The 72,089-nt window shown below is 33.6% G+C and overlaps 2 long non-coding RNA genes and 1 other non-coding gene across 5 annotated transcripts; 1 reads left to right on the top strand and 2 right to left on the bottom strand.

The window, feature by feature from the left end:
* Positions 1-17,048: 17,048 nt before the first annotated feature.
* Positions 17,049-20,157, bottom strand: LOC107903745 (uncharacterized). Of its 3 annotated transcripts, none has more exons than XR_005913421.1 (4): positions 19,279-19,982; positions 18,869-18,924; positions 17,420-18,407; positions 17,049-17,299 (listed from the first exon to the last, which is right to left on the bottom strand). It is a non-coding gene; the product is annotated as an uncharacterized lncRNA (long non-coding RNA). The 3 variants fall into 3 exon arrangements; XR_001685926.2 differs by having other exon boundaries at positions 17,053-17,299; positions 17,764-18,407; XR_005913420.1 differs by lacking the exon at positions 17,049-17,299 and having other exon boundaries at positions 18,180-18,407; positions 19,279-20,157.
* Positions 20,158-26,935: 6,778 nt separating this feature from the next.
* On the bottom strand, positions 26,936-27,042 carry LOC121218003 (small nucleolar RNA R71). The gene has a single exon (XR_005914276.1). It is a non-coding gene; the product is annotated as a small nucleolar RNA R71 (small nucleolar RNA).
* A 19,783-nt stretch (positions 27,043-46,825) lies between these two features.
* Positions 46,826-48,475, top strand: LOC121217341 (uncharacterized). The gene is made up of 2 exons (XR_005913422.1): positions 46,826-47,041; positions 48,250-48,475. It is a non-coding gene; the product is annotated as an uncharacterized lncRNA (long non-coding RNA).
* Positions 48,476-72,089: the final 23,614 nt, after the last annotated feature.

A 72,089-nucleotide genomic window follows, 5' to 3' on the forward strand; every position in this document is an offset into this window, starting at 1 on the left:
TCATCCGTGTGGGTCTACACGCCCGTGTGGCCACATGGCCTAAATTTGCCTTGGCCGTGTGATCACATGGCCCGGCTTAAAAATCCCACACACCCGTGTGGTTCACCCGAATGGGCCCACATGCTCGTGTGGCCCACACGGACCAATTCAGTCCGACTTATATCGCACACAGCCAACCTCATTGATCAAACACCCATGTTCGATCACACATCCAACCACACGAATGGCCACACGCCTGTGTGGCGTCGACAACCTCACTTTTCAACTTTTTACCATTTTCCGTTTACAGTGTTAAGGTTACACACCTAGTTTCTATTCGAATCTAAAGCCACCACGAGCACTCCACAACCTATTATTGACCAACATTTCGCTCAATTAGTCACTTAAACGATCGAATTAAACTTAACCCCAAAATGAAAAATTCATTTTCCAAGCAGAAAAACCCTTACCTTACGAACTACAGAAGCTTCCCTCTATAACTCGGCACTAGCACAACCCCTCACACCAAATTTTCGGCAGTCAACACAGTTAAACAAAGGTTCCCTAATTAATAACTTAAAAACCAAAATTTTATAGCACTATTATCACTTACCGAACGAGTGTGACTCTATGTTGCACAATATGACAATTTCAAAATAATGTTGAAAAGGGAAAGGAAGGAAAAAGGTGGATTCAGTAAGAGGGAGGATAAAATTCGGCAGTAAAGGAAAAATAGAGAGGAAATGGCAGATACTTTTTGCAGGAGAGAAGGAAAAAAATTGGGTAACTCCCAAATCCCCTATTTTGCTCCCACTAAACCACATCCATTATAACTGGGTAACTCCCATATCCCCTATTTTTACCCCTCATCAAATCTCTCCACATGACTCCCCACTCAATCCAAACACCCCAAACCAGCCACCACCTCCAACACATCTCAAACACTCAATATTTTACCACATCTCAAACTCCTTCACGACACAAGAACAAAAAAAATCCCCCTTACACATACAGGGATTCGAACTCAAGACTCCCAGCACACTAACACCCCATTTAACCATCAGACCAGCAAGCCCATTCTGATATATTTTACCAACATATATTTATAAGCCTACTGATTAGAGATAGGGGTTTATTCATTTAAAAACAAAAATTTGCCCAAGCTAAGGCTTGAACTTCGGACCTCCCAAACACTTCCCAGAACACTTAACCATTAAAGCAGACATACAATTGTGTCACAAACATACGAAAAATATATAAGAGATTTTGGGGCGTTACACCAGAGTTTTAATTTGTTTTTCCAAAACAAGAACTTGGTTGTGATATCTAAAATAATAAACATTTAATCAAAATTATACATTTTTTATTCGTCTAGTATGAACGCTTCGACATAGTCTTCTTCGCTATTCTGAAGCTCCTGTCTGTTGAGTATGGTTTCACTTCGAATCAGAAAATTTGTCACAAAAATTACCAGTGGGGTAATTTCGCAATTTATCTAAACTTTTGAGCCAAGTTGTAAATAAGAAAAATATCTCTAGAAATTTTCTAAAATAGTATCTTTAGAAAATTTTCTTTCTGCAACTCTTTTGAATTCAAGTGTGTGTACATATTGACCTAATGCTCTCTTTATATAAGGAGAGTTTAGAGAGTTCAACTATTATTAAACTTATTCACTTTAATATTAAATTAAAACAATATTTATATAAAAGATAATTAATAAATTAAATTTAAAATTAAATATATTAAAATATTATTATTTTTTAGGATAGTTAATCTGAAATCAAATTTTCTAGTAGAGTTCCAGTAATAGTGTAGTTCTTCCACTGCACAACCATTGATTTTGGGCTCCCAGGCCAAATTTACAATCTCAGGTCCAAATTTCAAGTTCAATTACCCATTGGGATAATTGTTTGACTTAAAAATTAATTTCTAAAAATATCATATTAATTTAATTAATTTGATTACTTTAATTTTACTTGATCAAAGTTAATTTTCCCACAAATCACTTATATTTTCCAAATTAATTTTTCAAGAAAATTCTTTAATTCCCTAGTTGAAAATTCTTACAACTGCCAAATTTAATTCCACATCGAATAAATCAACTAAATTAAATTATTTCCAAAGTCGTAGAATTTTCTTCTAATTCAAAAGAAGTTCGATCGAGCTTTTGTTGAGCTAGCGGAGGGACCAATCAGACATATACAATGAGGTTCTAGTAATTGCAATTATGTTCGAAAGTATCGTTTTGATGATTCGTAATTACTTAATCATGGAGTCATTCACAAGAAGTACCATGATTGAAACCTCCTTATTGTATACTGTTTACAAAAGCAATTCATCCAATTCCTTTGTCTAATGACCTCGTCATGTCTGTTACCCTCATATGATATCCTTGATTCCTTTGAGTAAAATCTGTTTAGTCAATACAATCCTATTTTATCTCATTGTCACCATTGTGTCTTCATAATGATTAATATGATCACTGTCAACAAATGGTTGTGATAAATTGCTCGTTCGAGAACAAGCAACACGTGACCACGTTCCATATTTAAAAATCCACACAATGCCAATGAGAGGATATCATTAACTCCTTAATTGAGCTATGAATTTCACTAGTCCTAGTAAAGTCATGCCATACACAAGTCATGTGCCCAACATATCGGCTATCAGTTCGATCATCTTTTGAGCATAAGCCTCCACTTGTATCAAAGTACATAAGATACATACACATGATCAGTGAATAACTCAAAATTTAGGTAAATCACACCATGAATGTCACAAGTGAATTAATTCACAAATAGATTTAGAATTAATTCATCTTGGGTCTAGTATAATGTATCATTCTACCAATGAATACATCTATGTCTCTACCCGTGGAGTCAATTACTCCAATAGCCAAGACTAGCCATCTCTCAATTGGAATTGTATATTATATAATAATCTTTCTAGGTATTTGAATCAAATGCTCACTTTGATTATTTTACGGGATTACAGGCTCATTTCGATTACTACTGAAGTAAATTATCTTTCTCGCAATGTAAACGTTCTTACAATGCCACTTATCATTAGTTTGAACTTAGAAAATCAATGAACTAATATTTGCTTGTCACAATTTCACTATGCATGCAAAATATGAAAGACTGAAATACAAAAGACAAAATAGTAAAATGTGAAATTTATTTATTCATTGTTTTTTTCATCAGTGTTTTTTTCAAACCTAAAAGTCTTTATGGTTTGATCAAATCTTTTATTCCATGAGCAGGATGTCTACTTAAGTCTTTAAATGGATTTTAATAGTTTGTAAACTTTCTCCTCCTTTCTTTTGACAACATAGCCAGTGGGTTGAACCATATAAATGGTCTCATCAAGATAGTCATTCAAGAATATTGTCTTGACATCTATTTGCCAGATCTCGTAATCGAGAGCAGTGACAATAGATAAAGCGAATAGACTTGAGCATGGCTACCAGAGAGAAGGTCTCATCGTAATCGATGCCTTCTTTTTGTGTGTAGTCTTTCCCTACAAGTCTAGCTTTATGTGTTTCCACTTTCCCTTTTGCATTTCTCTTCTTCTTGTAGATCCACATACACCCTATGGGTTTAATCCCAACCGGTAAGCCTACAAGTTCCCACATCGTATTGGATTTCATAGAATCCATCTCGACATCCATGGCCTATTTCCAGAGTTTGGAATCAATGTCCTGCATAGCCTCCTCATAAGTGAGTGGATCATCATCCTCATAATTGGCTTCCATATTATAAATACTACTATCATAGATGAAGAAGCTCGGTTTCTTAGAAACTTTCCTACTATGATGGATTCCCCTATGATGTTGATTGTTTGTAGGTCTTTCTACAACTTTTTCAAGAACTGAACTTGGTGATTATTCTATAACTCCCAAAAGTTCCTCAAGTACCACTTTAGTTTGAGGCTTAAAGTTATCCATGTAGCTTTCCTCGAAGAAAGTAACATGAGTAGAAACTTTGATCGTATTAAATTTCGAATTGTAGAATAATCCACCTTTTGTTCCTTTAGGATATCCTACAACCATGCACAATTCTGCCTGTGCATCCAACTTCTTTGCATCCTTATCCAGAACATGTGCTGGACAACATCATATTCTAAAGTGATTTAGAGTAGGTTTCTTTCCGTGCCACAATTCATAAGGTGTCTTGCAAGATGACTTGGTTGGCACATCATTTAGAATGTAATAAGTATTTTATATCGTATATCCAGAAATGTTCTATTCCTTCTCTCAGCTACGCCATTCTGCTGTGGAGTGCCCACTGCAGTCAACTAGGATAAAATATTATTCTCTATGAGGTATCCTAAGAACTCATCGGAGAAGTATTCCTCACCTCGGTCAAACCAAAAATTCTTTATGGATAAACATAATTGCTTTTCCACATCTGCACGAACCTCTTGAAATTTACCAAAGGTTTTGCCTTTGTGGTGCATTAGATAAAGATATTCATATCGAGAATGGTCATCGATGAAAGTTACATAATAATCATAACTTCCTTAGGCACTGATGCTCATGGGACTACATACATCAGTGTGCACAAGTTCTAAAGGTTGGTTGGCCCTTGTACCTTTCGCATTAAGAGACCTCTTGGTCATTAAACCTTCCAAGTAAGATTCACATTCTGGAAGACTAACTTCCTTGAGCATACTTAAGAGACCATCTTTCACGAGTCTAGTGATTCTTTCTTGGTTAATTTGACTAAGTCTTAAGTGTCATAGGTACCCCTTATTAGAGTTAGAAGTTTTAAGCGTTTTATTCGCTATTTCAATTTGAAGTATCAAACAGTTATTTAGTTTGAAAAAAGTAAAGCTTGCTTTCCATCCATCAATTACAGATTAAAAAATACTTTTTGTGAATAAAAATCCTTTTATTAAATGTCATAACCGTCATAAAATAAACATGCTATCGAAATTAAATTCCTCTTAAAATGAAGTAGATAAAATACTTTCTTTAGAATAATCTTCCTAAAATTATCAAAATGGAAAATAACTTCTCCCACTGCTTCGACTAAAACATAGCTCCTATCTCCAGTCCGCAACGAGAGGCTCTTGTCATGCAAACTTTTCGTTTCGTTAAACCTCTATAAAGACACACATACATGGTTAGTGGCTCTAAAATCAATAACTAGTTGTCAATTGATTCTTCCACTAAGCAAGCTTCAACCGTAAAGAGTTCCATACCTTTTCCCTTTTTGGCTAGGTAATCCAAATACTCTTTGCAGTTTGATCTGAAATGCCCTTTCCTATTGCAGAAAAAACTTTTGATCTTTTTAGAATCTTTTGACTTCTTAGTCATTTTCCTATCGATACGAGGTGGAATCGTAGACTTAGTTTATTATTTCCCATAACTTTTTGCTTCCCCTTAGAGGACGAGGGGCCTATAGCTAAGTTTGCCTCAAGTTTCTCCTGAACTGGCTTATCACCATTCAATATCAACTCATAGGATGGTAACTCCTTCATGAGCTGAGTCAAGGTAAGCATCTTATTCCCTATGTTGTAAGCAGCCCTAAAACCATCAAACTCATTGGTTAAAGATTTGAACACTATTTCAATCTTAGTGCTCACATCTAGTTTAGCCCCATTGTCCTCCACTTCTGCAAAGAATCACATAAGCTTAAGCATATGTTCTTTGACCAGAATGTTGGGTTTCTGCTGAGAGTTCATCATATTTTTAATAGTAGATTTTCGAGCCAATGTGACTGGGCTTCCGAGCAAATATTCCAAATTTGTCATGATCTTTTTGGTAGTACGAAAATTCTCGTGTTGCTTTTGCAACACACTACTCATACTCGCTAACATATAACATCAAGAAATCAAGTCAGAATCTCTCCAGTGATTTCTCGCTTTGGGCTAAGTTTCATGAGGGCATGTTTCATTGAAAACGAATTTGTGTTTCTCACAATTGAGAAATATTAGCAAGTTCCTTTTTTCCATTCTCGAAAGTTATCCCCATACAATTTTTTTTCTCAGTAAGAATGCTAATAAGAGGAGTATGAGACATATTTGAACTGAAAAAATAAAGATTCGTTAGTTACTATCTTTGTATTAAGTAAATATTTTTATTTCAGCAAGATATCAAGAATGCAGTTTGATGCATGTATCTTGTATTAAAACCTTAAAAAAACATTTTTCTGTTGCTACGATCATTCTCACACTCATCAACTATGTTGCCTTGGGTTCCCATGATTTACTAGCAAGAACATCGATTACATCCAATCAGTTCATGAATCTTAATTCTCAAGACTTCACACCAACCAACAACCATTTAATGTTTGACCATCATCTCTAGCTTAAACATCGTTTCTTAGGAAACTATTTAATAAGAGCAGATCTTGAGTGTGTAACCATTGACTCAACACCCATCATGAACACACTTTCATTTGTGAGTCATCTTGGGATAATCTCACTAAGAGTCATGCATGACTAATTGTCCTTAAAAGGAAATCCTATCCAGTGAACCCACTTGATAAAGTTTACCTTAGGGTGTGGCCAAGGTAGGATCCGACTCGAAAACTTATCATGCTATCACTTAAGGACCATCAATGGAGGCCGTAGGTCTTATTCAATGACCTTCTCCCACTCAATATTTAAAAATAACATGCAAAGTTTTTCTTATCTCATATTTTAAGAATGATCATACAATAATCCTAGTGCCATTCTTACCTAATTTATATGTCATGTTCCCAATATATGCATGGCACGCTATGACAATTTTATAATGTTCACATTCATTTATTCAAAAAAATCAATCAATCATAAAACAAAGAATTTTGATTCTCCACAGTTTTTTTAAGGGAAAATTCGAAGAAGTGAATGTGAACCATGCACCAGGTAAGGTCTCAAGAAAGGGAGGTGAGTCAAATTTGACCGTTTATAAACCAATCTTTTCCTAGCGAGAGTCAATCCTAGACATGTACTTTCACATTACCACAATTCTCACAATAATTGAAGAACCTAAAGAAGTGAATAGAACAATACAGCACATGCATTTTCTCATTACCACACTTCTTATTTTTTAATCAATCAACTGTGAATCATCTCATATATATATCAAAATTATAACATTACATAATAAAAAATTATAAAAAAAATATATAATGAGACAAGTAATTAAAATAAAATTACCAGCCAAGGTTTCTATTAGCTCGGAAAAATCAACTCGAGATCGATAATAGGGAAGTTGAATTGACCTTTGAGAAGTTGTGGTGGAAGAAACAAAAAATTTCCAACAAAGAGCACGAGGATTTATAGTGGTTTGGCCCCAATTGCCTACTCCATTACCTTAGCTTTCCACAACTAAGGATTTTCCCAAATTCACTAATTTGACAATCTTTGAGGACAAGGTTTAACCTTACAATCTCTCATAAGACTTATACCCAAAAATCTTAAGATACAACTCCCTTTAGGTTTCTACCCAAACCTTAAGAATAAACCCTTTCTCAAAGAGAAACAAATAAGCAAACAAAGAAAACAATCCAGACAAGACTAGGATGTTTACCAATTAAGCACAAATACAAAGACAAACACTTGAGCTAAATGAATACAATGAAATCTCACAAGTGTCTACAAGAAAAGGTATGAAAGAATTAAGATCTAGGTTGTTTTGATTTCTCTTTATGCTTTGCACGTTGCTCTTCTTGTTGTTAGACGCTTAAAAAATGATATTTATACCCTCTAATTGATTTCCAATGGTTGTGGTTGTTGTAGAAGTGAATGTAGCCATTAGCAATGAAATTTTAGGTCATTAATTTCACCTGCAGCAATGAGTATCGGTACCTACTAAAAGGGTATCGATATTTTTTGTAATTAATGCAGATTTCAGTGACCATTGGAGCAGGAATATCGATACCGTAGGAAATATATCGATACCTTAAGAAAAGAATCTATATTGGATCGATACCTCCTAAGTTTTGAAAGAAACAGGGTCAATTTGGTATCGATTATTTGAGGGGTATCGATATTTTACAAGATATCGATACTTAGACAAAAAGTATTGATACTTTTTGTCCTAGAGCAATTCTAACTTGTTTGAAAATGTTTGACTCATCTAAAACCATTTCAACTTGATTTTATCAAATTTCTCAACTTTACTTTTATTCAAAAACACTTTAATCGTTATATCAAAACATATTATCCAATAAGACTTAGTTTAACAATATCCCCCTTTTTGATATAACAAAAGATTTTGTAAATTTGTTTTTGAATAGATTGTTCTCCCTTAATAAAAGGCATTTTCAATTTAAGCTCCCCTTTTATAAAAATCATTTTCAATTCAAGGCATAAATATTTGAAATAAGCACAAATTTGAAATTCATATTGATTTGAAAATTTTGGTCACTAATCTTGGCATATAAGCAATCAATCAACCATTAAAATTTACCTTTCTCTCCTCCTTTTTTTTGTTATATCAAAGAAAATAAATAATAAAGCTCTCAAGAGGAAAAGAAAGTGGTTAGTTCAAAGATAGATATTAAACATAAAGAACTAATGAACTACCATGCCAATCAACATTAAGGTGCAATCACATAAAATTTGCCTTTGATCTCCTTGAAGCAATGCACCTTACCTACAAACATAGAATTAAGTCTTTGGTACCCAATATATTTTGGGTCCAAAATCATTAGTCTTCAAAATCCTATCCCTTTAGGTATTCATTTTGAAAAAGCTTCCTTGTCTTGAGTATCACTAAGCCCTTTAGGTATACAAGTTTTCCCTTGTAAAATTTTGGGGGACCTCTATGTTTATAGTAATTAAAGCTATTTTTAACAAAGTTTTATTTTGAATTTTCTCCTTTTTTAGAAACTTTTTTAAAGTGAGCTTTTTCACTCTTAAGCAACTCAAGTTACTTTTGATGATCCCCATGAACTTTTGAAAGTAAATTATGCAAGTCTAAATTTTTCTTTTCGAAGTCATTAATTATTTCTTGCATTCTATTTACTTTCTCTTCAAGTTCATGATTGGTTTTGGAAAGTAAGTCATTTTAATTTCTCAATTTTGAAACATTTTTCTTGTGTTTTAACATCATGACTTCAAATTCCAAACCCAATTCATCATAGGAATCTTGCTATTCATCAATAGAATAATCATTTAAAGTATATAAGTTAAAAGTTACCTTAGGATCATTGATGGCCATAAGGCATAAGTTGGCTACTTCATCATTGGATGAACTCCAAGCAGCAACACAGGCCTTTTATTTGCTAGACCCTTTCTTTTTAAGTTGAGGACAATCATACTTGATGTGTCCCGGTTTCTTGCACTCATAGCAAATAATGGGATCTTTCTCCTTGGTAGATTCAAGCTTAAGTCCTTCCTTCTTTTGAAATTCTCTTCTTTTGTTGGGTCTTATGAATCTCTTGAATCTTTTAACAAATATCTTCATCTCTTTATCTTCATTCACCTCTTCACTTGATTCACTATTATTATTAGTGGTGGATTTTAGAGCTTTACCAACATTCTTCTTCACTCTCTTTGTTAAGCCTTATCTCATATGTAAGCAAATAACTAATGAGCTCAACAAGGGAGAGTGAGTTGAAATCCTTTGATCCTTCTATTTTTGTCACTTTAGCTTCCCAAGACGTTAAGAGACTATTCAACATCTTTTTCACCATCTCTTTGTTAGGATAGGTCTTCCTAAGGGCTTTGAGACCATTGATGATGTGGGTGAAGTGATCGAACATCTTCTTGATTCCTTATTCTGGTTTTGCTTTAAACAACTCATAATTAATGGTGAAAAGACTTATCTTGGAATCATTAACACTACTTGTCCCTTCATGGGTGACTTCAAGTTTGACTCATATTTCTTTGACATTGTTGCACAAGGAGACTCTATTGTACTCATTTGCACCAAGAGCACAAAATAGAGTGGGAATAACTTTTGCATTTAATTGTATCTTCTTGATATTATTGTTATTCCATTCACTCTCTTCCTTTGGAACTAAAACACCTTCGGCCCTCTTCATTGGAACGAATGACCCATTTGTAATTATCCTCCAAACCTAATAGTCGTTAGCTTGAATGAATAGCTTCATTCTTATTCTACAATATAAGTACTTGGAGCCATTGAATAGCAGAGGCCTCATGGTGAAATACCCTTCTACCATTATGGTGGAGTTTGGCTCGGAAGTGGACGCCATTTTGTAGAATGAGTTGATGGTCATTTCAACTTCTTCGAGGATCTTCTCTTAGTTGTTAAACCGTCTTTAGAGACTCACTCTAATACCAATTTTTAGCTTGAAAGTATCAGCTCGACATCGATGATAAGGAGGTTGAATCGACCTTTGAGAAGTTGTGGTGGAAGCAACAAAAATTATGCAACAAATAGCACAAGGATTTATAGTGGTTCAGCCCCAATTGCCTACTCCATTACCTTAGCTTTCCACAACTAAGGATTTTCCCAAATTCACTAATTTGACAACCTTTGAGGACAAGGTTTAAACTTACAATCTCTTTTAAGACTTATTCCCCAAAATCTTAAGATATAACTCCTTTTAGGTTTCCACCTAAACCTTAAGAATAAACCCTCTCTCAAAGAGAAACAAATAAGCAAACAAAGAAATAATCCTAACAAGATCAAGATGTTTGCTAGTTAAACACAAATACAGAGAAAAAAACTTTAGATAAATGAATACAATGAAAGCTCACAAGTGTCTACAAGAAAAGGTATGAAAGAATTAAGATCTAGGTTATTTTGATTTATCTTTAAGCTTTGCACATTTATTTTCTTGTTGCTAGACCTTTAGAAGATGATATTTATATCCTCTAATTGATTTCCAACCGTTGTAGTTGTTATAGAAGTGAAAGTAGCCATTAGCGATGAAATACTAGATCATTAATTGCACCTGCAGCAACGAGTATCGATACCTACTAAAAGGGTATCGATATTTTTTTGTAATTAATATAGATTTCAGTGAACATTGGAGCAGGAATATCGATACCTTAAGAAAAGTATCGATATTGGATCGATACCTACTATGGTTTGAAAGAAACAGGGTCAATTTGGTATCAATTATCAGAGGGGTATCGATATCTTGTAAAATATCGATACTTAGAAAAAAAAGTATCGGTACTTTTTGTCCTGGAGTAATTCTAGCTTGTTTGAAAATGGTTAAAGAATATTTGAAAATGTTTGACTCAACTAAAACCATTTCAACTTGATTTTTATCAAATTTCTCAACTTTACTTTTATTCAAAAACACTTTAATTTGTTATATCAAAACATGTTATCCGATAAGGCTTAGTTTAACAGTTACCATAGTTCTATTTCTAGAAAATAAATGAAAAAAAATAAAATTACATAGTTTTTCGTCACAAGGCATTCCTTGGGTCTTCAACCGCCATCGCTCCATCTTCTCGTCATGGACTCGTTTTGGAAAATTTACATTTAAGTTCTGTGTCCGTTTTCGGCTCACAAGAATTCTATGAATTAAAAAAAGAGTCCTACGTGAAGATGATAGCCCACAGTCTATTTCCTAAGAACCACAACCTTGGTAAAAAATATATAATATCACATTTATTTCCATATATAACTCAAAACATGCATAAGATACAAATAATGTCACTTTCCATGTAATCAAATCATTCAAGAAGAGAAATTTATTTTGATTACTTGTTTATACTTATAGATAGAGCATAGCCTGGCTCTGATACCAACTGTTGAAAATTAGGTTTGGAAAATAAATTTAAAAAAACCAAAGTTTTAATTTTTTTTGCCAAACAAAAAGTTGGTTGTAATATGTAAAGTAATAAACGCTTAATTAAAATTGTACCATTTCGATTTATTTAGGATGAACGCTTTGATCAAGTAGTCTTCTCTGCTATCCAAAAGCTCACAACTGTAGAGTGTGGGCTCGCTTCAAATAAAAAAAAATTCACAAAAATTACTAGTGGGGTAATTTTGCAATTTCTTTAAACTTTTGGGTCATGTTGTAAATAAGAAAAACATAAATTTTCTGAAAGAATTGCTTCAGAGAATTTTTTATCTACAACTTTCTCTTGAATTCAAGTGTGTGTAAATAATAACCCAAGGCTCTTTTTATATAGGGAGAGTTTAGAGAGTTCAACTTTGATTAAACTTAATCACTTTAATATTAAATGTAATTAATATTAAATGTAAATATTAAATTACATTTAATATTAAATCCATTAAAATAATATTATTCCAATTCTCTGGTAGAGTCCTAGTAGGAGTGTAATTCTTCCAGTGTTCAACCATTAAAGACCGCAGCCGCCAACCATTTTCTGACCACCAGAATGCTGCCATTACAGCCGCCGACACCCAAGCTGGTTCGATTTCTATCGATTTGGTCCAGACCAGTGACGACCCAACCGATTCAGTCTAACCACCAGTTGGATCGTCAGCCTAATTTCACATACTAGGCCTGGTTCGACCCATTTTTGGTTCTTGGTTTAGGTTTTGGACTTCCAGACCCAATTAACGATCTCAGGTCCAATTTTCAAGTACAATTACCCACTAGGCTAATTGTTTGACTTGAAAATTAATTTTTAAAAATATAATATTAAATTTAATTATTTTGATTAATTTAATATTACTTGATAAAAATTAATTTTCTCAAAAATCACTTAGATTTTCTAAATTAATTTTTCAAGAAAAATCTTTAATCAAATTCTCTAGTTGAACAATTCTTACGACTGCCCAATTTAATTCCACATCGAATAAATCAACTAAATTAAATTATTTCCAAAGTCTTAGAATTTTCTTCTAATTCAAAAGTAGTTTGATTGAGCTTTTGTTGAGCTAGTGGAGGGACCAATCGAACATATACAATTTGGCTCTAGTAATTGCAATTATGTTCAAAAGTATCGTTCTGATATTTCACAATTACTTAATCATGGAGTTAGTCCACAAGATGTACCATGATTAAAAATTCCTTATTGTATACTCTTTACGAAAGCAATTCATCCAACTCTTTTGTCCAATGACCTCATCATATGTGTGTTACCCTCACCTGATATCCTTGATTCCTTTGAGTTATATCCGTTCAATTAATACAATCATATTTTATCTCATTGTCACCATTATGTCTTCTTAATGATTAATATGACCACTGTCAACAAATGACCGTGATAAATTGCTCGTTCGAGAACAAGCAACCCGTGGCCACGTTCTATATTTGTCAATCCACACAATGCCAATGAGAGGATATCGTTAACTCTTTAATTTACCTATGAATTCCACTATTGCTAGTAAAGTTTACACAAGTCATGTGCCCAACATATCGGCTATTTGTTCGATCATCTTTTGAGCATAAGCCTCCACTTATATCAAAGTACATGAGTTACATACGTATGGTCAGTGACTAACTCAGGATTTAGGTAAATCACACCATGAATGTTACAAGTGAATTAATTCACAAACAAATGCAAAATTAATTTATCTTAGGTCTAGTCCAATGTATCATTCTGCCAATGAATACATCTATGTCCTTAACAGTGGAGTCAACTGCTCCGATAGCGAAGACTAGCCATCTCCTCAATTGGAATTGTAGATGACATAATAATCTTTCTAGGTATTTGAACCAAATGCTCACTTTGATTCTTTTACAGGATTATAGACTCGTTTAAATGATCTACTAAAGTAAGTTGTCTTTCTCACAATGTAAACGTTCTTACAATACCACTTATCATTAGTTTGAACTTAGACAATCAATAAGCTAATATTTGTTTGTCAGAATTTCACTATGCATACAAAATATGAAAGACAGAAATACAAATTACATAATAGTGAAATGTGAAATTTATTTATGTATAGAAAATAATTTCATGTTTACTACAATATGGTCACATTTCCCAATAGTTGGAACGTTAGTAAAATAATTGTAATGGGGATTCTAATGGAAATCTTATAATCTTTTAGGTTGTCACTGTTGATGATTTGGGATGAACAATTGAAACGGAATCTCTAGACCGAGGTAAAGGTAGGTCTCTAATAAGTCTCTGGACCCATCTCCTACACGTTATGTTATCACGACTCTTTGTATGATCGCCATACACTTATATAAGTAAGTCTTCTTGAGAAATTGTAGTATGTATGCATGTTCGAGTGCTATTTGCGAAGCATCTGTATGTATGCATCAATGTGTATTATGGGTTACGTGTAGAGAATGGCGTATAGTTATTCGCTAAGAATTTGAGAAGTATCCGACAAGGCCTGAAAGGATCTTTTAAAGTCGAGGAATTCAGCAACAACATTTCAAGGTAATCTCGGATGTGACTTACTAAGTTTCGTTGAACTTACAGGCATTTATTTGTAATGCATGTTCTTAAAATTGAGCCTTGGTGTCTATTCGTATGGCGATATTATGCATACAGAGGAGAACTTTTAGAAATATGGCAAATAGTATTTTTAAGCCACTATTAAGTCTTCTTTATAAAGATTTATGTTGTAATGTCTTATACTTCTATTTGAGAAATTGTTGTGATTAATAAATGTTTTAGTCAAATATTTGACTTAGAAAATAAATAAACAAATAAGAGGTATTTTTAGAAGGGCCCTTGCCAGTTATAAAAATTGATTGTTAAGTATGAGAGTATTGTGATATCCTATATTTGAATCCAGTATTTCAGGTTGGGTATAAGGTGTTATAATCACAAATTGGTTCAAATTTGAAATTTTTTAAACTTCCAGTGTAATTGAAAATAGTTTTCTTAACCAAAATTTCCCAACAACATAGCACTTATGTGCAACCTAATTTGATATTTTGTGCATCTATTATTATGCTTATTGTGTACCTAAAAAGCATTATTTTGTTGGGGAATGGTTGGATATCCGTATATCCGATTATGAGTCCAATTTCAATTAATGGGGCTTTAATAGTATGCTATAATGTGAAATTTATGCAAAATCTGCTACATTTTTTTGCTTTGGATTGTGTATATGAAGTTTCTAAAATATCGTTATACTTGATATTCTTAAAGCATTTTTTGTGAAAGGTGATTTTTAAGCATGATGTGTTATATCGTGAAATGCTAAATAACGTATTTTGATTATGTCTATAATGTTGTTTATTGTTGTCTAGTTTAGCATATGAGATATTCAGAAATGTTTGCATGACTGAGCTTTTGTGGCTCAGTGTATGGTTTGTTACCATGCACAAGTATGTGAAGCTCTAAATGGTTTCTTAAGGTTCAAGCCGCATTGCTCGGGTTATTCAATTGTTGAAAATCCATTGTCATAAAGAATTTCTTTCTTTACTAGTTATTTTGGGCATGTAATGGGACTTTGTAGAGTCACTTGGTTAAATGTTGATGCACTATTGGTTTCTATATTGCATTTAGTGTATTTTGACATATTCAATATGCTGGACATGTTCTTTTGTTGGTAACTTAAGTTTGAATCAAAATTGCATGTTGAGTTGTAATTGTTTTACTGTAATTTTTACTTAAGGGGTCATATTTTGATCCATTGTGTTTAAATGTATGTTATGTGGTGTTTTAGAGTTGATTTAGTATGTTAAATGTGTTGGGTTTGTTTGGTTAGACGTGTGGTATTGGTTAGATGTTTAGTATTGGTTAGAGGTGTTTAAGGGTATTTGGTTAGTGGTTTAAAATGAGCTTTTTTTTGTAGATTTATTGAGTTGTTTCATAAGGTATCGAACCCCATATATGAGGTATCGATACTTTACTATGAGGTATTAGTACATGGATATCTATGTATCAGAACATGTGGTCCTATAACTGTTTGTTTGAATTTCGAATATAGATATCGGTACCCAAGAGGCTAGGTATCGACACTTGACCACAATTTTCATTATTTTGTGTCTCAAGTATTATTTTTAACTCGCTCTTGTTGTGTTTTTATTCTACTATTATATGAGTCTCATAGCACCATTTTTAAATGAAGAATGTATGCTTCGTGTATAGATATGTTGGGTTGGTTTTACTTGATTCGAGTAAGGGAGTAACTAGGGGGGCTGATAGGGGCCCGAACCCCTAAAAATGGAAAATTTTTCATTTATGCCTTTTACGATTTTTAAAATTTTAAATTAATAAAGATAAAATTACACTTTGGCCCCCTTAAAATGATAAAAATTTGTAAAGATATAGATTATTAAAATGGTGAAATTACAGTTTTATTATCGTAAAAATCCCAATTTAATTTCGGCAACCTTAAAATTCTTTTTGGTTTCACCCCTAGGTTCGAGGTTACTTTGGTAGTCGATATCACATTGTGTTTTTTATTGTTTTCCGAGTCGGGTGTTATATTTTCACTCATAAGGAGTTGAATATGAGGCAAAGAATATGGTTAAAGCTACTAAAGGATTATAAGTTGACCATTAGTCACCCAAGTTTTAGTGCATTCTTATTTCAGTCATCAATTTTTTTTGTTAGTTTAGTCACTCTTGTTAAGTCAATTTTGCGTTTTAGTGCCTTCACGATTAAAATGTGTTCAGTCACCAAATAAAATGTTGATGTGACTTGGTCTAATAACAAATTTGGCCCTTAATGTTTACCCATTTTCTTAATTTAGTGTTGATTTTAAAATTTTCAACAAATTTAACCCTCGATATTTACACAATTTGTTAATTTGGTCTTGATTCTAAAATTTTAAAAATATAAACTAAAAACTAAAAGCTAAAAAAATACATAAAAAATCAAAATTTTGTTAAAATTTATAAATATATATATAAATTTTTAAATAAAAATTTTGAATTTCTATGATTTTTTTAACTTTTTTTAATTTTTAGAATCAAGACCAATTTGATAAAACGTGTAATTATCAAAAGTTAAATTTGTTGAATTTTTAAAATTAGGACTAAATTAAGAAAATGCGTAAGCATTGAAGGCTAAATCTATTATTAAACCAAGTCACATCAACATTCCATTTGATAAGAAAACACATTTTAACTGTTGAATGGCTAAATTATAAAATTAACTTAATAAAAATGGTTAAATTAACAAAAAAAATTCGAAAAAAAATTCGATGATGCGCTAAAACTTAAATCACCGTCTATTACCAAAGGACAAAACAACAGAAGGCCCCAAGCATTGATATATAGAAAATCAAAAGCCTGTAAGTAATCAAGGAAGATGTGGCAAAGGGCAATATGCGGCTTTTATTGCAATTGCAAGAATTACAAGATTGAAAATTGTTTTGATAAGAGAAATGCAAATGATGACTATGCAAAATAAATTTTAAAAGACGATTATTAGGATGATGCCACATCGATAAAGATGGAATAGTAGAAGTACAGAAAAAGCCTGGGGGGGGGGGAAATAAGGCAGCACCGATAACTTGTTCTCATCCTGGCCTTGCAGAAGGGGTGCCCGTGTTCAAAGCCTTCACGACAAAATAAAAATAGAGCCATTATTTTGTTGACAAAATTCAGGGACAGAAATTAGATTCCTTTTAATTAAAGGGTCACAAAGAACATTATGGATGTACAAAATAATGGCTCACAAGAACATCATTTCCTCATCCATCCTAGTATCGATGTTCCAAATATATTCCCAATTATATGCTGCCGATCCCCGATTAAGTCGGTTCAACCTAAAGTGCTTCAATTTGGCACTGTCCTCGTATTTGTGGTCCAAAAGGATCTTACTGGACTAACCAAATTGTAAGTAAACGACATGCTTCACGGAGGATCAATGTTGGAACCGTTTGGACTTCTGTGCTAAGAATTGTTTATACACTCATTTATAGGAAGTTGAGTACAACTTGAAATGTATGATTGCTGATGTTCATCCATGCATTTGCACATACCAATAATGCAAGCCAAAGCCAAAAAACAAATGCCTTACCTGTCTGGTTCCCCAAAGATGTTTACATACACCTCTAAGCTTGCAACTTTTCAGAAGTTTCAAGCCATTCATATCGCTTTGTTCAGAACGATGAATGTCTTGGAAGAGGTTCTAATTTTTCTGGAAAATGTAGATGGCAGACAAGTTATTTGGACAAAATCTCAAGACAGTTAAGCATGGTAAATTACATTCAACATGCCATGTTCTATTCTTTTTCTTTGACCAAACATGAATTGGATTGGAGCTACTTTTGTTCATGTTTTCCATGATCTAAACCTTGCAACTATTGAAACAAAATTAATCTCAACTAGAGTTTAATCCTAAACTAGTTATGGAGAACTTTTTTTTTTCTTTCACTAAATTCAGGACCATGGGAAGGGGCAGTATGGCTGAGACTATATATGAAGCAGAATACATTAACGCAGTAAATTTCCTTCATCATTAAATAAATGATGGAAAAGCTTACATATACAAGACAAATTTCATGACTTTTCTAATCAATCATTTAGTTTGATGGAAACAAACATACAATTTTATGTACCATAAATATAGTAAGGGACTTTCAAAGAAATTATTGAGCTAACAAGAAGTCCTAAATGGGGGAGTAAGGTTACCGCCACCAGCAATGGAACAAGGAACCAGTCCTGCAAAAACGGAAAAGCGAGAAAGAAAGCTTTAGTTCACAAAGAATAGCATATAACCAAAATCAAATACTGAACTCGATCACATTTCCCGTAAACCAGCCATATTGTATTTGCAAAAGTTCAACACACGCAGTTCAAGAGGAAAGCCATTTAACATTTCTTAAGAGCTTGTGAACTGTGTGAATATAATAGTGAGACACCAAATGGCACATGTGACCATAAAGGTGCACTAACAGGGAAAATTACGGTTTACTATGGAGGCCCCTAGGAGTTAGATTACATTTTGCCTCTTTTACTAAAAAAATAACAAATTAGTCTCTTTAGATCAAAGAGCAAACTAGTCCCTTCTGTTAAATTTTCATCCATTTATATTGTTAAAACTAACATGGCTAACAAAATAACCAGAGAATTGCCAACAAAAACAAACATGATATCAATTAGGAGTACAAGGACAATTTTACCTATTTTTAATGGAGGGCAAAATGAAATCCGGTTCATGTCGTCCATGGTACTTTTACTGCAAAATTGCCAACAGAAACAAACATGATATCAATTGAAGAGACGGTTCAAACACTGCTTAAAATTTCTCGTTAACCCATAAATAAAATGACACAAGAATGATTTTCGCTGAATCACCGTGAGCGACCAGAAAAAGGGTATATTGATTTTTCAGATGTACAGAGGAACAGCCTTTGCAGTCAAACTTGAAACAATGATGGGGTTTAACCATCTTTGATCTTAATAACATCAACATATGCATCTTCCTATTCTACCCAAATCTCAATTCTACAAGTATGTATCTTGGCAAAGAATAATTGAAAACAAAAAACATGAGATTCAGAAGGTTGAAGAAAGGGAAGGGTAATAGTACCCGAATTCACATAGAAGCAAACAGGTCAACCCTCAGAACAGCCTTCCTCTTACAAACTGGAATATCTTCAAACTGTACAGCTGGAAACTCCTTAGAAAAAGCTCCAACGAAGAACTGAACCATACCTGATTTACCATTAACCTCAATCCCAGTAACAGGCAACCATAAGAAGAGCTTCTTAGCTTGAATCCCAGACACATCGTGCACAGCCCCGTAACTTAGCTTTCCACTGATGGTTTTGTCATAGTAAACAAGGTCATCAAACTGAACATAGCAGGTGCTTTCTAACTCTATGGTGAAGTCTCCGGTGGATGAAAGGGTGTAAGACTTGACGTTGTTGGGAACGATACCCTTAGGAAGGCCGTACTTTGGCAGCAGATCGTGCACATCAGCGATTGAGGTGACCAATGGACGGCCGTGATCGATTGGTGTGTGGGTAGTGGAAAAGGAGAGTTGGGTTTGAGAGAGGAGGGAGAGGAAAAGCAGGTAGAAGCAGATTGGAGATGCCATTTTTGGGATGGGGATGAAATTGACTTGGACAGAGTTGAAACTTGGCAGGGAAGAAAATGTGCAATAGCCTTGATATAAAATTTGGTACCAGATGATTCTTTTCACTACCCAAACTTCATGAATTTTCATTTCCTAGTCGGTCGGTTAACATCGTTAAAATACAATCAAATAACATTTCATCAACCAATGAAATAAGGATAAACTATATTAACAGCAACTAACTTTCTTTAAGTTTTCATCATTCAACTTTCAAAAATTATACATTAATTACTAATATTATTAAAATATCATTGATTCGTTAATTTTAAAACTATTGTTAAAATGACATTTTTTATATTTTTAAAAAGATTAAATATGAATTTCAACCCTTCCTCTCATATTAATATCTAAATTTTATATATAGAAAAAAAGGAGAATAAAATTATTTGGGATTGAACCAAACTTTAGTACCTATAATATAATAATTTCGCCACTGATCATGATATTATTCATGTGTTTTTGAATAAAAAAGAAAATATATATAAATTTACAAAAATTTAAAAAAATAAAAAATAATAAAAAATTGAGTTTCTCAATTGTCATCATCTTCATAAGATATTGTTTTTAAATCTAAAAATCAAAATCTTATCTTTATAGTTTTCATTTTTAAATTCAATCTCAGTATTAAAAAAATCAGCACCTTCTCAAATTCAATTTCAATACAAATTCTAAATCAACTTATAAATTGAAGCACTTCACTGTTAACGACGAATTGATACCACCATCACAAAAAAAAATACAAACTTTGAATAACATTTGTGATTAACTAGGGATCTCAATTGGGCGGGGCGAGTATGGGGTTTCATCCTTATCTTCGTCCTCAATCTGCTATGGGTATAAAACCCAAAATTATTCTCACCTCACCATTTACGTGGATCACCAGACCCACTTAATCTTCGCTATACCTACCTCGCAACCCATTTCATATAATCTATTTATAAGTATCAATTAAATAAATATAAATCGATTTTTTTATGAAAAAAGTATGAAATACCTGTCCGTAGGACTCCCACCACATATGTGACATTATTCTGACTGTCACCATTTAAAAAAAATAAGTCATCTTGACCCTTTAATTGGTAAATAAAATATAACTTCAACACGAGTTTAAAAAATTCAAAAAATAAAGTCCTTACATAATATCCAAATACAAACAACGTCTCAAATACATCATAATTGTCTTCAAATGCAACACAAGTGCAAAAATTCTAAAAGCCAATCAATACATGTCACACCCGTTGCTTTAGTATCACATTTATCTTCTAATTCTTCTATCAATTGTGAGCATTGTTATCAAAATTTTATTTTTATAATGTTTATGTTGGGCAGGCGGGGTGGGTTGGTGTAACACCCCTAACCCGTATCTATCGTTGGAACAAGGTTACGGAGCATTACCGGAGTTTACAGATCAAATAAACAGACATTTCATATCATATAACAATCATGTCAAAAACCAATCAAAGTTATGCATATTGCCCCTTATAGGGGCCCTCGAGGCCCAAAATGCACATTAGAAACAAGTCGGGACTAAATTGAGTACTCAAAGAATTTTTCAGAAAACATTAAAAATTTTCAAAGCTATAAGGGTCACACTTGTGTCTTAGACCATGTGGACATTTGAAATAAGGGCAAATGGCCGTGTCCTAGTCCGTGTCCATGCCCGTGTAACTCCCTGACTTGGGCCACACAGCCAACCCACATGCCCGTGTGCTAGGCCGTGTGAGCATACTGACTTGCACAATTTAAAAGATACAGGGGACACACGGCTGAGACACACGCCCGTGTCTCTGCCCATGTAGACAAAAATAGGTCAATTTCCAAGCCACATTTCTCACACAATTTGACATCAACCTAACCCAACATTTTTTCACATCAACAAGCCATAATAAGGCATTCAAAACAAGCCAAAATCAAGTCTTAAACATGAAATATCACCACATACAACCAATATGCCCTTAGGCACCTCAAATGACAACTTAAAGGCATGTCAACCAAGTATCTCAACTTACCTAAATGACCAAATTCATATATGCATATTCAAGCCACATTTTACTTTCTTTCATTCTACCATATCAATCACACATCAAACATGATAAGGTCACTTATATACACATCAAAATATACCAAAAACAAGCCATATACATGGTTAATCTCAAAAAAACATTTATATGCCATCATTGGCCAAAATAACCTATACATGCCATTGTAACCAGAATTAATTTACTGAACGTAACAAAAGGATTTATGGATAGTGTGAAATAGCTCCGACCAGCTTCCAACCCGTACAAGCTTTCGAATTACTATAAAACATGGAAAATAACACAGAGTAAGAATTTAAGCTTAGTAAGTTCGTATAACACAGGATTTAACTTACCATATATCCATAAAATAGGTAAGTAAACAAAACATATCTCAACCAATTTGGCCAAAAGCCTAAACACATGATCACCAACATATTAGCCATGAAAATCACATATAAAATCCAACACACATGGTTGAATTCATCAAATAATCATATTTCATGTATTTCATGTAAATACCAATAATAATTCATATCGAACTTATATAATCTCGTAACAGAATTGATATTGTTGGAATCACGGGTAGTACACATGAGGTGTACTGAATTGTAATCCGTCAATTCATATTCATGTATGCTTATACGAGCTATGAATCAGTATGCTCTCACGAGTTGTGAATCGAGAAGCTCATACGTGCTGCAAATCGAGAAGCTCATACGGGCTATGGTGTGTCCGCAACACATGCGGGACCCAAACCAAATCGGTAACCCTAATGACATGTCATTTGTATCCTACAAATTTCTAAGGTTCAAACGGGACTCGGTAATCGTCGGATATGCGATTGGTATTTATACATAGCAATTATACAAATCACATGCATATAATTCAATTTAAAACATATAAATTTACAATTAAATTACACGAACTTACCTCAAAAAATGTACGTAGATACGAAGGCAACTAATCATATATTTTCTCTTTGCCTCGATCTAACTCTGTACGAGGTCTGACAGGATCTATACGAATAAATTTAACTCATTTCAATATAATTCTCATTCAATTTAATCTAACATGGAATTTTGGCAAAATTACCATTTTGCCCTACACTTTTAATTCCTTTGTAATTTAGTCCATAGGCTTGAAAAATAAAATTCATACAATTTAATCCTTACTCAAGCCTAGTTGATTTTATACATATTAATAGCAACCCATATATTTCAAAAAATTGACAAATTTTACCATAAATTTATCATCTTTTTCAATTTAATCCCTAATTGATAATTCCATCAAAATTCACTTTACAAAAGTTGTTTATCCAACAACAACCATTCTTTTTTTATTATCAAACTTCAAAATTCAAGCATATTTATCAATGACAAAACCCTAATACTTTAACAATTTTGCAAAATTAATCCCCGAGCTAGCTAGATTAAGCTATTACGATCTCAGAAATATAGAAATCATAAAAAACGGGACAAAAATACATACCTAATTGAGCAAAATAAGCTTATCCAAATTCAAACTTCTATGGCTAGGTTTTTTTTTTTTGGTGGATGGTGATGAGAATAGATTATTTTATTTTATTTATTATAACTTTAATCACTAATTTCCAAAATTACCCTTAATTTATTTAATTTCCAATGATGACTACTCATGTTTAACCACAAAGCACTGTAATGGCCTATTTACTATATAAGGACCTCCAATTTAAAATTCTATAGCTATTTAATACCTTTAGCAATTAGAACACAACCTTTGCACTTTATGCAATTTAGTCCTTTTTATCAAATTAGGCATGTAAACGGTAAAATTTCTTAACGAAATTTTTATACAATATTTCTATCATACTGTAAACCATAAAATAATATTAAACTAATTTTTTTACTTTAGATTTGTGGTCCCAAAACCACTGTTCCAATTTCACTAAAAACAAGCTGTTACAATGGGGATCAGGTGGGTACAAGGTCGTACCCACGCCTACCACACCACCCATGACAGGTCCAATTTTTGTCCTCATGCCCGCCCCACCACTTGCGAAACCTGTACCTATCCTCGCCAATGGCAGGTCCAATAAAATATTTTTTTTAAAATAGACATAAGGCATTTTTTTAATACTATTATGGAATAATAAAAATGTATCAAATATTAATCCATCTTAAATACCTTTTCATCAAGAGTCGTAAAACCATCACTTTGAGCCAATGTTACCTAAATAGTCAAATATTCGACGTTTTTCAATTTAGATCATCCGATCCCAATCGTGGATTGCTGGCAAACCAAATCGCTAGACTAAGCATTTTGATGCTGAAGAGATGAAGATGGCGAGAAAACTGAAAAGACATGAAAAGGACAATGATTCTTTTTACTCTTATAATTTGAGAGCTTTTGTCCTAGGTTCCAAAAAAAAGTAAAAGCTTTTACCAAATCAACCAGTTATAAGTTACGTTTCCTAGAACCATAAAATAATATCTGATATAAAACTGAACAAACCATAAATCAGGATATGTTCTGTCAAATCATTAAGAATAGATCAAAAACAAAACTAGATGTGGAAGCGTACCTAAATTCATCGATTTCTTGAAATCTACGGATCCTGCAGTTTTAATCTTCCAAATTAGCGCATAAGTAATCTAGAGAAGGTGACTCTCTCTTTTTTAAAGATGGGATATTATAAAATTTATTTTATTTGTAATTTAGGGACCATAACCCTACTATATAACTTTTTCACATTAGCCCTAATTTCTAATCAGCCCATCATTAATTAGAAATTAGTTACTAGAGTATCCATACAAATTTGACTCATACTTTATTTAATAATTGAAGCCCAATAAACCTTAACAAAATTAGATCACTTTTAATTTGGGATAACCTATTAGGATAGTAAATAATAACAAGTAATTACCCTTATTATATATGTGATAACTCTTGAAAAGAGTTATATTTCGAGCCTCTAAACTGGATTAAATACCTGTACTTAAGTAGATATATTTCCATTTCTAGGTTATTTTTAGAGCATTGCATAATAACGCTTAGATTGTGCCTTGAATGTCCTTTTATGTTACTTTTCCTGTTGGGAGAAAGAGAATTGGTTGTTGTATACAATAGGTGCAGAAAAGATGAATAAAAAGAGAAAAAGGAGCAAAAGAATGAAGTGAAATATTGTCATTGCAAAAGGTTGGATGGATTTCCAACATAAATGCCATGGCAATTCTAAGATAATGCTGACGCAACACTCAGTCCTCGTCACTCTCATCCAGCTGTCCGTGTAACAGATAAATCCACCTGAAAAAGGGGGAGAAAAGAGTATGTTGAGAGAGTGGGACCTACCTTATAAAAGAGGAAAGGTAAAAGAAAGGAAAGGGAGATTTTTTGGAGAGAGGAATTAAGACGATTTAAAGATCATTTTTCTCTCCAGAAAAATTTGGTGGAGAATTCTAGAGAAAGAAAAGGTAGCAGCTTAGAAAAGAGCAGAATACAGACCTGAGGAAGGGAAGAGAAATCTATCCTGGGTTCACGTACAATCAGAAGATAAAAGATAAGTTGGAGTGTGGAATTAACTTCTTGCAGTTTTGCATTTATTTTTCTAGATTGAATTTTTTTGATTCAAAATTAATTGAGAAATGTTGATGAATGATTCTATTTTGATGTTTACTTTTCCACCCATGAACTAAATATTTTCTGGGTTGGAGTTGTTTGCCCTGAATGTTTTATCATCTTTAATGTCTAGGATTTGAGATTGTCTATATCATAGTTACATTTGATTCATGCTTATTTTAAATACATGCATGCAAGCTCTAGACATAATTGAATGTATGTTATGTTCTTAGGTGTTTTTAATTTTGAAAAGGTTAAGAATACTGGATCTTGAATCATTTGATGCAAGCAAATACTCGATAGGATATTCGTAGCACTCTAGACATAGATGTTGCAAGTTGTACAAAGAGGACGTTCATTGCAGTCATTAATCCCAAGTTCTATAGACGTACATGAACTTAGATTTTTAGCTAAAGATCTAGTTGTCGAAAGAGGCAGGTCACAGTAGCGAATCTCAAGGCAGTAGATTAGACAATATTTTACCATGACATTATCTTGATATGAACTTTTCTCCTAAATAATTCCAACCCTATTCATTCAACAACAGAAATACTCTTGATATTCTCTGTGAATTTCCATATCATTTTATTTACCATATCAATTTTTTGTTCTTTATCATTTAATTTCAATAATCCATTATTCTAGTTTCTTATTCACTCTGAGATTATTTCCTAATATTTTGGTATAATTAATAGTATTATAATAGCATACTCAATTTCTTACCAATTCCTGATCCTTGTAGAGATGATAATTACTTATCACTTTATTACTTAATGATGTGTACACTTGCACAATTACATTAGTAATTTTACACGCAACAAGGTTTTGGCACCGTTGCCGAGGATCAACAACATTGGTGAAGAGTTAATTTGTTATTAATTTTGTTATTCTTGTTAGAGCAATTAATTAGTATTTTATTTGATTCTTTAGGTTTGTATTAGTGCATGAAAAGAAGTATTCAAGAGGAAACAGAACATTGTTTTGATCTTGAAATTGAAAGGGCATTAAGGCGAATAAGAAAAAAGTTAAGAGAAATAGAGAGAATTAGAAATGATCCAATCATAGAAGATCAAGTACTTCAAAATGAAAGGAATGCTGATATTCCTCGAATTATAGATGACAAAGACAGACCCATTAGAAAACATGTAGTGCCTATTTTGGATGATCTAAATGCAGGAATTGTTAGGCCACATATTCAAGCCTAACACTTTGAATTAAATCCAGTAATGTTTTAGATGTTGCAAATGGTAGGGTAGTTTAGTGGTCTACTTACTGAAGATCCCATATTGCACTTGAGACTTTTTCTTGAAGTCTTTGATTCATTCAGGTAGCAGGGTGTTCTTGAAGATGCCATTAGATTAAAATTGTTCCCTTATTCATTGCGAGATTGTGCCAGATCATGGTTGAATGCGTTACCATTAGGTACGGTGGCATCTTAGAATGAACAGTGTCAGATATTTCTACTTAGGTACAATCCTCTCAACATGAATGCCAAGCTGAGGAATGACATTACATCGTTGAGGCAATTTGAAGGTGAGACATTATATGAAGCTTAGGAATGTTTCAAGGCATTAATTAGAAAATGCCCGATGTATGGTTTTTAATATTGGACACAGATGAAAATATTCTACAATAGATTAAATGCTCATACAAGAATGGTGGTGGATGCATCTGCTAATGTATATTGCTTGACAAATCCTGCAATGAAGCATACAAAATTTTAGAATTAATAGCAAATAATGATTACCAGTACCCCATTACCAGAGTTGGTACAGGTAGAAGAGTTGTTGGAGTAATGGAACTTGATGTGATTATATCTTTAACGGCTCAGGTATAATCTTTAACAAATATGATTAAAACTCTGAAAAGACCCTCTATAGTGCGGGAGATGAAGGTTGAAGAACTAGCATGCATATACTGTTGAAAAGATCATGTTTTTGATGAATGCTTATCTAATCCAGCCTCTGCGTATTACATGGGGAATTTTAATCATAGCAACAACAATCTCTACTCTAACACATACAATCCAGGGTGGAAACAACATCCAAATTTCAGCTGAAATAATCAAGGAATGGGAAATGCCAGCAATGTTATTCGATAGAATGTGGATGGTGTACCACTTAGGCACAGTCAACAAATGCCATGACAAAATGTACGACGTTCATCATCTTCAACATCAACTATAGAAGCTCTATTAAAGGAGTATATGGCTAAGAATGATGCGATTATTCAGAGCCATGTAGCTTCCTTAAGAGCTCTTGAGAATCAAGCGGGGCAGATAGCAAACACTTTAAATTCGAGACCACAAGGAGCTTTACCAAGTAACACTGAGAATTCGAGATCACAAGGAAAATAGCATTGCAAAACAATCACTCTCAGAAGTGGAACTCAATTGCATGATGTTGTTAAGGATGCCATAATAGAAAAGGATGACTCAAGACTCAATCATGAAAAGATCTTAAAACCAATTGAAAAGAATACATCATCTAAAAATGGTCAGCAAAAAAATATTGTGCCAGAATCAGATCATGTTGCCAACAAAAATGCCACAACAAAACAATATCAGCAACTTGAAGGACCACCTCCACCATTTCCTCAGCTAATTGATGTGCAGAAAAGTAAACTAACTATGAGGGTGAATGATCAGTAGGTTATATTCAACATATTCAATGCCCTGAAATATGTTAATGAGAGTGAGGATTACTAGCCCATTGGTTTGCTGGAAATGGCAGTGGAAGAAAAGTTTGCAAGACGTTTGCCTCAACAAAATCTTCTATCTCCAACAGTCTATTTAAGTAGTAAATACTCAAATCACTCGGCTAGTTGCGGAAGCAACTTAATCTCTTTGATACTTAGCAACTCCAAATTGATGTAGAATTGGAAAACGTATAAAAAAAATCTTTTTTATCTTTCTTTTCTTTACTTTAATTTCGTTCTTATTATTTTTATCTTTAATTAGTTAACGTTGTTTTCATTTCTGATTGTCGCCTTATTAATGAGATCACAGAGTCTGATAAAGAAAGGGAGGATTTACACCCAATGAAAAGGAGCTGCTATCGGATGAAAATAAAGGGGACGGGGATGACGTTGAAGCTGATGCACCTGGACCTACCACACACACTGCCACTGAGGAGAAGGAACAAAAAGGACCAGAGGGTGAGGAAGAGAAGACAGGATCGGTGAACATGGAATCTGACTAAGAAAGAGAAGAAGTGAACCATATTCCTGCACCAACTAAACCTGCTGCTGCACCTCAATCAACTGCACCCATATCGAAGTAAGATCATGAGATTAATCAACTAGTTGATGATCTCATGAAATTAGATGATAATGATGAAGAAGATGTGTCAATCAATATGCTGATAAGGAAGCAATGTTACAAACGCGTTGCTCAAAAAATAACTTGCCCGAATTAAAGTAACACCAAAATTTTCCTAAGCTTTCGTCTTTATTTTCATTTGCATATTTTTCATTATATATCATGGGGAGCACTGTTATTATTTGTTAAGAAGAAAGAGGGATCGATGAGAATGTGTATAGATTACTGTCAGCTAAATAAGTTAACAATAAAGAATAAGTATCCACTACCAAGAATTGATGATCTATTCGATCAGTTCCGATGAGCATCCGTGTTTTCTAAAATCGACCTTCATTTTGGTTATCATCAGCTCAAAGTTAATGAGAATGATGTATACAAAACAACTTCCAGGACTCGCTATGGACATTACAAATTTTTGTTTATGTCATTCGTATTGACGAATGCTCCAGTTACATTCATGGATTTTATGTACTTAGTATTCCAACCATATTTGGACCAGTTTGTAGTGGTTTTCATTGATGATATATTGATTTATTCCAAGACAGAGTTTGAGCACAACGGACACCTTCGTATTGTTATTCAGATACTTCGAGAAAAATAACTGTATGCCAAGTTTAGCAAGCGTGAATTTTGGTTACGAGAAGTTTCCTTTTTGGAGCATGTTGTGACTGCTGAGGAAATCCAGGTCGACCCTAAGAAAATTGGGGTTGTAGTTGAGTGGAAACAACCGAAAAATATGCCTGAGCTTCAGAGTTTTCTGAGATTAATAGGTCATTACCAAATATTTGTCGAGGGGTTCTCCCTGATTGCGTCCCCTTTGACCAAGCTATTGCGTAAGAATACCCTGTTTGTTTGTTCTAGCGAGCAACAGTTGAGTTTTGAGAAGCTCAAGTCTGTTTTGACACAAGCTCATGTTTTGGTTCCACCCGAGTCAGGTAAGGAATTTGTAGTGTATAGTGATGCGTCGCACGTCGGTCTAGGATGTATTCTAATGCAGAATGGTAAAGTGATAGCTTATGCGTCGCGACAGCTCAAGTCACACGAGGGTAACTATCCAATGCACGAACTTGAATTGGCTACAGTCGTGTTTGCTCTGAAGATTTGGAGGCATTACCTGTATGGTGAGAGGTGTATTCTTTATATAGATCACAAAAGCCTCAAATATCTGTTAACTTAAAAGGAATTTAATCTTAGACAGCATAGGTGGGTTGAGTTGCTTAAAAACTATGACTACACTATAGAGTATCACCTCGGTAAAGCTAATGTGGTAGCCGATGCTCTCAGCTGTAGAGCGATGATTGATCTACGAGCAATGCTCGCTCTTTTGAGTCTATGCAAGGATGGGAGTCTGCGAGTTAAGCTGCAAGTTAAGCCATCTTGGGTTGATCAGATTCAAGCTAAATAATTAAGTGATGAGTCTCTAGTTCAGGGTTTGGGTTAGATTGATTCGGGTGAAACTTCTGATTTTAGCTCGAAAGATGATAATGTTTTGTGTTTTAACGGTCAAATTTGTGTGCCTAATGACAAATATCTGAGACGATCGATTCTATAAGAAGCACATAGCAGCCCATACGCTATGCATGTATCGAGACCTTTGAGAACTGTACTGGTGGCTTAGTCTGAAATGTGAGGTAATTATCTTTGTGTCATACTGTTTGATGTGTCAAAACTTTAAAGCTAAACATTAGTTGCCTTCTGGGTTGCTCCAGCCGGTTAAAATTCCTTTGTGGTAGTGGGACCGAGTGACAATGGATTTTGTTAGTGGGTTGCCTTTAACACCCACTAAGAAAAATTTGGTTTGGGTCATCGTTGATCGATTGACCAAGGCTGCTCTTTTCCTTCCTATCAGGACAGATTACTCACCGCAGAAGCTCGCTAAGCTGTATTTTTTTAAATTGTAAAACTATATAGAATTCTATTCTAGAAGAGGCTACACGAGGCGTTAGGCACTCGAATCGATTTTAGTACTACGTATCACCCTCAGACTGATGGACAGTTTGAATGGGTTATTCAGATTCTAGAGGATACGCTTTAGGGTTGAGTAATTGATTTACAGGGTAGTTGGAAGGATTACTTACCGTCGGCAGAATTTGGGTACAATAACAGTTTCCAATCTTATATTCAGATGGCTCCTTATGAGGTTTTATATGGTCGTAAGTATCGTACTCCTCTATGTTGGACTGAGTTAGGTGAGTGCCGAGTTTTAGGTCCTGAGCTAGTTTTTGAGACCAAAAACACGGTTTAGTTGATCCAAGACCGTCTGGAGGTCGTTTTTGATCGACAGAAATCTTATGTTGATTTAAAGAGGAATGATATAGAGTATGCTTTAAGTGATCAGGTATTTCTGAAAGTTTCTCCGTAGAAAAAGGCCATTTGATTTGGAGGAGGGCAAGTTGAACTCGAGGTTCATTGGACTGTACCGTATTTTGAAACATGTTAGAGCTATTGCTTATCAATTAAAGTTACCTCCAGAGTTGGAGTCGAGTCATGATATGTTCCACGTCTCAATGCTGAGACGGTATTGATCTGATATTGTTGCACATTGTCCCTATTGAGGAAATTGAGGTAGGACCGGATCTAACTTTTGAAGAGGAACCTATTCAGATTCTAGATTGTGACGTTAAGGTATTGAGGAAGAAAATTGTTCCGTTAGTTAAGATTTTGTGGCAGAATTATGGCACTGAGGAAGCCACTTGGGAACTCAAAGATTCGATTCGACAACAATACCTATATCTATTTGAGTCAAGTAAATTTCGAGGCCAAAATTTATTTTAGGGGGAAAGAGTTGTAACACTCCAAAATTTGAGTGTTTAATTGTGGAATTTTGTAGAAAGTAAGTCTTTGTATCTGTGGTTATGTGCTCTGATTATGTGTTCGAGGTCAGGAGTTTGAGTCGCATCTTAAGAAAGTTTTTACTATTTTATTCTAAACTAATCTCTATCATTAAATTGTTTAAGCTCAATTCAGTGTAAATCTGTGTAAAAAATAAGCCTGTTGGTTCAATGATTAAGTAAGTATCTGTTCCCCTACTGGTTCTGTGTTCGAGTCGCGATGTACGCGATATGAAAATATTTTTGTTAATTGTCAGAATTCTGATCGGTAGTTTTAAAACATGAATTAAACGTTCTTCTTTCCTTCCTCTTTTCATTTTCTTTCTTTTTCCTTTTTCCTTTTCTTTCTTTTTCCTTTATCTTCTTTTTTTCATTTTTATTTTTCTTCTCTTCTTTTCTTTTTCCTCTTCTTTGTCGACTTAAATTCATACTTCTTATTTTCTACAATTATCGGCTAAGTTCATTTCCGTTAATTTTGTAAGTTCAGTTGTTCAATTTCTGAAATCGTTCACTGTGGCAAAAGATTAATTTCTTGCTTAAACCGTTCGAATCCTTTGTTTTTAAATTCAATTGTTGTTCTTTAGGAGAAGGTCTCAAAGGTAATGATCCCTCTAACGTCCTAGATTCGTGATTGTGGTGGTGTAGAGGTAATTACTAAACGATTTAGGATTTTCTTGTGTCGAAACGTTTCGACAGGGTTGGTTGTGTGATAATTGTACTGTTGTTTTGAATTATCGCCTAATTGGTTATGGGTTATTTGTTTTAGGTCTCAAGAATCTTCTACGTTGTTCCGGTTGTGAAACTTCTTTAGGTGCGTACCAAAAACCCAAGTTGTTTCGAATTTCAGACGCCAATAAACATGGTTGTCGATGCTACATGGTTGTATGCCAGGCCGTGTGAGCCACACGGCCATGTGGTGGGCCGTGTAACTTACTGTTCACTAGGTAAGAGCCACACGGGAAAGGGACACGGGTGTGTGTCCTGACCGTGTGTGGCCTTGATAGTGCAGGGTTCACACGGGTTAAGGACACGGGCGTGTGTCCAGGACTTGTAGTTTACTGTTTGCAAAAATAAAGATCACACAGGCAAGCACATGGGCGTGTGTAGGCCGTGTAGGGCCGCAAGGGCCAGTTACCCAGGCCGTGCAAGACCACACGGGTGTGTGGGCCAGTTTATGAAATTTCTTCACATCTCGAGCATTGCTCGAACCAAATATAAGCCTTCTGTGAGGCTGTTTGAACTAAATTAAACTGTATAAATTGATATTCTATTATCTAAACCCTGAGTACTAATTATCAGCGTGTGTTATGTTTGATTAATGTTAATGGAATTGATTTACTGTATTTGAGTATGAGCGGTGTTTGAGTATTCGTATAAAACTTTATATTAACTGTCATGTGAAGTCTGCATATGCATCGGGTGGGAATTGAATCAGGAGGAAGTATTCTATTCTGAAGCAGTGGATAACTCACTAGTATTTGTGTTCTGATCCGGCAGCTAGATTGCATTTTAGGGCTGGAAGGGTAATAAATACCCTATTTGGTGTCTTGGGTGGGTCGAAAATAGTGTGTAACGGTTGGTATTAAGTAATTACATCTGTTCTGGTCTGCAACTGACTACAGTATGACTTGTTATCTATCTATAGGATTCTGATTTGTAACCAAATGAACTGTTTCCTGATTCTAAATCAATATCTTCACTTGGATATCTTAGTTTTTCTGATACACTATTGAATATGTAAATAGTTGGTTCCTTTTTTATATATTAATTCTATTATTGTTGAATAGATATCAGGTAAATCACAGGCTTGAACGGGTCGATCGATGGAGAGCTCGGTTATGCATTTTACACCATTTAGTATTATTAATAATTTTAGTCGTTTCATTGTTTCAGTTAGTTGGATGATAATCATGAAGTATTAGTTTATCTTTATTAAAACTTTATATGACTTTAAAGGAGTTTTAATATAACTTGTAGAGTGTGTTTTGATTGTCATTCATTGTAACTCTCTACGCTTGGCCTTGTCATCTAGGCTAGTTATGGGGTATTACATAAAATATTCCACTAAAGCCATTATAACCTTTCTCTAGTGAACCTTTTTAATGACATTCATTCTTGAGGTTGTTGAGTTTGTTCTTCTAGAACAATTATCTCATCTTGAATAGGGAGTTGTTCAACATTATCTTATTTAGTTTCTGGATTCACTTCTTAATCAATGATAGGTATGAGAACTTGAACATCATCAAAAGTGATAGCAGAAATTGAGTTAGGATCCAGTTCCTCCTCAAAAGCAATGTCGCCAACCTTATTTCTCCCTCTAAACTCAACATCCTTAAAAAAGAGTTGTAGTTCCAGTTTAAAAAATATTCCTAATTGAGGGATCATAAAACTCATAGCCCTTAGACCGCTCAAAATAACTAATAAATTACTTGCTTAATATTTTGAAGTCCAATTTTTTTCATGTAGCCTATAGGGCCTTGCTTTATCGGGACATCCCCAAATGTGAATGTGTTTTAGACTAGACTTTCGACCTATCCAAAGCTCAAAAGTTGTTTTTGCAACTGCTTTCTTAGGTATTCTATTAAGAATGTAAGCTGTTGTCTTTAGAGACACTAGCCAAATGAGCACTTTCAGACTTATCATATTTCAAACTTTCTTCCTTTTACACACAATAAGAAATGAACTCATTTAGAGTCCATTTCTCCTATTGATAGATGTAACTAATTTAAAATTTGTTAAACTATGCAGGAAGCGATACCAAAACCATAAGAACAAGTAATTCCTTAGAAAGCTCGATCTTAAGTGCCTTAAGTCTTGAGGCAACATGAAACATCTCATGTTCCCTTGACCCTTATACTTCAAAGACACCAAAGATGTCAGAAGTGAAGTCATTTCAACCTTATTGTTTTTAGCAAAACGTTTTCTCAATTTTATCAAGGAAACACTTGGCCTGAGTAATCTTTTCATATTTTGTTCTCCTAAAGGCTTCTAAAATGTTGTGCTTCATGATCATTAGACTCATGCGATTTGAATGATCCTACATCTCAAAATCTCTTCTTAACATAAAGGGTGCTTTCCGCAGTGAGAGGTGCGGGTTGTTCTTCCCTTAGTGCAAGGTTTATGTCCATATAGCCAAGCACTATAAGTAAGTGTCTTTTCCACTCATTGAAATTAGTCCCATTAAGCATGGTATAGAATTTATATTAGCAAATATTGTGGCAACAGAAGATGAACTAGTTGAATATAGAACAATAAATAAATAAAAAGAAGATCACATCAATATTCATAAGTAAACAATAAATTCAGAATAATGGGTAATCTCATCTCAAGATACCAAACACAACATTGATATCAAGTCTTTCGACAGTAGTATATTAATAGTAAGTTGTACTCTTGTTGTAGCAATCAAATATTGATAATTAATTATGTCAAACAATGAATTAATTTTTGAACTAACATATTGTTCACATAAAGTACTTTATAATTGTCACACATTTATCACCACAGATGTTGTCGAAATTCTGCCAAATATTAACTTACCTTTGGGTCAATTAATAAATGCATGAATCACAAAAACATATAACCATCTTGATATTTTAAATAAACTAATCTACGCAAAAGAGGTCACTTTGGTGGCATTTTTTTTTCAACTAATCAATTTAAAATATTAGACATTCTTAATTAAATCTCAAAGTCAAAATCTGAATTTATTTGTTTCAAAATATTTCTCTTAGTTTCACCTTTCAATCAAATTAAAAAATAATAGTATATATATACATATATTTATCCCAAAACAACATACAATGATGCTCAAAGATGTAATAATAGTTGAATAAATCAAAAAACAACCTCACATAAGACTTCAAATTTAAACCAAAATACTTTTTGAATAAAGATAAACCCTATCTCAAGATATCGGACACTGCATTAATATTTCATCTTTGGACAGAATATTAACTTGTAAGTGATATTTTGGTGTAGTAATCAAACATTGACAATAAGAACATGTCAAAAAATAAATCTTCCTTTGGGCTGATTTATTACTCACATGTAAAACTGAATAATTGTCACATTGTTTATTACCACAATTGCACATGTAATATTATTGGCCTTCCTTTTATATTTTAAAACAAAATAATTTCAATATCAGAGGTCACTTTGACAACTTATTATTTCAATTAAGTTATTTTAAAATATGTATAAATATACTAATATTCAAAACTAAATTTTCCATAGCAATCAAAGGTCAAAACTTTTTTATTGCTTTATAATTTCCAAAATAACCCAAAATAATGTTGTCTAAATAGTGCAATAAAAAAACAAAACCTTAATCTTTAATTGTTTCTTTTTTCAAAACCATATATATCAAAGCTAAACAAAAAATAATGTAGTAATCAAAGCCAAATAATTAACGAGCACATGTATTCATAATTTTGATTTAGACAAAACACCAAAGCAATTCACGCATATACATGTATTCAAAACCAAATAGAAAAACTTACCCAGCATATACCATGTAAATCCAAAATTATATTTACGATTAAACAGAGATTTACATGAATACTTGAAAAATATTTTCAAGCCAATAAATCTCAAAAAAACAAAATCATAATAGTTGGCATATCCCGTAATTCATACAATAAACCATATCATTATAATTTAACCAAATATTTGGAGCCATAAAATGCCAAAACCTAATATTATAGAACCAAACTTAAATCAAATTCTTTAAATATTTATCATAAAAATAAAATTCTGTGCTACCAATATCCTTTTACCAAAAATTAAAATCACTAAAGTGAAAGTCACAAAAATAAAAAAAATAAAAAGCATGCGTATTCCAAAATTCTACCGTAAAGGTATCATTATGCAAACTTTAAGAAATAATAAAAAAATAAATAATACTTGATGAACCAAAAAAGTATTACCAAAAAGAAAATCAGAATTGCTAATCGCATTCTGCTTCTAAGTCCAAAACCAAATATAAAAGCATAATAAATATTAAAAACACATAATTTAATCCATAATTTTCCTTGCATCAAAATATTCTACTCAACTATACCAGAGTATTATATGAGGGGGAAAAAATCTTAATCACCAAATCAATTAATACATCTGAAGTATACATTGATTTAGGCCTAAGAATGAATGGTTTTCAATCGCACAAAGATTCCCATAGATAAACTTCAATTTAGCCAAAATAATTCTTGTGGATTGCGTTATACCAAACCAATAAGAATCAAATATTTCAATCGATATTCATAAACCCCAAAGTTTTAATATAATAATCAAAACCTAAAAAAAAAAACTAATCTCAAACATCAATATATATAATCGAAAATTAAAATATCAAATTCATAAAATTTCAAAAAAGAATCAATCTAAAAATAATAAAAAATCAATTCGTTCTCAATGATTCAACACGAAGAGACTCTAATATCACTTGCTAGAACTGTAAAATAATATCTAATATAAAACTTAACAAACCATAAACCAGGATTTGTCATGTCAAATCATTAAGAATAAATCAAAAATAAAACTAGATGCGAAAGCATACCTGAATTCATCGATTTCTTGAAATTTACTGATATTGCGATTTTAATATTCCAAATTAGCACATCAGTAATCTAGAGAATGTTACTCTCTTTTCTAAAGATGGGATATTATAAAAGTTATTCTATGTGTAATTTGGAGACAATAACCTAATATATAACTTTTGCACATTAACCTTAATTTCTAATTAGCCCATCATTAATTAGAAATTAGTTATTAGAGTACCCACATATATTTGACCGATACTTTATTTAATAATTAAAGCCTAATAAACCTTAACCAAATTAGATCACTTTTAATTTGGGCTAACCTATTATGATAGTAAATAATAACATATAATTACCCTTATTATATATGTAATGTCCATATTTTCCTATAACTTTGTGTGTGGGGACCAATAGAGATATTGTTATATAAATAGATTTATTGGTAAATATTATGGATTTTGTTATTCATACAAAATGTTGTTATATAAATAGAAATTTTATAAAATCATAAAAAAATTTATAAAATTATTTTTTTTGGCATTATAAATTTTACAATTTTTTAAAGAATTTTTACAAAGTTGAGTTTTCAATAGGTATTTGGTTAGAAAATTGTGTTAGTAAATAGTTGATGAATTTGATAGTTGTTAGAGAATATTTTTATTTAGTGAGATATTTTATTATTCAGGGGATATTTTGTTATGTGTCATATAAATAGATTGTGAACCAATGACGTGGCATTTGTTCCCCGACAGGGTCAACGTGTCATGTCATCAGTTCAAAATCTCTTTATATGACACATAACAAAATATCTCCTAAATAACAATATTTTCTAACAACTACCAAAACCATAAACTATTTACTTAAATTCCTAATGAAAACAAACTTTCTAAAAATTCTTAAAACTTTTTAAAAATTTGTTAATTAAAAATTAAAAATTTTATATTTCCAAAATTTTTATATTTTTAATGATTTTTAAAATTTTTAATTCACAATATTTTAAGAAATTTTACAAACTTGGGTTTTCAATAGGACTTTGAGTATTTGGTTACATAATTTTTTATAATTAGGAATTTAAGTATGTAGTTGATGGTTTTGGTAGTTGTTAGAGAATATTGTTATTTGTGAGATATATTGTTATTTAGGGGATATTTTGTTATGTGTTACAATAAAACACAATTTTGAAGAGAGTTTATAAAGAAAGTAGTTTGGCTTGGTGGTTAGATGTTGGTGTTCTCATCCTTGTAACCTAGGTTCATTTCCCTTTAACAATGATTTGTTTTTTTTTTCATGTTTCAAGCCTTTTTTTTTCTTTTCTTTTTAAAAAATTAATTAATAAAAAAATTGTTTTATTTTTAATTCATGTTTTTAATTAATAACTCCTTTATTTACATAAATAAAATAATAAATATGTAATTATATAATGAAAATGTAAACTTTTTATATATATCATTATGTTAAAATGTATAATTTTTTAAAAATTTCAACTAATTTTTATTATATATTTTTCCTTATATATATTTTTTATATGTCAAATATCATTGTTTTTCACCAACATTATGGGTATGGTAAAATCTAATATTATAAAATCAAATAATTATATCAAATATCATTTGTTATTTTTATATGTAAAATATTTCAAATAATTATTTCAAAATTTTTCACATAACAATATTTTATAACAATTACAAAAATCTATAACTATTCTAGTGAAAAAACACAAAATTGTAACTAAATACTCAAAGTCGTATTGGAAACCCAACTATGTAACCAAATACTTTGTAAAAATTCTTAAAAATTTGTAAAGAAATTGTTAATTAAAAATTTTAAAATGTATAACGCCAAAAAAATAATTTTATAATTTTTATGATTTTTACAATTTTTACAATTTTTAATTAACAATTTGATGCAAGACTCAAGGCCTAAATTCAGGCCCACGGACTTGTTGGTCTTACTCTACCATAAGACCTAATTACGAGGTTGAAAGTGAAGCAAATCAAGTCAAGACAAAACAAGACTATCCAAGACTTCGTGATGAAAGCCTTAGAAGCACATAAGAGGAAAAAAGAAAATCAAAATTTGAAATCTTGAAATTTTTAGTCCAAGAAACCAATTATTGAAGTCTGTGCATGATGACTTATAGTAACGAGCTTGAACGAGCCCATTTCTAGAGCGACCATATAATAAGTCCAAGTTTTTGAAAATTGACTCATTGGGATGTCCAAAAGCCCAAAATAAAGTTTTTATGATTTTTACAATTTTTAATTAACAATTTGATGCAAGACTCAAGGCCTAAATTTAGGCCCACGGACTTGTTGGTCTTACTCTACCGTGAGACCTAATTACGAGGTTGAAAGTGAAGCAAATCAAGTCAAGACAGAACGAGACTATCCAAGACTTCGTGATGAAAGCCTTAGAAGCACATAAGAGGAAAAAAGAAAATCAAAATTTGAAATCTTGAAATTTTTAGTCCAAGAAACCAATTATTGAAGTCTGTGCATAATGACTTATAGTAACGAGCTTGAACGAGCCCGTTTCTAGAGCGACTATATCATAAGTCCAAGTTTTTGAAAATTGACTCATTGGGATGTCCAAAAGCCCAAAATAAAGTTTGGAGAAGAACTTAGTTGAATATCAAGCCAAATTGTGTAAGTGGCCCAATTTGTAAACATCTTAATTTTTCTATCCAATTTTATTTAATAAGTGGACCAACATGTAAAAATTTAGCCCAATGAGCCCATTTAGACCTTTGGATGAATTTCTCATCAATTCAACACTTAAATTTATTTTTAGATTTTAAATAATAAGTTAGTTCTTTGATGAGTTGTCATGCTTAGTTGGCAGTAATACTCTTCATAACCTATTAGGGTTAGGAGGTTAGTTAGGGTTTGGGTGGCTATATATAGAATGTGTTGCCCCCTGCCATTAATTCAATTATTCATTATCTTTTGAGTTAATAACAATTTCTTTGAGTTTTTCTCTTCAAGAATTTCTCTTGAGTTTTCTTTTAGAAAAAGTTTTAACAATCTTTTAGATTGTGGGAATCATTTTCAAGCTTTTTCTTGCCAAGAATTCTTTCTTGGTGGAGAGATTAGAGTTGCTTGAAGGGGATTGTGAATTCATCTTGTTTGCAAGACTCATTAGGACTTTCCACACGCCATCTTCAACTTTTCCATCTCTTTTCTTTTCTTTTCTTTGTTTTTCTGCTCTATTCTTGTTATTTTGAATCTAATCTTTAATTTTACTTAATTCTAGGTCTTGTTTCAATCAAGAAGGGCATTCTACCATCTTCTCTCATAAAAAAATCCAAAAATAGGAGTTCTTTCTTTTCTTGTGTCAAATTCATCTTGCACAAAATAGTGTGCTTTTGGCTTAATTAATCATTCTAACAATCTATTTTGTTGTCTTAATTTCAGATCTGGTTGGAAACCTCTTTGGAGCTTAAGTACGATTGTTTTTACTAAAAAAACCCTAATTTCATCATTATTGGACTTTATTTCAGTCGCCCCTCTCTTTCTTTCACTTTATTTTTTCTATCCATTCAATTTTATTCATTTACTAATTTATTTTGTTTATTTTGTTTAGATCTCCATTTGATAGCTTTTCTTTCCTTCAGGAATGGATCAACACATAATCAATTGATCAGTTTTTTAATGTTCTTGGTTGGCTGAATCTAAATTTTCTTCTTCTTTTTTCATTATATTCATTTGATTTTAGCACTAAATTTCACAAATCTCTTCTAACCAGCTGTGTTCTCTTAATTGTTAGCTTTATTTAGTCGAATTCCATCAAGAACAAGTCCCTCCATAACCGAATTGGACTCTCCCTCAAGAACCCGAATTTGATTCAATTTTCTTCAATTTTTATCTTATTCATTAAGTTTTATTTGCTGTCATTTTATTTAATTTGATCTAACTTGGTTAGTTTGCATTTCAGGTTGTGACAAACTCCAAGTTTCCTCCATTCGTTTAAAGCCCTAGGCCAAATCTACGATTTGGAAAAACTTGTGATCCTGTTCTGTATGCATCCCTATCATTTGGTATCAGTTTCTTGGGTGTTCTGAGTGTTCTTTGTGCTTTTATAATCTGCTTTATAGCAAAACAATGTCAAAATAATTTTTTTTGTCACACCTAAAAATGTTAAAGGATAAGTACAACAGTAATTCTGGGTATCTACGTATAAAACTTTCTATTTATGAGGGTCTTAGTGTAATTATGTGAATCTTGCTAACTGATTTGGTAATTGGTTAGATTTAAACTATTAGTCTCGTTACTTTATAATTGGGTATTTTCTTTAGTGGGCAATATTATGACGAGAGACATTAATTTTGATGCTGATGAATTGGTTTTGGTGATCGAGTGCAACAAGGTTATATAGGAGATAGATGTCATCCTCTTTAGAGCACTCTTTCATCTGCATGCATTTTCTTTCTTCTATCTTCTTCTTTGGTTTATTTTGTAAGAGAGAAAAATTAAGGAGTGATGTTCATGGGGGGAGAAACTAACGTATTAGCTTATGAAATTGAGAATTTAGTAAACTTATAATCTTTATAACTCATATGTATTTTTTGATTGAGGAAAAGGGAGGAAAATTTGAGGATTTCAATTTAATTCATTGAATTTGTCTTGTGATGATTAAATTCACAATTAACCTTTAAAGTTTCTCTGCATGAAAATGAATTATGATTTTCTTATATATGTATACCTTTGTTTTGATTCTAATATGGTTGTTATGCTTAGCTAACCGAGAAAGAGGAGGCTCAACAATAAGGGAAACATTAAGCAGATATAGTTGGTATCAACTTTTAGGTATTTCGCTAGCGAGTTTCTAAACTCAAATCCTCAATGTTTTATGTATATCAATATGGTGTTGTTGTGGAATGTTTTTTGTACTGCCGAAGCATGTAAAGTGTTGATCTACTGATGCATGTCTAGTTGTAAGTATAAATCTGTTGTTTTGATGAACTCTTACTAGTAAAATAATTACTGAATAGGTCATCATTGATATGGTCCGATAGATTATATGTTTGGTATGATTTGTGTTGTGTTATTAACAATATGTTTAGTTGATTGCTTATTACATGTTAGTCGTGAAAATGAATGGTATGCGGAGTATGAAAGGATGTAATGGCAGATGAAAGATGAAGAAATGTCATGTTGTACTCTATGTGCCACATGATATTGGTTTTGCAGAGGTGTGGGTGGATTGTACAAAGAATCTATAAGCATGATTTTTGGTTTTGCAGAGTTTTGATTATATTGTACGGAGATATATGCACACACGTATGTGATAACCTTACGTCAGTTCGTTCAAGTATGAGACTCTTCAGAGTCTAAGGCTTAAAGCCTCATGTATGTAAGGAAGTCTCATGGCTATGGGCACATGCAAGATAAGGCGGTCCACTAGACTTATCTGAATCTGTGATTATGATTCTGCATATAAAGGCTCGCAAGTATAGTCTACAAGTATCGTCTACAAGTATGGTTTATGTCCATGAAACCAACTAAAAATTTGACTAAGGTAAGTGTACTTATGAATTAATAGTATAGTTACGGTGATCAAAGATATCGTTCCCATGAAGACTAAAATTTCTAGTAATTACCATCTTTCTATTATTTAACCGATAAATTCGAGTGGTTGATTAAAACTAAAATTAACTAAAATAATTAACTAATGAATATATCAAAGAATAATTCAAGAAAATAATTGATTAACAACCAAGAAGAGAAACAATACCCAGGAAAGAATTCACCTAGATTTCATATGTCATTATCAATCTAAATTACGCAGTTTCTTCAATTACTATCTTGATCCGTAAAAATCCTTAAATTATGCTAATATCTCTTTCGAGAGTAAGAGCAATTGACTCTAGGTTGATTAATGAAATTTCTTTCAAATTAAAACCCGTATTATCACATTAACTCGATGTATGGATTCCCCTATTAGATTTGACTCTAATCTGATAGATTTATATTTTCCTAGTTCTAGGATTGCATGCAACTTCACTCAATTACACAAGATCTACTCTTAAACAAGGTTTATTCCTCCTCTAATTTAAGCACATCAAACATGGATCCATAATCTAGAAATATCAAACCAAGAATTAAACACACATAATTGAGAACAAGATCTAAGTATTTATTGTGTAAAATAAAAATCAAATGACAGGATCCATCATAGGGTTCATCTCCCCTTGGTTTTAAAAAATTAGTCATGCTTAAAAATAAAAACATCCAAGACACAGTATAACCAAAAGAAATAAAGAAACTCATGATAATCTCCTAAGAAATCAACCGGGAATCTTCAATCTTGATGAAAATCTGCTTCAGAATCGGCTTCAATGGTGTTTTTCGAGTTGTTTTCTTGAATATTCTATGACGGCTTCCTCATATCTCCTAAAAAATGCAATTTCTCGCAGTTTAGGGTGCAAATTCACGAAATCGACACAACCAACCATATGGTCGTGTGGTAGCCCTTGTGGGTCACACGGTCGTGTGAAAGGGGTCAGCCTGTGTGGCTCTTATAGCTTGCTTCGATTTTTTAGTTTTTTGCTCCTTTTTCTCCCAAATGTTCTATTAAGTGTCAAAACATGAATTTAAAGGATTAAGAGCATAAAAATCATAATTAACATTGAATAATCGCCTAAAATGCATTAAGAATTAGATTAAAACTTGTTACTTTTAACACTTATCAAATATCCCCACACTTAAGCATTGCTTGTCCTCAAACAAAATCCTCAACTCACATTCAAGTTAACTTCCCTCAATTTATTATTTCCATCACTAATGTCTTAGGATAATTTACAGATGATCATGCATTGGAAATTCACACTAAAATGACACTAACCAGCACAAGCAATCCAAGCAGAGAATTTTAAGATTTAAAAATCATTAGGCATTCCCCTATCTCAATAATTAGTTGAAATTCAAACTCAACAAGAAATAACATCCTCACTAAAGATTCACTTAAAGCACTCAAAATGTTTAAGGTTCAAGTAATATGACTCAACAGTCGAACAAGAAATGTCTTTACCATATGCTTACTTGAAAATCAAATCTCCACTACTATAAAATGATATGACACACCAATCAAGACGTCTTTACAAGGTTGTAATGGGGCTTAGGTTAAGGGTATGGAAAAGGTTAGAAGAGTTGGTTATAATTGAGAATCGAGTTGATAATTTACCAAACTAGAAAAAATTGAATGTTGAATTAAAAGAATTTACATGAACAAGAAAATAAAGAAAATGAAAATGAGCTTTTGAAAAGAATATGAAACTAACTATTCAAGCTCAATTCAAATATATATTTTTTTAATTTTAATTTTATTTCTTTTTATTTTTTCACTTTTTTTTTGAACAGGAAACTTATCAATACAAATAATGAAACATAGTTAGGCAACTAAACAAATTAAATCTCGATAAAAAGGGGGTCTGTAAAACCCTTAACCCGCCTCCGTATTTGGATTAGGGTCAATGGCATTACCAACCAATCGGAACATTTAATTACAACATAAGCAAAGGTGCAAGCTGACTATTAACATCATATTATACAAAGAGCAGAACATGCTAATTTAATGTTCCCATATTATTATCTTAACCAATCGAATGATGAGATATGCTATGCAATGCTAAACTTGGTCTTCCACTATTTTCACTCTTATCACTATTTATCCCCTCTTAAAAGCTAAAAGTTGGATACATAACAAGATCATTCCAATTATTAGCATCAAAGTATTCAACTATACTTCAACTACTACCTTCGATGATATTAGTAGAATGACCTACTTAACCCAATTTAGGTTTGTCATTTCATTTAAAATTAGCGTAAAACTACTCTTACAGTCCTTAATATGAGTTTACGGGACCTTAAAAATAATCAAAAAATAAACAAGGACTAATTTAAAATAATTGAAAAGGGTTTGGAGAAAATTTCTAAAATTTTAGAAACAGGGGTCACACGGCCGTGTGGTCGGGCCGTGTGATATGCCCCAGGGCCATGTGGCTTTTGAAGTTGGGACACAGGGCCATGTCTCAACCCGAGTAACTCACTGACTTGGGTCACACGGCCGTGTCGTAGGCCGTGTGCCAGATCGTGTGAAACCTGCACTACAATTAACAAGACACACGACCGTGTGGCCAGGCTGTGTGTGTCAATCATAAAATGTATATTAATGTAATCCATGAATTTTTTTTATTATTCAATTTCTTAAAACAATACAAGTTTAAAAACGAATATACTACACTCAAGGCACTAGATCTAACAATTTGAGCAAGAATTGGTTAGGTTGGCTAAAGCAGGGCAACATATTAATCACTATAGCCTTAAGTACATACTTTAATAGAGACTCATGACATCACTACAACAACACTGATTTCGAAAATTATAGGGATTTGATTTTTAACTTGAGTATAAGGTAATAAGCCTAAACAAGGTTTTCGATGCACTTTCTCATTGTGACGAAACTGAGGGGCTAGTATGTGCAGTTAGTCAACCTCATGTGTTATTGTTTGATATGATTCAGTTAGAAATTCAAAATACTACAGATTTACAACAATTGCGTGAATGAATTGAGAAAGGAGAATTGTGTGATTATGGTCAGTGCATGAAGGGTTGATCTTATACAAGGAACATGTTTATTTATTACTGTTTTCTTCACTAATTTCCTTTGTAATAACCTTACCTGGTCCGATCGTCGAACCTAAGCTACGAAATGCTACAGTCATAACTAGAACAATACGCTTTCAATTCACATCGATTATTTCAAATAAACATGGAATACTTCATGAATACACAATTAATACTCAAATTAAACATAATTCCTACAATCATAGTCAATTCATTTCGTAATTACCAAATACAACATTTTTTTGGCCTTATATGAGCTTATGTATGCTCTAGTATTACCCATGTATTGTTCCAATAACGTACATGATAAATTTATCAAGAAAATGGATTGAGTGCATTTAAACTTGGTTTGGCAAAAAGAAAAAAAAGAAAAGAAGAAAGTAAATAAAGTAATTTAGAATTTAGTGAAAGTTAGAGGACTAAAAGTGAAAATAGGTCGTAAGAAAAAAAGGTGGAATCATAAATAAATACATTTTTAACGCGGCATAAATAAATATAAATAAAATATTTATAAGAAAAAATAGAAAATAATGGTGTGGACTAAATTAAATAAAATAGAAAAGTTTAGGAACTAAAGTACAATTTTACTATTTTATAAACAAACCGAATTGACAAATTTTCCAATAGTTAGTTGATTTTTATGAGACATAATCATTACATTATATATTTGATTAATATATTTGGATATACTTGGACAACATGAGAGGTAATTAGGAGTAAAATTTAGTGCAATTTGATTGGTTGGTGAAATTAATGGATTAAAAGAAAATAAAAAGAATAGTTTTCTTTCTACATTAATGAAGGTTGAACCGCAATTCAAGCTAAAAAAATGTATATATACTTTGAGTCATCTTTTTGGAGAAGGAAGAAAGATTAAAAATAATAGTCCTTAAATAAAAGTTTCAATGATTGAATACTAACCATTGATTTAATTTATTAAATAATAAAATGAACAAATAAAATAGAAAAAGATATTAAATTAAAGAAACAACTAGAAGATAGAAGAGAGTTCATTCTCTTCTCTATAAAAACCCAAACGTGGGGTGAAAAAGAAAAAGGAGGGAAAGAACAACGCCCTTGGCCGAATGGGAATGGAAGGAGGAAAGAAAAAGAAGGTTTTCATCTTATCTAATTTAGTCCTTTTCATGCAAAATTTAGAGTTTTCATAAAAATTCCTCTCCCTTACAAAAGGGTCCTTGCCGTGGAAAGGAGAGGAGGTCTAAGCAAGGCATTTTATTAATTTTGTCATGGAAGAACAAGAGGGAATTTGGTTTGGAGAAAATAGGTAAGTTGTTTATTTTAATAGAAGTTAATAGTTTATTTTGATAAAAGTTGTATAAAATAGCAATTGAATGTGAAAATGGTTGTGTAGTGATAATTTTATATTTTTATTTTGATCTATGGCTAACGTCGACCCGAATTCCTCGAAAAAGAAAGGAAAAGACAAAGTCATCGATGAATATCTCGAAGTTTACGGTTTGTGTTTCTATAATTGAAACTAACTTGTAATTGTTGCATATTGATTTTTTTATATATATGGTAAGAATATAAGGTGAGGCTCTTTGTTCAATTGAGATTATTTGGACTGATTTGAATTGATTGATGATCATGAGAACTAAATCGAATATACGTGAAATATGTGAATGTTCATATAAATATGAAATTGAATATATGTTGAGATAATCGATGCTACCATATGTTTGAATAAATGAATTCATGATAAAAATTGTTGTAAATTGAGATATTAAATGATAATGAATTGAGTAAAAAATACCCTATTAACTATTCGGGTAGAGTCAGATATAGTTGGTATGCCATAAGATAGGAAAAGTTCAGGGATACGTCGACCATGAGTTGATGAGGAACTGGGTGTCAATTTGCTTTGGTTTCACCAATGAGACACTGGGTGTCAAATATATTGATAGTCCTGGGCACAACTATTTGCTTCGGATTTATCCGATGAGGCATTAGGTACCAAACTGGTGTGTTGGTTGGATCCGTGTATCCGTCCGAGTTCGAGTCTTGTTAATAGGTAGTTAAAAGATAAAAATTAAAGTTTTATAATTGAAATCATGATATTGTGAAAGTCCTCAAAATTTCTTGTGATAGGAAAAATCCATATGAGATGAAATGTTTGATATTGAAATGGCAAATGGAAAGAAATGAAAGTGAAGTGTGGAATGTAATATGCAATTGTGAACTGAGTTGAGACCTTGATACATTATGCGTATGGGATTATGAAATTTGAAATTGAGTTGGAATGTGCTACCATATGAAATGAATTTCTCAATTGACATATGAGATGGAATTGTCATGTTTTAATGTTAGCAAAGCATGAAATTTGTGAACAAAGAATGTGTGAATTGGACATATTAATAGCATATCATCACTTGTTTTAAATTAAAAATATTAAATGACTTATGTTATATTTTAATGTTTGGTTATAGAAATACCCCTGAGTAATACTTAGTGAACGGTTTTGTTTTCGTGCAGGTTAGGTACTTTATGTTTCATTCGTCAACTCAACATCCAGCGGCAATCCCAGACTCAATCATTGGCGACATTTTAAATTTTGATCATGGCATGTACCGAAGGTGTCATTTGGGCATTTTATGTTTTATATTATGATTTTTGTGGCATTTTGAAGACTATGTATATATAAATATATGTGTGAAGGAAATGGACAGGAAAATGACATTTTGATGAGTAGTTTGACTTATATATTTGCTTGCCTTGATGGTGTTTAGATGATGTGCCAAGTAATAGGGGGTATAAAGATGATTTTTAAATTTAGGTTTGCTTGAAATGATTTGGTAAGTTTGAGTGCTTAAAACATGAGATGGTTTGAATGGTTATTTGATGCTTGATTAGATGATAGTGAAAGTGCTATGAAAGGTTTATTGGATTGGTATGTATGTGGTCTTTTAGGTGGTTTTAAATTGCTGATTGATGTGTCAATTGTGACATATTAGTTAGGCACTTAGGATGATTGTTAAAGTGATATTTTTGGCATGTTTGATAATATTGAATTGGTTTAACATGGAAGATGATCACGTAACCTAGTTTATAATTTTGGATAGTTATGAAATGGTAAGTATGTGATTATGTTGGATATGAATGCGTATGTCCTTAGTTGATGATTTCCATGTCTATAATTGTATCTAAGAGGTACCATTTGTATATTAGGTGATTTGGGCATGAAATAGGTATTTCAAAGAATGGTTTTTATCGTTCCTGAGCTTAAGTATCGATATTTTGGCATTTGGTATCGATATTTGACTATATAGATAGTTTCAAAACAAACAGAATGTCAAAATGGTATCTATAACTAAATAAGTATCGATAACAATGTTTTTGCAAGACAAATAGAATCTTGATTTAATATCGATACAATATTGATACGCAGTAATTAAATATTGACACCAACTTTAAAATTTCCAAATTTTTCGATTTAATCCTATTTCATGCTTAAATTTCACAATTAAGTCCATCTAGACTTCAAATTTATTATATTTGCAATGTATGTGAATGGTATTTATATGAATTGCATGTAATGGTTTTTTATTTTCTTGTAGCATCCTATTACTCAGGTTCAGTGACCAGACTGGATAAGGGGTGTTACTGTGTGATTTACCTAAATCCTGAGTTAATCACTGACCATACGTATATAACTCATGTGCTTTGATATAAGTGGAGGCTTATATTCTAAAGATGATCGAGCCCATAGTCAGTATGTTGGGTACATGACTTGTGTATGACATGTCTTTACTAGTAACAATGGAATTCATAGCTCGATTAAAGAGTTAACGATATCCTCTCATTGGCATTATGTGGATTGATAAATATTAAACGTGGCCACGAGTTGCTTCTTCTCAAACAAGCAATTTATCACAGTCATTTGTTGACAGTGATCATATTGATCATTAAGAAGACACAATAGCAATAATAAGATAGAATAGGATTGCATTAAGTGAACAAATTTAACTTAAAGGAATCAAGGATAATATATAAGAGTAACACACACATGACGAGGTCATTGGACAAAGCAATTGGATGAATTACTTTCGTAAAGAGTATACAATACGGAGTTTTCAATCATGATATTTCTTGTGGATTGACTCTATGATTAAGTAAATTGTGAATTATTTAACAATTCTTCTGAGTATAATTGCAATTGCTAGAACCTAATTGTATATGTCCGATTGGTCCATCCGCTAGCTCAATAAAAGCTTGATCAGACTACATTTGAATAAGAAGAAAATTCTACGATTTTGGAAAAAAATTAATTGAGTCAATTTATTCGATGTGGATTTAAATTGGGCATTTGTGATAATTGTTCAACTAGAGAATTTGATTAAAGAATTTTCCTAAAAATTTAATTTTGGAAAATCTCAGTGATTTTTTGGAAAAATTAATTTTGACTATGGAAAATTAAATTAATCAAACTAATTAAAATAAACATTATATTTTTTAAAATTAATTTTGAAGTTAGACAATAAGTCCAATAGGCAATTGAACTTGAGATCGAAAATTGGAACTGAGAACCAAAAACTGAGACTGAGACCAAAAACTGGTCAAACTAGGCTGATGGTCCAACCAGTGGCTGGACCAAATCAGTCCAGTCGTTACTAGTCTGGACAGAACCAAGTCAGGGTGTTGTGAAGGTGTCGCACTTGCAATGACACCACCAGGAACAACGGTGCCAGTGGCTATGACGCCGAAAATCACGTGGTCGAGGGATGGTTGACGCAGGTGATTCTTCGGAAATTGAACAGTGTAAGAATCATACTCCTACTGGGACTCTATCAGATAATTTGATTTTAGATCAACGATTTCAAAAATAATATTAATTTAATAAATTTAATGTAACACCCCAAACCCGGCCTAAACGTTATGGCCAAATCTGGTGATATCGCATGGTAGTGTGTTAGGAAACTGTAGCTTTGTTTAAAACATTTTCTGTTTAAATCTCGTCGTTATCTTTTATTAATCCTAAGATCCTGATTCTTATTTAGTCGTTAGCTTTCAAAACATTATGCGTTGTGGAAGCTTTCTTTTAAAAACAACTTGTGTCCCCGTGGGTATTTTGCTAAAACACGTGCATTTCTTTTAAAAACCCATTTTTTATCTAACTCCAGCAGATATAAAACATAAAGCAGTATAAGATCCAAATTTTAAGCGAAAACTCATAATAGCCATTATTACAGAAAAATACCCTAAATAAAGCTTTTTAAAAAATAAACCTAATTAAATACGAAACAGTAAAAAGGAGTCGTGTGGCCACAACTGAGTCCTCCGTCGCTCCAATCCGCCTAAGTCTGGGGATTACCTGAACAGAGGAATCAAAAGGGTGAGTTTACGAAAACTTAGTGTGTAATCCCCACATAAACAAGTAGACAGTACACAATCATAGGCTGGGCCTAAGCCCATTTCGGTAACAGTTTCAGTTTCAGTTAGGGCCTTAGCCCATTATAATACAGAAAAAGTCATGCATTTGGGCCTTGGCCATTATAGTATCAATACTCAGTATAGTAAGAGATATGCAGTATCAAATCCTACCCAGCCAGTCTCTACACTCCAACTCCGTCCAACCCAACACTCTATGTGGGGATATAATCAACCCAACCATCCCTACACTTCAAAAAGTATCAAATATGGCACTAGATAGTAGTTTGTAGCTGAGCTGCCAATAATTTAGGCTCGAGGCCTTTCAGTACACTTCCTCCAAATAATATAACCCCACCTTAATGCAATGCAATATACATATGCGACATGCTAAAACATAATATCATGCATAAAATCAGGGCATACAGTATCAAAGTAGTGGGACATCATCATGCTTAATAACATGCATAATCGTATCAGTCAATTAGGGGTCTAGGTAAGCTTACTGACCCTACAATAGGTCCACAGTCAAATCGGGTGACTCGTGCAACCTTAGCAGTCAAATAGTAAAATGGGCCCACGACCCATGTTACATGCCCATGTAGGCCCACACACCCGTGTAGCCCACACGGCCCAAAATGGCCCTGGTCGTGTGGATCTCACAGCCTGGCCCAATATTCCTACACACCCAACTGGTTTACCCGTGTGGGGCCCACATGCCTCAATTCGGCCCGGCCCATGAATCGTACATGGCAAGCCTCGTAGATCACACGCCTATGTTCGATCACACGACCTACCACACGGGCAACTGCACGCCCATGTGGCGTTGAAAAATCATATTTTTCGTCTTTTTACCTATTTTCATTTTCAAAGTTGTGTTTACGCACCTGACACTATTTTTAGTACGTAACGCACCTGAGATAAACACACCTAAAACAAATGGCAATTTCATGCCCAACATTAGTCACACTTAGAACTAATACCACTAAAATAACAACAATCGAACTTCATTTATGTTGCTTACCCGCACTGCTCTAACAAGATGTAGCCTACGATTCCGCAGGTAAATGAAGTTCGATGTGATTTGATGCTGTCAAATCAAAATTTGACAGAATGGAGGGTTAGGAACTTATCACAATTAAACAAATGAAATTTCCCAAATCAATTGAGGTATAACCCTCTTACCAGAAGACTTACCCACCGACGCAGCCAATGTTGAAAAGATAAAAGACTAATTAAGGAAGAAATCGAAGGAAAAGAGAGGATGAGTGGGAGTTTCAGTAGAAACAAGGAGAAGCAATCGCCAACAGAGAAGAGAAGGGATTTTGGCAGCACCACAAGGAGATTGTAGTCAAGAGAAAATGAAACAAAAGATGTAGGGAAAAAAGAAAAAAAAGGGACAAAATTTGGCTATGGAGGCAGAGAAAAATAAAATAAAAAGGAAAGATGGCAGAGGAGGAAAAGAGTAATGACAAAATTGTTGGAGGGATTCTGGGAAAGAGATGAAACCGAATTTGGAAAAAGAATTAATTAATATCGGATATTCCCTCAATCCCACATTTTTCTCCTAAAATCACTCCCCCACTCCCATAATCGTCCACTAGCATCAGACTTTTACTAACACACAAACACCTATACAGCATCAAGCAAAAATATATCCCCCTTTACTGGCGCAGGGACTTAAACTCCAGTCCTCTTGCAACATTCACACTCCACCAAACCACTAGACCAGCAGGCTCATTCTGACATATTTTACCATCATATATTTATAAGCCTACTGATTAAAGATAGGGGTTTATTCAATTAAAAACAAAAAATTGCTCAAGAAAAGGCTTGAACTTAGGACCTCCCTAACACTCCTAGAACACATTACCACTAAAGCTGACAGATATTTGTGTCACAAACATACAAAAATAAATACATAAAGGATTTTAATTTTTGGGGCGTTACAACTCTACCCCCTGAAAGAAAATTTCGGCCTTGAAATTTTACCTGATAAAAACAGATGAGGATATTGCTGTCGTATCGCATCCTTTGGCTCCCACGTGGCCTCCTTAGAGCTATGATTAAGCCAAAGAACCTTAACTAATTGGATGGATTTTCTTCTTAAAACCTTTACATCTCGCTCTGATATCTGAACTGGCTCCTCCTCAAATGTCAGATCTGGCCTAATCTCGATCTCCTCAACAGGAACAATATGCGTGGGATCAGAGCGGTAGCATCTCAATATCGAGACGTGGAAAACATCATGAATCTGATTTAGCTCCGGAGGTAATTCCAACTGGTAGGCAACTAGTCCTACACGTTTCAAGATACGATAAGGCCCAATGAATCTAAGGATCAACTTGCCCTTACGACCAAATCTCAGTACCTTCTTCCATGGTGAGACCTTAAGGAAAACAGAGTCTCCCTCAGAATACTCTATTTCACATCAGTTCAGGTCAGCGTAGGACTTCTGCCTATCAGATGTCACTTTCAGTCGATCCCAAATCAGTCTAACTTTATCCTCAGTATCAGAAACTAGTTTACGGCCCACAACACGCCACTCGCCCAACTCAGTCCAACATGAAGGTGTACGACACCTACGACCATATAATGCCTCGTAGGGTGCCATCTGAATGCTAAACTGATAGCTGTTGTTATAAGAAAATTCTGCTAGCGGTAAGTAATCCTCCCAACTACCTTGGAAATTAATCACGTAACTCTTTAACATGTCCTCTAGTATCTAAACCACCCTCTCAGACTGACCGTCCATCTAAGGATGGAACGCAGTCTGAAGTTCAATATTGTACCCAGAGCTTCATATAGCTTCCTCCAAAACCAAGACGTGAAGTGAGGATCCCTATCAGATATTATTAAAACTGGTACCCCATGCAGTCTCACTATCTTAGACACATACAATTTAGCCAGCTTCTACAGAGAGTAGTCAGTACGAACCGGTATAAAGTGAGTGAATTTGGTCAATCAATCCACGATGACCCACACCGAATCCTAATTAGTGGGTGTGAGGGGTAACCCACGAACGAAATCCATAGCTACACGTTCCCACTTCCAAAGCAAAATCTTGACTGGCTGCAACAATCTTGAAAGTAATTAATGCTCAGCCTTAACCTGCTGGCAGGTCAGACACTTAGCCACAAATTCGGTAACCTCTTGCTTAAGACTTGGCCACCACTATAACTCACGAAGGTCACGGTACATCTTATTTCCTCCAGGATGCATAGCATAAGGGCTACTATGTGCCTCTCTCAGTATCAATTGCCTTAATTTAGTATCCTTCGATACACAAATTCTCCCACAGAAATAGAGCATCCCTTCGCTATTTAATCCAAAATCCTCGATATTCCTACTCTCAACCTGTCGAAAATGAAGACCCAATGACTTATCCTCTATCTGTTTACCCTTAATCTGCTCTATCCACGTCGGTTTAACTTGAAGTTCAGCCAACAAACTACTGTCATTAAATAAACTGAGGCGAGCAAACATCGCCGTCAGGTCTCATAGTTCTACAGCTCAGTGCGTCGGCCACCACATTAGCCTTACCAAGGTGGTATTTAATAGTACAGTCGTAGTCCTTAAGCAGCTCAATCCATCTACGCTGCCTAAGATTTAGCTCCTTCTGAGTGAGGAGAAGGTACTTGAGGCTCTTGTGATCAGTGTAAATGATACACTTCTCACCATACAAGTAATGCCTCCAGATTTTCAGTGCAAATACCACTACGACCAACTCCAAGTCATGCGTTGGATAATTAACTTTATGAGTCTTAAGCTGAAGAGACGCGTATGCTACCACCTTACCCTCTTGCATCGACACACATCCTAAACTGACATGTGATGTGTTGCTGTAAATATTAAAATCCTTTCCAGACTCTGGTTGTATTAGAACAAGGGCCTTAGTTAGTACAGTCTTGAGCTTCTCAAAGCTCTCTTGCTATGAATCAGTCCAGTTCAATGGCACACCCTTACGTAGTAGCTTAGTTAAAGGTGCAGCAATCAGAGAAAATCCCTCCACAAAATGCCAATAATACCCTGCTAGTCCTAGAAAACTGCAGATCTCAGATACAGTCTTAGGCTACTTCCAATCTAAGACAACTTAAATCTTTCAAGGATCGACTATAATCCCCTCAGCAGAAACCACATGTCCCAGAAACATTACTTCAAGTAACCAGAACTCACATTTACTAAACTTGGCATACAATTGTTTTTCTCGCAGAATCTATAGAACCACTCTGAGGTGTTCATCGTGTTCACCCTCAGTTCTCAAATACAACAATATTTCGTCAGTAAATACCACCACGAATCGATCTAGATAGGGCTGAAACACTCGGTTAATCAGATCCATAAAAGTTGCTGGTGCATTCATCAGTCCAAATTACATCATTAGGAACTCGTAATGACCAAACCAAGTTCTAAATGTTGTCTTGTGCACATCAGTCTCCTTAACCCTCAACTGATGATATCCCGATCAAAAGTCAATCTTGGAGAAAATCAAATCACCTCGGAACTGATCAAACAGATCGTCTATCCTCAGTAGGGGGTACTTATTCTTTATGGTCAACTTGTTCAGTTGTCGGTAATCAATACACATATGCATGGATCCATCTTTCTTTTTCACAAACAGAACCGATACTCCCCACGGAGACACACTAGGGCAGATGAACCCACGATCCAGTAACTCTTGAATCTGAGCCTTAAGCTCCACAAGCTCTTTCAGTGTCATTCTATAGGGAGTGATGGACACCGGAGCTATACTAGGAAGGAGCTCAATCTCGAACTCTACTTCACAATTCGGAGGTAACCCAGGTAGCTCTCCAGGAAAAATATCTGGAAAGTCCTTAACTGTCCTAATATCCTTAACCGAAGAATCCCTAGAATCTGAAACACTGATATAAGTCAGATACGTCTCACATCCCTTATGAACCAACTATTCGGCCCTCAATGCAGAAATCACATTTGATAAGTAGTTTCGACGCTCTCCAATTATGACTACCTCGCTTTGTTTCGCAGTTCTCAGTACAACCCTTTTCGTGTCACAATCTAAGCTCACTCGATGTTTAACCAACTAGTCCATTTCCAGTATTAGATTAAATTCCTAAAAAGGTAGTTCCATTAGATCAGCCAAAAAGATAGCTCCTTGAACCTCTAAAGGAACATCTCTAAACAGTTTGTTAACCCTTATTGACTACCCCAACGGACTCAGTACAGTGATCTCACTCGTAGTGTCTCAACCAATATACCCAAGTTTTCAGATACGGTACAAGTTATATAGGATTATGTGGATCATATATCTATAAGTGCAGTATATGGTACATTATAAATAAAGAACATACCCGTAATGACGTACGAAACACCTTCATCCTCTCAGCGACGAGCAGTATAAACTAAAGCCGGCTGCCTCACCTCAGTATGTCCAACACCTCTTCCCGGTGCTCTCTGACCATGACCTAAACCATTACCACCTCTAGTCTGACCCCAGCCTCTCGGTGGCTGATGAACTACACTTGGTGGCTGTGCAGTATTATTACCCAGAGCTTGCATTTGATCGGAACTCTCTAATACAGTGCTCTAGAGAACCGTACCTCAAACATGCCCCAGTTATTTTCCAACACTCGCCCTGATAGCGCCTACCACATTCATTACACAGCGGCTATCCAGTAGCAGCAATGGGAGCCCCAACTCTGATCAGTCCATCAACTCTAACCTTTTTCTTAGGCCTCTAAATGAAACTCAAGGGTTCCGAATCCCTCTTATTCTTGCCTCTCTCTCTGTCACGGTTCTGGCGCTCAGTGTGTTTCACTTCCTCGGTGATCTTCAACTTATCAACCAGTGCAGCAAAATCTCGCTCCTTCTGTAGAGTTATCAGAACCCTTAGATTATCCCTAAGGCTATCCTCAAAGTGAACACATCGCTCATACTTAGTCGCCACCATACTACGCGTATATCAGCTTAGTTATAAAAACTCGGCCTCATACTCGGCCACTGATTTGTCTCCCTAAATCAGATTTAGGAACTCCCTTCTACGGGTATTCACATAACTAGCCCCACATACTTCCTTTGGAAAGTGGTATTAAAGAACTCCCAGGTCAGTCGATCGGGCTGAGTGCCTTCCTTAACAGTGAGCCACCACTGATACGCCTTATCACGTAGCAGCGATACAACACCCTTTAATTTTTGCTCTAGAGTGCAGTTCAGATCATCCATAATCCTCATTGTTGCCTCTATCCAGTACTCAGCCACATTAGGGGAAACTTCAACAATACCCCTGAAAAGCTCAACTCCGTTAGACCGGAGTCGTTCCGTAACCGACCCACGACTTCCAGCTCCAATATTGGGCCCAACGACCCTCTCTAGAATCTGTAACATGGCTTGAGACATGCGCCATTCCCAGCCACACGATCATGAGACCTAGTTTCAATCACGGGTGAAGCCGGTGTCTCACTTGTATCCAAATTAAGCAAGTGGCCAGAAAATGATGACCCATTTCAGGCACCTCTACGACCTCTACCACGACCTCTTGTACCCCGTCCGTGAGTACCTCTTATGCTCATTGTCTATTCGTGTTAATCTATTTTTACAATTTATGAAAATAGTATAAAAAATATAACATTTTTTTTCGTACAACGCAGTGTCTATCGGTTTTAGTACAGTATCAGTATACACTAACTTGAGTGTTTTCAGTACAGTCTTTCTATAGTAGTCTCAGTATATACTACCTATAACAGTTTCAGGATATACTATCAAAAATAGTTCCAGAAAACTTACTGGATCGGCGTCGGAGACTTGGTGTACCACACTTTCAGTAAAAACATTTAAAATTCAGTTCTCAGAAATCACATCTTAAAAACCCATATCCACAGCCGAGTTTTGCAACCTGGCTCTAATACCACTAAATGTAACACCCCAAACCAGGCTTGGACGTTGTGGCTGAATTTGGTGATGTCGCATGCTAGTGTGTTAGGACATCGTAGCTTTGTTTAAAACATTTTTCGTTTAGATCTCGTTGTTATCTTTTAATAATCCTAAAATTGTGATTCTTATTCAGTCGTCAGCTTTCAAAATATTATGCGTTGTGAAAGCTTTCTTTTAAAAATAGTTTGTCTCCCCTTGTGTATTTTGCTAAAACACGTGCATTTCTTTTAAAAAATCATTTTTATCTACCTCTAGCCAATATAAAATATAAAGCAGTATAAAATCCAAATTTTAATCAAAAACTCATAGCGGCAATTATTATAGAAAAATACCCCAAATAAAGCTTTTAAAAACAATAAACATAATTAAATACGAAATAGTAAAAAGGAGTCATGTGGCCATAGCTGATCCTCCGCCACTCCGATCCGCCTAAGTCTGGGGCTTACCTGAACGGAGGAATCAGAAGGGTGAGTTTACGAAAACTCAGTGTGTAATCCCCACATAAACAAACAGACAATATGCAATCATAGTCTGGGCCTAAGCCCATTTCGGTAACAGTTTCAGTTTCAGTTAGGACCATAGCCCATCTCAATACAGAAGCAGTCATGCATTTGGGCCTTAGCCTATTATAGTATCAATACTTAGTATAATAACAGATATGCAGTATCAAATCCTATCCAGCCAGCCTCTACACTCCAACTACATCAAACCCTACACTCCATGTGGGGATATAATCAACCCACCCATCCCTACACTCCAAAAAGTATCAAATGCGGCACTAGACAGTAGTTTACAACTGAGCTGCCAGTAATTTAGGCTCGAGGCCTTTCAGTACACTACCTCCAAACAATATAACCCTGCCCCAATGCAATGCAATATACATATATGACATGCTAAAACAAAATATCATGCATAAATTCAGGGCATACAGTATCAAACCAGTGGGACATCATCATGCTTAATAACATGCATAATCGTATCAGTCATACAGTCATTTCAGTTAATTAGGGGTCTAGGTAAGCTTACTAACCCTACAGTAGGTCCATAGTCGAATCGGGTGACCCGTGCAACCTTAGCAGTCAAACAGTAAAAATGGGCCCACGGCCCATGTTGCATGCCCATGTGGTCCCACACGCCCATGTGGCCTACACGGCCCAAAATGGCCTTGGCCGTGTGAATCTCATGGTCTGGCCCAATATTCTCACACGCCCATATGGTTCACTCGTGTGGGGCCCACACACCTGTGTGGCCCAGACGACCAAGCCCATGAATCGCACATGGCCAGCCTCATTGATACATGCCCATATTCAATCACACGGCCTACCACACGGGCGGTCGCACGTCCGTGTGGCGTCAACAATCACATTTTTCGGCTTTTCGTCGATTTCAGTTTTCAAAGTTCTGTTTACACACCTGACACGATTTTTGGGACGTAACGCTCTTGAGATAAACACACCTAAAACAAATGGCAATTCCATGCCCAACATTAGTCACACTTAGAACTAATACAACTAAAACAACAAGAATCGAACTTCATTTATGTTGCTTACCCCCACTACTCCAACAAGATGTAGCCTACGATTTCGTAGGTAAACCAAGTTCGATGCGATTTGATGCTGTCAAATCAAAATTCGACACAACGGAGGGTTAGGAACTTATCACAATTAAACAAATAAAATTTCCCAAATCAATTAAGGCATAACCCTCTTACCAAAAGACTTACCCACCGACGTAGCCAACGTTAAAAAGACAGAAGACTGATTAAGGAAGAAATCGACAGAAAAGAGAGGATGAGAGGGAGTTTTGGTAGAAACAAGGAGAAGCAATCGCCAACAGAGAAGAGAAGAGATTTCTGCAGCAACACAAGGAGATTGTAGTCAAGAGAAAACGAAACAAAAGATGTGGAGAAAAGAGAAAAAAGGGACAGAATTCAGCTATGGAGGCAGAGAAAAATAAAACAAAAAGGAAAGATGGTAGAGGAGGAAGAGAGTAATGTTAGAATTGTTGGAAAGATTTTGGGAAAAAGATGAAACTGAATTTTAGAAAAGAATTAATTAAAATTAGATATTCCCTCTATCCCACATTTTTCTCCCAAAATCACTCCCCCACTCCCATAACCGTCCACTAGGATCAGACTTTTACTAACACACAAACAACTACACAGCATCAAGCAAAAATATATCCCCCCATTGCTAGCACATGGACTTGATATCTAGTCCTCTTGCAACATTAACACTCCACCAAACCACTAGACTAGCAAGCCCATTCTAATATATTTTACCATCATATATTTATAAGCCTACTGATTAAAGATAGGGGTTTATTCAATTAAAAACAAAAATTTGCCCAAGCAAAGGCTTGAACTTGGGACCTCCCAAATACTCCCAGAACACATAACCACTAAAGCTAACAGATATTTGTGTCACAAACATACAAAAATAAATATATAAGGGATTTTAGGGCGTTACATTTAATAATTAATTTAATTTAATACTTATCTTGATAGTATTTTATTAATTTATTATTAAAGTGATTATCTTAATATTAAATTAAATTTAATAGATTTAATATTAATTTAATATTAAAGTGATTACGTTTGATCTTAGTTAAACTCTTTAAACTCTCTTTATATAAAAAAAAGTCCTGAGTTATTATTTTTCACAGACTTGAATTCAATAGAAAGTTGTAGAGAGAAAATTCTCTGAAAAATTATTTCAAAATATTTCTAAATATATTTTTCTTATTTGCAACTAGGCCCAAAAGTTTAGAGAAATTATGAAATTACCTCACTAATAATTTTGTGGAAAAACAATTTTATTCGAAGTGAGCCCACACTTGGTATTTGTTTTTCTATTTCTCAAAAATAAACTTCAATATATTTCATATTAAATAATTTTCTTAACCCTATTCTAATTCCGCTAAAATTATGATGACTTTACATTAAAAGAATCTATGAGAAAATATATTTAATATTTTCGCATTCAATGATTCACTATGACCAAATGACTTATATCCATTTTCAAACTTAATGTAATTCGAAAAACATAAATTTATTTTTTAGGTCATTTTCATTTTCCATTTTCATTTTCATTTTGGAGAAAACCACATTCATTTCTAAATGATTCATATTTCTCCATTTCATCATTTCTATTCATTTCTACTCATTTGATTCAACATGTAATTCATTTCTGGTTTCAATAAGCTAGCGGAAGGACCAATTGAACATATGTAGTTGAGGCTCAAATGATTTATAATTAAGTTTCAGCTTTTCACCTGTTAATTATAAACTTATTTAGTTACGAAGTCATTCCATTATAGTATGGTGATTGAGCTCTCCCCAACGACATACCATTACAAAAGTAACTCGATTAGTGCTCGTCCAAAGACCTTGTCATAAGTGTTACCCTCATAGGATATCCCTAATCTCTTTGGGATAATATTCATTCCTTCATGAAAAGTCAATCACTATCAAATAGTGATCAAGTCATTCATCAAAAAGACGAACGACCCGCAGTCACGTTTACTTTTCATCAACCATGATGCCAATGAAATGATACCCATTTCTCAGGCTATGAATTCCACTGTTGTGAATGACGCTACATACTGCAGAAGTCGTACACCCAATGCACCAACTTTTGATTTCTTGTCTATTCAAACTTAGTCTTTTACTTACATCAAAGTATACGAGTCATTAATACATGGTCCATCATCCATTCAGGATTTAGGTATGTCACATTATAAACATCACAAGTTGATAAATCCATTAATAGATTCATAATCTATTCTTCTTGGGTCCTGTTTGATATACTGTCAGTCCTGTCAATCATATCTATGTCTCTATCTTCTAGGAGTCACTCGCTTCAATGCCCAAGAAAAAAAACATCTCCTCAATTGGACTTGATAGATGACATATTAGTGTTTCAATCGATTTGCTCATTTCCAATTAGACTAAGGACATGTTTAGGTTCGTCTACTAACATAAGTTTTCTTTTCATATTACAGTCCGACCACATAATATCGCTTAGTATTAGTTTAAACATTAGACAACCAATGAGCAACATTTGCTTCCATTTTACTTTGCTTGCGAAAATCATATGAGGACAACCATACAAAGTATATTAATGTAATCCATGAATTTGTTTTATTATTCAATTTGTTTAAAAAAAATACAAGTTTCCAAACGAATAATCTACACTCAAAACACTAGATCCAACAATTTGAGTAAGAATTGGTTGGGTTGGCTAAAGTAGTGCAACATATTAATCACTATAGCCTCAAGTACATACTTGAATAGAGACTCATGAAATCACTACAACAACACTAAATTAGCAAATTATAGGGATTTGATTTTCAACTTGAGTACAAGGTAATAAGCTTAAACAAGGTTTTCGATGCACTTTCTCATCGTGACGAAATTGAGGGGCTAGTATATGCAATTTAGTCAACCTCGTGTGTTATTGTTTGATATGATTCAACTAGAAATTCAAAATACTACAGATTTGTAACAATTGCGTGAATGAATTGAGAAAGGAGGATTGTGTGACTTATGGTCAGTGCATGGAGGGTTGATCTTATACAAGGAACATGTTTATCTATTATTATTTTCTTCACTAATTTCCTTTGTAATACCCTTACCCAGTCTGGTCGTCGGACCTGAGCTATGAAATGCTACAGTCATAACTAGAGCAGTACACTTTCAATTCACATAGATTATTTTAAATAAACATGGAATACTTCATAAATACACAAATAATACTCAAATTAAACATAATTCATACAATTGTAGTCAATTCATTTCGTAATTACCAAATACAACATTTCTCTGGCCTTATACAAGCTAATGTAAGCTCCAATATTACATATGTACTACCCCAAAATTTTCAGTACAACAATTGTATTGTTCCAATAACGTACATGATAAATTTATTAAGAAAAGGGATTGAATGTATTGAAATTTGGTTTGGCAAAAAGAAAAAAGAAGAAAGTAAAATAAAATAATTTATAATTTAGTGAAAGTTAGAGGACTAAAAGTGAAAATAGGTTATAAGAAGAAAAGGTGAAATCACAAATAAATATTTTTTAACGCGACATAAACAAATAAAAATAAAATATTTATAGGAAAAATAGAAAATAATGGTATGGACTAAATTAAATAAAATATAAAAGTTTAAGAACTAAAGTATAATTTTACTATTTTTAAAAAAATTAATTGACAATTTTTTCAATAATTAGTTGATTTTTATGAGACATGATCATTACATTATATATTTAATTAATATACTTGGATACACTTGGATGGAAGGAAAGGTAATTAGGAGTAAAATTTGGTACAATTTGATTGGTTGGTGAATTAATGGATTAGTTTTCTTTTGAAGGTTGAACCGCAATTCGAGGTGAAAATATATATATAATTTGAGTCGTTTTTTTGGAGAAGGAAGAAAGATTAGAAAAATAATAAAAAGAAGATATTTTGATTGGATTATAGTAGTTCTTAGATAAAAGTTTCAATGATTGCATCCTAACCATTGATTTAATCTATTAAATAATAAAATGAACAAATAAAATAGAAAATTAAATTAAATTAAAGAAACAACTAGAAGATAGAAGAGAGTTCATTCTCTTCTCTATAAAAACCCCCCATGTGGGGTGTAAAAAAATGGGGGAAAGAACAACGCCCTTGGCCGAATGGGAATGGAAGGAGGAAAAAGAAGAAAAAAAATAAAAGGCTTTCATCTTATTTAATTTAGTCCTTTTCATGCAAAATTTAGAGTTTTCATAAAAATTCTTCTACCCCTACAAAAGGTCCTTGCGGTGGGAGGGAGAGGAGATCTAAGTAAGGCATTTTATTAATTTTGTCACGGAAGAATAAGAGGAAATTTGGTTTGGAGAAAATAGGTAAGTCGTTTATTTTAATAGAAGTTAATAGTTTATAAGAGTTTTAATAGAAATCATATGAATTGATTTAAGAGAATTATTTTCCATATGTTTATAGAAATGGAAAGATTATCTCTATGAATGGGTGTGTTAATGGATGGGGTTTTGGAATTAATTTATGAAAGATTTAAGCAAGTAATCTAATGGGAATAAATAAAAGTGACTTGATTGCTAAAAGAGAAAATTTAAGAAAGTTATATTGGAGAAAAAAACGATAAGTTATTTTATGCATTTAAATCACTTGTTATTGATTATGATTTTTGGTTGAATGCAAAGATAAATGTTCTGTGACTAATTCGATGAAAAAGATAGAGAATGATTAAATTGAAAATAAGATAAAATAAGAAAAAGGACCTTTTTAAGGATGATGAAAGTTTCTGGCTTATAATAATGATAGTAAAAATTGAAATGAGATACCGATTAGTTAAAACATCAAATAATTTAATCATCAGGACTAAATTGATTAAACTGGAATTTTTTGAAGTAGTGGACTATTTTATAAAATTTGAAATTTATGGGAGTGTTTATGTGATGTACTAACTAAATTTCACATTAAATAAATCAAAAAGAAAATATTTGGTATTTTAGGGATTGAATTGTAAAAGAAAAGTCAAGGACTAATATGTAAAACAGTGAAAATTGGACTGTTTGGATAGTTCTGAAAAGTATAAAACTAAAATTAGAGTAAATTGATTATATAGGGTAATATATCAATAAAAACTCTTTTTCAAGAATTACCGAAATGGGCTTATTTTTTAATTATTTACCGGAATGGTCTTTTTTTGGGAAATCGCGTCCAGTCAGCGCGAGATGCTGACGTGGACGAGATTTCAGCCCACACGTGAACAGTACCCAAAGGTCAAAAAAATAAAATACTGGGCCCATTTTGATAAATTTTAAAAATATAGGGCTTTTTTGGTATTTTAAAAAAATAAATTTTGAATCTTTTTGTACTTGTATTTATTTTTTAATCAATTAACTCTTCAATATTACATCAATAGCAACAGGTACAAAAAAGATTCAAAATTGTTACTAACAAGATTTGAACCAAGGTACTAAGAGAAAAGAGCAAGCATCTTAACCAACTAAGCCAAACTAATTAATTGACATATTATAGAAATATTATTATTATCTTAATTATATTACTTACGTTTTAACGATTTATCGGACCTATTACATATATGTGTCAAATCAGAAAAAATAATACAACAATTCTGTAAAAAAAATCCGGTGTTTACTTCAAATAAATAAGGAAAATAATGATTTGAATGTTTCAAAATTTAATTTTAAACCGAAAAAATTAAAATTTAGGGGCAAAAAAGGATCTTTTTCGACGAAAACTGCGGCAAACCGCCTTCGGCTGTTTGTCAGCGCGTAGATCTCGAAAAGTTATTCTAAATAAAAAAAATCGTCTCAATCGGACAACCGAGCGAAAAGTTATGGCCTTTCAAAGTTTTCCAAGCTAAAAAACACAAAACTGTTCATCCACGTCAGCAAATCGCGTCCTTGTAGGCGCAATTTGTGTCCACGTAAGAAAAGGGCGCTGACGTGGACGCGATGTTCTGACACGTCCCTTGACATCGCGCTGACGTGGACGCAATTTCGGGAAAAATGGCCCAGTCCGGTAAATAATAAAATATCGAGTCTATTTCGGTAAATTTTAAAAAAAATAGGGCATTTTTTGGTAATTTGCCCGATTATATAAGTGCTCAGTTGAATTATTAGAGAAATATTAAACTAATAAATAATAAATGATTTGGTTTAAAATTATTTAATAAAAATTTGATTAATAATTTATTAATGGAATTGAAATACGAACAAGCATGGAAAGTACAATAAAATAGAAATTCTAAGTTAAAAAAATTATTGAAATATGATTATTATAAGGAATAAAGTTGACGTGGTTTGATTATAGAGAATAGTATTATAATTTAAGGAAAAGGTAAAGTAATTAGGGAAATAGAATAGTTAAATTGGAAATCAATTATTTTTATGAAAGGAATAGAATATTGTTGGAAATATTATTGAGTTGGTTAATTTATATAAAAATTGAAGCGTTCTCTTATTTAGATCTGTTTATGAATTCTCATATAAAGGATGCAGAATAGAAATGTGGAAGAACAGTAAAAATAGTAGAAGAGTATGACGCTTAAAAATTGTTATATAATGTATGAATGGACTCATTTGTAGTAGTTGTAAAATTTTATAATTTGATTTAAAATCATACGGTGTTGTAATTTGAAAGTAGATGCATATGAATAATAGTAATTTATACGGTATAGTAATTAAATTGCAGAAATGTGTAAATGTAATATTTTAGTAGAATTGTATGATATGAAGAGTTTGCAAATAGATCCTAAATGGTCTATAAACTATTGAAAGAGCTAACGATAGCTCGAATAAAACTTGGAATGAAATTGGAAATTTATATTAACTGTAAATCGTACTATTAACTTGATTAGGAAGAGTTTTTGAACTAAATTTCTCTGAAGTTGCTTTGGCAATGAGTGTAACATTCTGAAGCTCGAACCCAACATGTGGATCGGGTATATCGGGTATAAGGGTGTTACAGCCCAGAATTTACTAGGACTAATTTGAAACATTTCAAAAATTACAAATCAATTACATCATAAATAAATCCTTCAAATAATCAATCATGTCATAAACACTCACATATTATGATATACAATAAGATTCGAGTTTTAATCGAGCTTACGAAAACTCTTAAGTTGCCCGAGCACAAATAATGATCAAATTGAAACATTTTCAAAAGATAAGGGCATTCATAAAAATCAAGGGACATGACCATGTGATAGGGGGTTGCGCGCGGGCCAAGATCGAGTTGCCAAGTCACGAGAAAACTCCTACGAGGCTCTAAACGAACAGATCTGAAACGAAACAGAAATTAAAAGATTAGAACTTTGAATTTCCAGATCTGAAATAAAAATCCCCAAACCAGCAAAGAATCAAATTGAGAATAGGAATAAGTGTTAATAAAGGTTCTTGGGGAATCAAGAACATGTAATTGCACCCCAAAGAATACTCCAATCTGCCGAATCTGAAAAGAAAGACACAAACAGCAAGTTAAATTTCCCCAAAATTCTAGCAATCAAAACAACCCAAATCTGAAAACAAAAAATCGGCAAGAACAAGGAATTTAGGGATTTTGAACGAATTTTACTGCCAAGAACAAAAGGGGTGATCCGATCTTTAGTAAAGAAGAGGGCGAATCAGATTTGGAATGCTTTGGAACGCCTGAAACGCAACAAGAACAACAAACAAAGCGATTAAATAAAATCGACACAAGCAGAATTTAAAAGAAAAAAATTGACAGCAAGAAATTAAAAGATAAGTCCTAAGAAGCCTTGAAATCCCGAAAGATATCACAACTCCCTTCAAACGGCTCTAATCTCCCCTCCAAAGGAATATCAATGGCAAGAAGAAGGCTGAAGATGGCTCCCACAATCAAAAGATTGTTAAAACAACTTCTAAAGAAAACTCAAGAGAGAATTCTTGGAGAAAAACTCAAGGAGAATTCTGCACTTAAACAAATTTGAAAATTTTAATATATTTGAGAAGTGAATCACAAGGTGGCCGGCCAAGCCTTTATATAGGCCTCTCAAGTGTTTTCCTAATCTAATTAGAAAACTAAAAATAAAAAAAACTCCTAATTATTTTAATATTTAAATGAAAATTCGGCCAAGGGCTTTTAATTGGGCCTCTTGGACTGAATGTCAACATAAAAATTTAAACTAAGTATTTAAAAAAATAAAACTTTACAAATTGGGCCACTTTGACAATTTGGCCTAATTTTTAAGTAAGTATGGTTTGTCTTCTTGTTTGGGCTTAGAATCATCTTATTGGGCCTTGCCTTCAAGAACTTGGGCTTGTATCCTATCTTCTACCGAAATTGGTTCGTTGATGCTCGTAACGGAAATCCAATGCGCTTTGGCTGCAAGATTTGGTTTCTTGGACCAAGATTTCCAAGATTTGAAATCTTGATTTTCTCGATTCTTGAAATCACTCCAAACAACAAGATTGGGCCAAGATTCGGTTTCTTGATTTTCTTGAAAACAAGAAAGTGAATCTTGATTTTCTCTTTCTTTCGTGTACGCATCCTAAGGCCTTTGTGACTCGTATCAAGCCAAATGATAGAGGGTTGCGCGCGGACCAAGATCGAGTTGCCAAGTCACGAGAAAACTCTTACGAGGCTCTAAACGAACATATCTAAAATGAAACAGAAATTAAAAGATTAGAACTTTGAATTTCTAGATCTGAAATAAAAATCCCCAAACCAGAAAAGAATCAAATTGAGAATAGGAATAAGTGTTAACAAAGGTTCTTGGGGAATCAAGAAAATGTAATTGAACCCGAAAAAATACTCCAATCTGCTGAATCTGAAAAGAAAGACACAAACAGCAAGTTAAATTTCCCCAAAATTCTAGCAATCAAAACAACCCAAATCTGAAAAGAAGAAATCGGCAAGAACAAGGCATTTAGGGATTTGAACGAATTTTGCTGCCAAGAACAAAAGGGGCGATCCGATCTTTAGTAAAGAAGAGGGCGAATTAGATTTGGAATGCTTTGGAACGCCTGAAACGCAACAAGAACAGCAAACAAAGTGATTAAATAAAATCGACACAAGTAGAATTTAAAAGAAAAAAATTGACAGTAAGAAATTAAATGATAAGTCCTAAGAAGCCTTGAAATCCCGAAAGATTTCACAACTCCCTTCAAACGGCTCTAATCTCCCCTCCAAAGAATATCAATGGCAAGAAGAAGGCTGAAGATGACTCCCACAATCAAAAGATTGTTAAAACAACTTCTAAAGAAAACTCAAGAGAGTTGCGCGCGGACCAAGATCGAGTTGCCAAGTCACGGGAAACTCCTACAAAAGCTCTAAACAATCAGATCTGAAACGAAATAGAAAATTAAAAGATTAGAACTTTGAATTTCCAGATCTGAAATAAAATCCCCAAATCAGCAAAGAGTCAAATTGAGAATAGAAATAAGTGTTAATAAGGGTTCTTGAAACCCCAAAGGAGGTTTTGATTCTGCCCAATTGAACACCAAGATAGTTTTCCCCAAATTTCGGCAATCTAATTTCACCCAAAAAGAGTATGGATGAATCGGAAAGAACCCTAGAAATTGGGGATTTTTGGCTGATTCTTTAAGATAGAAAAAAAAGGCTGGAAACACAATAAGAACAACAAATAAATTAGATAAAGATTTGGCACAAGCAGAAATAAAGACAGAATTGACAGCAAGAAATTAAAAGATAAGTCCTAAGAAGCCTTGAAATCCCGAAAGATCTTACAACTCCCTTCAAACGGCTCTAATCTCCCATCCAAAGAATATCAATGGCAAGAAGAAGGCTGAAGATGGCTCCCACAATCAAATGATTGTTAAAACAACTTCTAAAGAAAACTCAAGAGAGAATTCTTGGAGAAAAACTCAAGGAGAATTCTGCACTTAAACAAATCTGAAATTTTTAATATATTTGAGAAGTGAATCACAAGGTGGCCGGCCAAGCCTTTATATAGGCCTCTCAAGTGTTTTCCTAATCTAATTAGAAAACTAAAAATAAAAAAACTCCTAATTATTTTAATATGTAAATGAAAATTTGGCCAAGGGCTTTTAATTGGGCCTCTTGGACTGAATGTCAACATAAAAATTTAAACTAAGTATTTAAAAAAATAAAACTTTACAAATTGGGCCACTTTGACAATTTGGCCTGAGTTTTAAGTAAGTATGGTTTGTCTTCTTGTTTGGGCTTGGAATTATCTTATTGGGCCCTGCCTTTAAGAACTTGGGCTTGTATTCTATCTTCTACCGAAATTGGTTCGTTGATGCTCGTAACGGAGATGCAATGCGCTTTGGCTGTAAGATTCAGTTTCTTGGACCAAGATTTCCAAGATTTGAAATCTTGATTTTCTCGATTCTTGAAATCGCTCCAAACAGCAATATTGGGCCAAGATTCGGTTTCTTGATTTTCTTGAAGACAAGAAAGTGAATCTTGATTTTCTTGTTCTTTCGTGTACGTATCTAAGGCCTTGCTAACAAATTCTTGAATGGTCCCATTTAGTTTGGAACGCATTTGTCGGGCCTTTGATCTCGTATCATTCCCCCCTTCCTAAAAAAGATTCGACCTCGAATCTGAAAAATCAAATGGGGACAAGTCAGCCACATTAAAAGTAGAACTTACATTGTACTCACCAGGTAGATTAATTTTATAGGCATTATCGTTGATCCTCTCGAGTACTTGGAAAGGCCCATCGCCCCTTGGGTCCAACTTGGTCTTTCTTTTTGCAGGAAATCGTTCTTTCCTCATATGGACCCAAACCCAATCTCCGGGTTCTAGGACAACCCGTTTGCGCTCCTTGTTTGCTTTGTTGGTGTTGGCATCATTTGTTTTGGCTATTCATTGCCTAGCCTTCTCATGTAAGGATTTCACCAACTCAGCTTTCTGTTCGCCATCTAAATTAACAATGTGTTCAAGTGGTAATGGCACAAGATCAAGTACTGTTAGTGGGTTAAAACCATAAACAAGTTCAAATGGAGAATAACCAGTTGTAGAATGAATAGATCTATTATATGCAAATTCAACAAACGGTAGGCATTCTTCCCAATTTCTAATGTTCTTTCCCACAACAGATCGTAATAAAGTCCCTAAGATCCGATTAACTACTTCAGTTTGGCCATCAGTTTGGGGGTGACATGTAGTGGAATAAAGTAATTTAGTACCAAGCTTACCCTACAATACCTTCCAAAAGTGGCTAAGGAATTTGACATCTCTGTCAGAAACAATTGTTTTAGGGATGCCATGAAGTCTTACCACCTCTTTAAAGAATAACACCATGTTTGGTTGGGTGTAATGGATTAGCCATTACACCCCTAATCCATGGCCCCACTGAATACCCTATTTGGTTTACTGCATTGCCTTATTACGGACATATTACATTGCGGACGGATTTGACATTTCTCTGCTTCAGCACCGATTTGCTATTACCCTCCAAAAGCAAAGATTACCTAATCGGTCTCTCTTTTACCCTCCCAAGCCGAAATCGATTATCCACCCCACCCTCTCCCTCCCAACATCAACAGAAGCTGCCAGAGAATCAAACCTCCACCCGCTCAGATCTTTCGCCGACTTTCATCTTGGCATCTTTTGTCAACATCTTTCGTCTGAGTTTCAACTTTACCCTTCTCATTTCTTTCTCACGTCTGAAGCATCTTCTTCTTTTTTTCATTTTTCTTCCTATTTCCTTCCAACCTTCTCCTTCCTTTTCATGCTTCTATCCTGACCAACCCTTTAACAAACCCTAACAACCCTCAACAAGGCCTTCAATTACGAATCATATGAGGTAACAGAGTAACAGAGAGTAGCAGTAATGGTTCCCAAGTACGCTTCTCCCTTCTTCTATTCCTTTGATTTCAATTAAATTTCTTTATATATACCATGAATTTAATGATCTGTTCTTGAAATATTGTCTCTTTATTTTTGTTTTTTTGGGGAAAAAATGGATTTGCCTTTCATTTCATTCCATTTCGGCTTGAAATCTAAAAATATGATTAATTTTTTGGTTTTTTAGGTTATATTTACATGTAATTTCAATGTTAACCAGTTTTGTGTTTAAATTTTGTCTTTGAAATTTTACACTTTCAATCGATCAACTGTACATAGGATTTGATTAATGAAGCTAATAGTTGTGAATTAACGAAAGGGAAAGGTTTTAATGCCTGTTGTAATTTGATTGATTGGAACACTATATGGTGTTTAAGGCAATTGATTAGTTTCATTGTTAAAATATACCTCTGTTTGTCTGTTTTAGCTCATTGGATAGTAGCTCTATAAATAATTATTTTTGTTTTGTCGGCTATGTTGCTGCTGATGAATGTTGGATATGGGTTCGAGTTTTCTCATTTAAGTTTTACATAAATTTGGAGGTAATGTTAATTGGACTCGGGTGTTTTTGTAAGATATGTGTATGTATGGTTCATAAGTGTGTTCTTTTATGTATTTGGGAGTCTTTGGAATATATTAATGCCATATCCATGCCCAAGAATCTGTTGAACATTGCTTGAAATACAAGTTTCCGATACGG

Source organism: Gossypium hirsutum, chromosome D05 (genome assembly GCF_007990345.1).
Source record: "Gossypium hirsutum isolate 1008001.06 chromosome D05, Gossypium_hirsutum_v2.1, whole genome shotgun sequence".
NCBI lineage: Eukaryota > Viridiplantae > Streptophyta > Magnoliopsida > Malvales > Malvaceae > Gossypium > Gossypium hirsutum.